This window comes from Artibeus jamaicensis, unplaced genomic scaffold (assembly GCF_021234435.1).
Source record: "Artibeus jamaicensis isolate MK-2021 breed Jamaican fruit bat unplaced genomic scaffold, CSHL_Jam_final contig_887, whole genome shotgun sequence".
NCBI lineage: Eukaryota > Metazoa > Chordata > Mammalia > Chiroptera > Phyllostomidae > Artibeus > Artibeus jamaicensis.
In genome coordinates this window covers 1,283,460-1,354,940 of record NW_026522003.1, presented here as the reverse complement: position 1 = coordinate 1,354,940, position 71,481 = coordinate 1,283,460, and the positions used below count along the sequence as shown (strand labels likewise).

Here is a 71,481-nt window from a genome sequence, read left to right as displayed (position 1 = left end):
CAAAGACAAAGATTCTTCCTCTTCATTTCTAAAAGGAACAAAGAAAAGACTGTCCATGTGGTTTAGACAATGGACCCAAAGAGTCTGCCCAACTGGTCCCAGCTGTGTGTTCCTAAGTGTTCCAGCCATTCAGGCAACTCCAAGGGACAGTCACAGGCATGGCTTCCCCCACTTCACCAAGTTTTAGGGGGTGCCCTTTATCCCACAAAAGTCAAACAGTGTCCTTATAGCACACATCTGAGACAGGGGCAGACACCGTTTCTGCACATGCTGCCGGCTGGCTGGCTGCAGGACTGTGACCACAGGTGATGCCAGCCTCCCACTCAGGCCAGGACCCAAGGATCAGTTGATGAGGTCTCTGGTCCAGTCCAGCCATGGGGTCCTGAAATCATGATACCCACAGGAAGATTGTCCTCAGTGGGCCTTTCTCAGGACCTTCAGGATGAGCAAGTCACTGTCAGACACCAGGACCAGGTCCCAGGCTGTCAGTCCCACTCATGCCAATCCTAGGACTGCCCCCCATACTCCCTCTCACACACACAATCTCTTCCAAACATCTCCACTTACACTAATAGATACATTCATCTTCAACAGTGATAATAGTAAATAATGCTTGCTATTTGCCAGGTACTCCTCTAAACACTTTGCATGGATTAACATCAGGAGAAGGTATATATAATATTATCCACTATATTGAAAATGAGGAAACTGAAGCTCAGGAAGAGTTAATTTGCTTAAAGTTACCTATTTATTAAGTGACAAAGTAGAGTTCAAACCCAGCTAGTGTAGTTTAAAGACCATGTTCTGCCACATTTGTCCTCATAATTCTGTGCCTACAACCAGCACATAATTCTGTGCCTACAACCCAACCTTTCCCAACAGCAGAGAGGTGAAGGGAGGCACCAGGTGCAACCCCACTTGTTCTAGAAGAGAAGACCTGGGAGTCAAGACTGGGAGGAAATTAGAGCTCGTTTAGCCCACAATTTTTTAACTTTTTCTGGTTCTTCTCCAATAAAATGTGGTGAACATTTTAACTCTTTTCCCATAAAAATGCTTAACAAGTTTACAAACCCTGTGAAGTGTATTAAGTAACCCCAAATTAAGGTCTCTGACCTGTTCTGGTCTCTTCATTTTATAGCGCTTGGTTCAGTAAATGCATTATTATAGTTGGGGGTGGGAGGTGCCTGAGACTTCTAAAGAAGGTAAAGTAGAAGGCCCGGGGCCACACAGATAGTCAGCAACTGAGTTGGAAACAAACCCATGACTTTGAAGCCAGTGTTCTCTCTAACCCACTACCTTAAAATAAGGCCTTTCGGAATTTTATTTCAAACTTTTTAGATTTTTACCTTCATCCCATAAAGACCAAAAAAGTGCTTTTGACCAAAGAGATATGAAACCAGGGGTTAGTCAGGAAGTTGAGAAGCAACCTTGTTAACAGCTCTCTCCAGATCCTTCCTTTTCTTCTATTCCCCTCAACCCACCTATCTTCCTACTCACACGCCCTTTGTGTCCCTTCAGAGTAATTAAAAACATGAAAGAACAAGGGCTGCTGGTGAAAAGATCCAGATGGCACCAGGAGCATGAGAGTGGCCTTGCCATACCCACATCGAGGTGTACCATGACTCTCTTACATACACAAAGTCCAACAAGCCACCTCTTCTCCCACTGCCTCTGAAGCAATCCCCATGGTAGAGAAGTACTGGGGTGGTGAACAGTGCAAAGATCTTTCCTTTGAAACTTCCAAGAAATATAATACACCCTCCTCCAGTGTCTCGCTTACAAAATATTCTTCCCTCTGTCGACTAATCACTACACACTGAGAGCTCAGACCACAAATCTTCAAAGATTGGAGCCCCTTTCTTCACCTGTCTAAATAATTTAATACTCAGTGTCCTGCACTCCTAGATCCTCTTGTCTAATTCTTTGGTCATTTTTAAGACCTATCAATGGACTATTACAAATGTCTGCTTTAGTTATACAGCCTCAAACCCAATGCACAAAGAAGACTGTGACCAAACCTTAGTAAACAGAATTACTCTGTAATTCCTACTAGTCACATTCTGTTAATGGAATCCATGATCATGTTGGAGTTTTTAACAACGTAATACTGGTGACCTGATACCTATTTTTTCTTGGGGAGGAAATAAGGCCCTCCAGTGGCAGTGCCCTCCTGGGAGGGGAGACACAGGGCGCTCGAGACTGAAGCAAGTGTAGGCCTGGCTGTAGTGAGGCTCCACCACCCACTCTGTACCCTCCATAGCCTCCTTCACTCTCAGTTCATTTTAAAAAATAAAAATAAAAATAATGTTTATTTCAACATTTTAAAATGACAAAGAAAAATTAGAATAATCTCTGTCTAGAAGATTCAGAGAAATATATGCTCTCCAAAAGCCAGTGTGAACACTTGGGAGCACAGACTGGGAATGTGAACAACAAAAAAAGAAGTCTTAAAATGTGTAGACATACTGATTCAGTAATTCTACTTTTAGCCAGGTGTCCTAAGAGTACAATTGAAGATATGTTCACAGACTTAATAAGGACATTCATCTCAATGTGGTTTATAAGGGTAAAAACTGAAGTCAATTAAATGCTGCAATGAATGATTGGTTAAATAAGTTTTGGTACAAATTGGTCAGACAGTGGGATATTATGGAGCCATTAATCTCATGCATGGAAGAACATTTAATGACATGAAAATATGGTCACAATGTCTTAAATAAAATCACAAGCTAAAATATGCAATGCGATCCCAATTTATTAATTTAGAAATAAGTAAATATGCATACAAAAGCTCTGAGAAACCAGCATCAAGATGTTGACAATGATGACCTTAAAAGTGGTTTTTATTCTTTTCCTTTGTATACCTCAATATGCTGATTTTCCACAGTAAACACATTGCTTTTCCAAGCAAAAAAAAACTTATTTTTATTACTAACAGTATATACTTTTTTCACAGGGTTGCTGTGAGAGTAAAATAGGATAATGTACCTGAAAAATGCTTGTACAAGTGTTATGATCTCTCTAATTAAGCCTGAGGTGTCCTTCCCAGTATTCCCCTATAGAACCCACTCTCCTGTGTGTCTTCTCTGTTGATGTGTTCCTCTAGAGGTCATCTCCACCATGGTTGGCCACCAGACAGTTCATTCTTCATACCCTCAAGACTTGGCAGACCCATTTCCCCACTCATTCCATATTTGGCCTTCAAATATTCATACAGTTGGCAACCCATGGTGCTTTAACAAATATTCATACAGTTGGCAACCCATGGTGCTTGTCTTTTTCATATATTTTAGATGATCAGAAACCCAGTGATATTACTACAATGAAGGACTATATTTCTATTTATCTGTGTCTTGTCCCAACCCCTCTAATTGTTTTTCTACTTTGTCACTATTCGTAACTTGCCCTCTCCGCTATGTTCACCACTCCCATGCCATTTATAGACCTGCCTAAGCCTCTCCTTTTCCTTCATTCATTCCTCCACCTAATCTGCCTCCAAAATTTGATTAATTGATATGCAAGAGTTGCTGACTAATTTCTGGGACATAAAGATGAGCAAAATACAAAGGAGGTAGGAGGGAAGACAAATTAGGTGACGGAGAGGAGGAAACACATAAGCAAAGGCTCAGAGGTAAAAAAGACATGGCATTGCAGAAGACCCCGTTTCATTAGCCAGTATACACTGAGAGAGAGGAGCCGCCTCCACGCAGTTAGGAAGCTCCTGGAAGCTGTGCAGACAGCCCAAGTCTGATGAAATGGCCCCAGGGCCACTGCAAAAGCTGATGTCCAGGAAGTGCACACATCCACCTACCAACACTGTCAGAAGAGAGGAAAAAATGACTTCTTCTTCTCTTCTACTTTCCAAATCAAGCCAAACTGGCAGAACATAGACTACAACAAGAACCCTGGAAGCAAAGGAGTCTGGGGAATACCATTCCCGGGGTTCCAGACCTTATAATACAGACAAACCTTTGAAATATTGCAGGTTTGGTTCCAAATCAGCATAATAAAGCGAGTCACACAAATGTTTTGGTTTCCCAGTGCATAGAACAGTTATGTTTAGCCCTACGCGATGGCTCTGTTCGGCGTACACCAAAAGGCTCTGGGTTGAATTCCCTGCCAGGGCCCATATCTAGGCTGCGGTCAGATCCCTGGTGGGCACACATATGGGAGGCAACTGATGGATGTTTCCCTCTCTCTAAAATCAATAAACATTTCCTCAGGTGAGAATTTTAAAAATGTTTAAATTATGTTTACACTATACTGTAGTCTATTAAGTATGCAATAATAAGAGACACTGAAATTAAGAACAAACTGACAGTAACCAGAGGGGAGTTGGGAGTGGGTAATGGGGGGAAAAGAGGGAAGGGTCACCAAGGAACATGTATAAAGGATGCATGGATAAAGCCAAAGGGGGGTAAGATCGAGGGTGGGAGGTGAGGATGGCTGGGGTGCAGGGGAGTGGTGGGAGGAGAGTAGACACAACTGTACTTGAACATCAATAAAACAAAAAGTTTAAAAATATAAAGAATTTTTTAATGTGCAATAATAGCATTATGTCTAAAATGTTCATCTCTTGATTTAAAAATACTTTATTGCTAAAAAATAATGCTAACCCTTCAGCAAGTCATATTCTTCCTGGTGGAGGGTCTTACCTTAAATTTGTAAAAACTACAATATCTGTGAAGCAGAATAAAGCAAAGTGCAATAGAACAAAACAATTGAACAATGCACACCTGTACAAAAGCGAGCACACAGTGATGGAGGGGGTGCAGGTTGCCCAGAATGCCTTTTCTCTGCCCCTTACTAAAATTTCTTCCCCTCAGCGTACCGTGGGATGCTGGATTCCACATATACTTCATTCATCCTCACATTACAGCTGCTTTCCCTCTGGCCAGGCTACAAGTTCTCTGAGAGGTAGGTCCACTTGTTTGAACCCTTTCTTTGAATCCCCTCAATGTCCAGCAGGCATGTTGCTATGTACTTAGAAGATACACGACAGATATTTGCAAATAGATGCAGTGCTGAAACTGGGAGCCCCTCTGACTCCCAGTTCAGAGTTCCACTCAACATTACATAGTCTTTATTCATCGACAGAAGGCTTTTTTAAAATGGGAGTTAAGTATAAGTTTCAAATTGCTCAGTTCTGTTTTGATTGGCAGGGAAACTCTTCTGGAGTTGAAACAACTAAACAGACCACAATGAATGAAAAGTTTTCAGGAGACACTGGGTCCCATTAGTGGAACACTCCTATTTGTAAAGGGCAGTTTCAACTTCCCAGTGAGGTAACAGTGAAAACATCGATGGGACTGAAGAGAACTGTAGCTATTTTCCCGGAATGAACCAATTCAATCTTATCTATTTTAAATGCATGGAGAGGCAAATGGGGGTGCTCTCTATACATTTTTCTTAATAAAAAATAATAAACTCATGATGTCTATAGGAGCACCAAGACAAGAAAGCTGATTAGATTTGTTGCAGATTTTTTTTTACTAAGAATGAATTTGCAGTTTAAAACATTAATAACAGCCACCATCACTAACTGATACTTATTGGGCCAAGCCCCCCTCTGAAAATTGTGTGTGTTACCTCAGTGAGACCACACAGTATCCCCACATGCACTTTCACAGATGAGGGACCAGAAGCACAGGAAAGGTAACTGACAAGCCTAAAGACACACACCTCCTAAGCAGTGTTGTAACAGGGTGCAGCCAAGAGGGGGGCCCCAAATAGGGATTTGGAATGGGGTCCAGAACTCAAGGTGTCCAGGAAATATTAGGATGCGCTCACCCCTTCCCCCCACAGGTGTGAGTAGGGGGAAGGAACAAATGAAGCAAGGCCACTGAGAGCTGTTTTGTACAGCCTCAGCTTTGCAGCTTACTTCTGGAATGGCCATTTAACATATCTATAACTTTTTATTGGTTTCATAGATATGTTAAATAGCTGTAGTCGTGCTCTGAGCCAGGGGGGATGGAAGTCACTTCTACCCAAGATGTAATTGGGGGCAGGTCCCCAGGTTACTGCACCTGTGTGAGAGCTTGGGGATGATTGGCTCCATGCCATGGGGCCACACCTGCCCAGATCCACTATGGCAGCCCAGTAAAGCTGGAAGGATATGGGTGTGCTGGCAAGTGTAGCTGATTGTAGGAGGAGTCAGAAATGGGGCTGCAGAGGAGGAATGGCTGAGGATTTAAACCCAAACTCAGCAACCATTGGGAAGAACCACTTGGCTTCTGGCAGAGTGGGGACCCCTGCAGCTGGGGTAGAGAGAATCATCATGAGGCTTTAGCAGAGAACTGCCACTTGGCTTTTTGCCAGAGTGGCAACCCCCTCCCCCACACCACCAACTCCCTTCAGCTTAGGTGAAGAGGGAGCCACGGGGTTTGGCCAGAGTGCAGACCCCCCGCAGCTCTGGTGGAGAGAGAACCATGTGGTTTTGGTCAGCGTGGGGAACCCTGTGGCTTTGGGGTGCTCCCTTTGGCTGAGTGGCCTGGGAAGCAGGAGAGACTTTGCCTGGAAGAAGGGTGAAAGAACTCTTGCCAGGAGGCCATGAGAAGGTGCCACACGGCTTTGGAGTAATTAGAAATCCTGCCTGGATGGTGACACAGCTGACAGTGCCAGCAGCCTGAAACACAGACATTTGCTCTTTTCCTGATTTACGGTACCCCCAAGTTAGGTCAGGGGGGAAAGGAAGCACTGTGGGCATCTGTGGGTATCCAAAAGGACTTTGATATCTTAATGAAGACATTAGGTCACTACTTTAAGTCTATATAGCTTTAAATCAACATTTCTTTTCTTTTTCACAAATCTCTGGCCTTGAAAGACGTCCTTCCTATCTGGCGCAGACAATCGAGCCCAGTAGGGGGTCCTTTCAGTAATAGTATATCGTGACCGCCCTTGGCCCTGTATGTGTAAGTGAACAGTTTTTGGCATCTCTGGGTGGGCCAAATATTGCCCCCACTTGGACCTCTGTTCTATGACAGTGTCATCAGGATACAAATTCTTAGCCATAGTTCTAGACAGCCAGATAAATGGGAGCTGGGCAGTCATTACCCAAACAGCTAGTCTTGCAGACTGCCAGTTATGACTATATCAAACAAATCATTGTCTATCACATTACCCTAATTCATGAATTTGCCAATTGGTATTGTCTGTTTGAGGCGGAATAGCAAGAAACTAGGAAAATTCTTTGTCAAATGGAATAGGGACACTGAGAGCCACAATGGCCAAGCAATTTACAACCAGGTGCAGGTAGTCACCGGGGCAGAAAGCCCTGGCAGGGGGCAAAACTGGCAAAACAAAGACCCTTTCCTAGGGTAACCTTTTTTCCCTGGCCTTCCCCCAACTCTCCCCACCAGACATCTCTGGCCTCAGTTGTGTTTCAGTTCCAGGCTCAGAAAAGCAGCAAAACCAGGTGGGCGATGCAGGATCAACTTCAATGACTAATGACCCTGTCCTGGCACTGACCTATCAGTGGAGACCACCTGAAAGAGTACACCTGGAAAACTGAATAATATCTGCCGAAACCCTCCCCTTGGATTCCCACCTGCAAGAGAGAGATAAAAGCCTCAAGACAAAGGACCCAGCACGTGCCCTCTCTTTCTGGGGAGAAGCCCGAGCCATTCCTTTCCCTTCTTCTTCCCTCACTTCTTAACCCCACAGACATGTGTCTCCTAAACTCTAAGGCAATGGGCAGCAGCAGCTCGTCCCAGGCTAACCCCCTGCACATGTCCCCAAAACCCCCTTTTCTGACTTCCCAGTGAGCTCAGGCAGCCCAGCCCAGGCTCTTCGGTTGCTTCCTCTATGCTGGGCCCTCCCTTGTTTTACTGTCCCCAGCTTTGATCAGTGTGCCCTCAGAGTCAGTTGGACTCATGTTGTGAAATCTTTCCTACACAAAGTCAAGAACCCACATACTACAAGTGGTCCTAGGCAGACCCACTCAGCACCAGTCCCCTATCCTGGTAACCTGTTGATAGAGATTAACCAATGTATGTCACGTTGTAGCAGAGTGAAATGTTTGCTCTCTGTAGCAGCTATCCTAATTGTAGCCTGCATTGCTCCCTAGGACTTCAGGCTAATAGTTCCTGCTATACAAATGCTAATTAGCCAGAGGAATCTTGCTGGAGACTTGAGGTTTTGCAAAGATAGCCCCTTGTCAAATGACACCTTTCCCAAGAGATGAAAAATTATGTAGCAAGAGTCTCTAGACCTGACTCATATCAGAGGGGGTCTATGGACCAGCCAGGAACAAAGGGATTTAGAAATTTTGTTTTCTTCCGTGAATCCCTCCCTGTCTTGGTACCTGGCTGTCTGCAGCTTTCATCCACCTCTTGTCTCATCACTCCTCCCTTGCTCTGACATAAAAGATGCCTGAATTCTAGACTCTCTTAAAATGGATTCGAGGGAGCTGTAATAAGGCATCCCCACCTTCTCAAGCTGGGCCCTCTCAGCAAATAAACTTTCCTTCTTACTCCAAACTGACATTTCAGAGCATCTGGCACACAGACTTTTAACCAGTAACAATACATAACTTTATAACATTAGAGAAATGCCACTTAACTTTTCAGAGTTTGATTCCAGACCATCAAACTTTTATTCTGTCTAGTTTATTCAACAAAATATGGAGAAGAGTTGTTCTGTCAAGTGAATCTAAAAGTTTATTAGCAAATAACAGAGCAATGGAAGAGATTAGATTAGATTAGATTGGATTAGATTGATCCTATCAGATTAGGTCCAATCAGATCACATTAGATTAGAGCTGAAGAGGTTCACAGGGCATTTCTTTGCCCACTAGAGGCCACTTTGGCCCCAGCCTGAGGTCAGGCACCTAGTTAGTCTGAAGCTGCCTGATTGGTCTAGCCTGACCACAGGACATCTGGGAAGGTCAAGTTGATTTCAAAATCATTCTAAAATGTGCATTCCTCTCTAGGATGAATCTGAAAACACACCTTCCATCCCCACTTTAACTCAAACCAGCCTTTCTATGGTGAGCTCCTGGTCTGGGGCAGGAGCACTGAGAGAACCATTCTTACTGTGAAACTAAGATTGGAGTTGAGCTGTCTATGCCCAACTAAAGTGAGTCTTCATCTTCCCCACATTTCCTTCACAGCTGTTCCCGTTGTTTCTCATCCCCCTATCATTAAACAATGCTGAATCTTGCTAATATCAGTCATTTGAAGTCATAAAACACCCAGCATACTGGGATATCTTAAGAGGCCAAATTCTCAGTGTGCATCAATTCCTGAAGAGTGTTGGATTCTCCCTAAGAAACCCAATAAATGAAACACTGGCCTAAGAATCAAAATATCAGCGTGACTTTTCCTCTTCCTTATTCCACACCCTTCCTTGCCTATCCCTTGAAGGTGGCAATGTGGCTTCCAAAGAGGCAGCCACAAGGCAGCAGCAAACCAAGGTGGAAACAAACCAAGGTGGAAACTAGCCAAGGAAATGGCTGGGACTGAGAAGTTGGCAGGGCCAAGAAGAAGGTTAGCCAAGGAGGAAGTCTTTGTGGTCGGAAGATTGGTTACATAGAGGAAGATTGATTACATACATGAGGATTGAGAAGTAAGTAAATACCTATAGGTTTATCAGGGCCTAAGGAGGGATTTACCCAGAGGTGTAATGGGGAAAGACCAAGAAAAAAACCTGAGGCATTGGATTAGAATTGGAGGTATTGATGTGATGGATCACTTGAAGAATAAAGATAGATAGATGATAAAGATATAAGCATATAATAAAGAGATAGATGATATATAGATATCAATGTATATGGTTAACACATAGATACAATGAGCATACTAAACATATCTTGGTTTCAAAATACCATCTTTCACAAAAAGGAATCTGGGCTCCTCAGAGAAATGACTGATTCCAGTACTGAGGCATAAGATGAGCTTAGAACACTCAACTGTAGCAGAAAATAAAGAAGTGCTCAAAGAATAATGGGCATGTGGCCAAAGGACGTGGGACCGAGCTTGAGAGGGTTCTTACTGGCCCAAACTGGGACAATCTGATTACCATAATAATGATTGTAACAGGTACTAATCCACTGACCATAAGTCCATACTGATGTGAATAATGAATGAAAGAATGACTGAATAAGGAAGAAACGAAAGCTTCTCCTTACAGCAGTATGTCATTTAATAACATAGAAGAAACAATGGACTTTGAAAACCACCATGTGGCAACCATCACGGTGGCAGGAGTCATCAACAGTTACCAAGATCAGCGAGAAAGGGTTGCTGAGGAACAGGATGCAGGGCTAGTCTTGGACTGTCTGCTCACAAAACTCTATTCAAACACAAATGGAAAAACGATGACTTCACAGTGGAGAAACTTGGCACATATCAACTAACTGGGGGATCTTGGTTAACCTTACTAGCAATGAGACTGATTGACCTCGAATGTCTCCTGAAGTGATGCACTGAGGAGAGCACAGCGTCTTTTGGGGGGTACTTCTACCAAGAATTCATGACCTGAGTCTAGACAAACCCCAGTCGAGAAGGAAAGGTGTACACTATTTAGAACTGCCAAGGTCATGGAAGATAGGGAAACACTAAGGAACTATGTAAGAACTGTTTTCTAGATTATAAAAGACTAAAGAGACATAACAACTAAAATGCAAAGTGATACTGATTACATTCTAGACCAGAAAGGAGAGAGAGAGAATGGGACAGTTGGCAAAATTTTAACAGGTCTGTGGGTTGAATAAGAGTGTTATAGCAATGTTGATTTTCTGATTGGGATCATTATAATTACTCAGGAAAGTGCTCTTGCAGGAGGAAAATACACTGCCATACTTAAGGAATGGGTCATCATGTTTGCAACTGCTCTTATTCTCAGATAAAGAACCATCATATATATTAGAGGAAGAGAGATATGTGGTAAAAGGTTAACATTAAGGAACCTAAGTAAAGAGAATATGAAAGTTTTATGTAGTATTCTTGCAACTTTTCTCTAAGTTTGGAATTTTTTCAAAGTAAAATATTTTGAAGATGAGATATTAGAATATCTAAAATTAAAAAACTGATAATGCCTAGTATTGTCAAGGATATGGAAGAACAGAAACTCTCTCATACTGTTGGTACAGGTATAAAATGATATGACTACTTTGGAAAACTGTAAGGCAGTATTTGTAAGCTGACATAAATATACCCTATGAGCCAGCCATTCTATTCCTAGATATACACCTCAAAAGAAATAACCAGATAAGTGTACTATACATATAAGAAGATTGGGGCAATACTGCTTGTGATAGTCAAAACTAGGAAAACAATCTGTATTAGTCATCAACTGCTGCAAAAAAAAAACACAACCCTACCCCATAAGTTAACAGCTAATAACACAAACATGTGTATCTCACTGATTCTGCGAGTCAGCAATGCACTGTGGCTTAGCTTCAAGACTCTCCCTCTCGGTCTGTCTTGACGTTGTAGTCAAGCTGTCAGCCAGGGCTGCAGTCCTCTCAAGGTCTGACTGAGACCTCAGCCTCTCACCACCTGGACCTCTTCAAAGGGCCACCTCATGATGTAGCGCTGGTTTCCCAAAAGAATCAGTCAAAAAAGAACACTCACAATGGAAGCCACAGTCTTTTTGTAACCTAATATCAGCAGTGAAATGCTATCACTTTTGCCATAGTCTATTCATTAGAAGCTAATCACAAGGTCCAGTTCACACCCAAGGAAAGAATATTACATAAGTTCATGGAAAGCAGGAGGCAAGGATCATTGGGGGCCACGTAAGAGACAGCCTGCCATGCAACCCAAATGTCTGACAATGGTAGAAAGGGCAAATATCATGATTTGTTTAATACGATGCAATATTAAAGAACAAGAAAACTGATGAACTACAGCTACTTACAACAAGAAATGACTCTCACAAATATTATGTGGGAAAAAACACACACAAAAAAGAATTCTATGGTATGGTTCTATGTATACAACTTTCAAAAACAGGCAAAACTAAACTATGATAACAGAAGTCAGGTAAAGGTTACCTTTTCAGAGAAAGGATGGGTAATGACTGGAAGGGGTGCTCCCAGAACGGTGGTAATGCTCTAGATCCTGACCTGGACCATGATTACATGGGGGATCATCTCATAAAAATGGGTCAAGTTAGATGCCTTTGATGGGTGCACTCTTCTATACATATACGATAGTTCAATAAAATTTTTTACTTGAAAACTTCATACCCCCAAATCAAGATTATGTTTAATTGGTAACTTTTTATTTTCATATAATTTCAAATTTACAGAAAAGTTGCAAGAATCATGTAAAGCATTCCTATCTACTTTTTCCCCAGATTCACTGTTTACATTTTACGGCATTTGTTATCATTCTCTTTGTATGTGTACGTGTACACATTTTTTCTGAACCACTTGAAATTAAGTTGCAACCATCATTATTTGCCCTGAAATATTTCATGTGCATTTCTTTTTTTTTAAAGTAACTGTTTAATGCATTAGGCAAAAGTTTTGCATAAAATCAGAAATCTATGATCTGTCCCTGCTCCAATTGGTAAAAAAAAAAAGTGCAAGATTTCCCCTGGCTGGTGTAGCTCAGTGGATTGAGCACAGGCCTGCAAACCAAACAACTGAGGTTTGATTCCCAATCAGGGCACATGCCTGGGTTGCAGGTCAGTTCCCAGCAGGGAACGCGTGAAAGGCAACCATACATTGATATTTCTCTCCCTCTCTCCTTCCCTCCCCCTCTAAAGATAAGTAAATAAAATCTTTTTAAAAATGCAAGATTCATCACCAAGCTTGTGTAAATCAGACCCAGACTCAAAACCCACACTCATCTGTGACCCGACCTCAGGCTACTTCCTGTTCTCTGCGCTGAACATCCGCTCTGCCAGCACCCGCTCTGCCAGCACCCACTCCAGCTTCACGGTGTTGGCAGCAAACTCCAGTATCCCATCTGAGAGCTTCTCCATAGCCATCTGGTCCTCGTTGTGAGGCAGGAGACAGCATAGAAAGAACTCTGAGATTGCAATACTGTTATTGGCCAGCATTTAGCACCCTCATTGCCAGGAAGCACCTTTTACCAATTAGGTAGAATAAATAGTAAACCGAGGCAGAGGGAGGAAGGAGACAAGTCTCACGAGCTAACTCAGCAGTCCTGAGCCTGATCTGATAATATTGCCAGGTGTTCCAACATCACAGGAAACACTATGTTAGCAAGAAAGAAGGGAAGTCCTTGAAATTCTATGTAGCATTTCCACTACCTGGGAAAAGAAGCCTTGACACTGTGCTTTCATCCCAAGGCCTGAATGTGGGAAAGGGTCCCCAGTGCTCAAAGAAAGAGCCCATAAAACAGCTTTGGTTAATTGCCTACCTCTGGTCACTATCTGTTTTACGAGGGAGTCCCTGATGCTTACAGAAAGAGCCCATAAATAACTTTGGAAAGTGCCCCAATTTAAATTAACTGCCTCCTGTCATGTGTTTGTTTCACAACACGATGAACAAATGGGGTCTGGAGCAAGATAAGGATCTGAGCTAACAGACCGCCACACATACGTAAATTTGGGTAGTCACATCTCCCAGGGAAAGCTGGCACCACATTTACCCGTTAATCAATATGTAACTTTTTTCTCCTATCCCACCAACTATGTAAGTCCTCAGAACAAAGGTCTCTCTCTCTCTCTCTCTCTCTCTCTCTCTCAGGAGATTGGGCCTCTGGCCACCCAGCCTCAGGCTGCCCAGGGGCTTGCCACCCTGGTCTTCAGCTGTTCTTGCATATGTCACCCTGCTTTGCCCTGAAACTTTGCCTTTCATCCCCCTATTCTACCTAGTCCTGTTCTCTTCCATGGGAATGGGCCACTAACATACTGATTACACACTACTAGATTTGCTGATATGTAATTCTTTATATGTGTCAGCAAGAAGAACTAGGTCTCTCCCGTGAACAGTTGTGCAGTCAGAGGAAGGCCTTCTCATCCAGGTGGGTCTTCTCCAGGTCACTGGCCTGGGCTGCCTCAACCAAGAGCAGGGGCACCAGGTTGCTGCCATCCTTGAGCAGCTACCACATCTCCCCCAGGAGCTTGGGGGAGATGGTGAGGAAGACTTCGCAGTCTGCCAGCGCCTTGACTGTGCCCATGTTGCAGAAGGAAGAGCCCATGACGATGGTCTCATAGCCAAACTTCTTGTTTGTAGATCTTGGTGACACTTCTCACCCCAGGGTCCTCCAGGGGCTCACACACTTTCTTGTCTGTGTTGGCCACACGCCAGTCAATGACGCGCCATCACGAAGAGGGAGATGAGCGTCCACAGCCTGGGCGAAGGGGAAGAGCAGCATCATGTCGCAGTAGATGCCGTGCTGCTCCTCCAGCTCCTTTCCAGCCTGGATTCCCCCCCAGGTGGACGAGAGCTTGATCAGAACCTGGTCTTTGTGACCCCGGCATCCTCGTAGAGCTTGATGACACACCTGACCCAGGTCTCCGTGGCATCTTGTCGAAGGAGAGCCTCGCATCTACCTCCACGGACATGCGGCCCAGAATCTTCAGTATTTCTGCCCCAAACAGCACGTAAAGTTTATTGATGGCATTTTGGATCTGTTCTTCTCGTGGCCCACCCAGCCTCCTGCCGTGGATGATGGCCTCCTCCACCAGCTCCTGGTAGGTGGTTTCTTCTTTAACTCCTTGGTTGTTGGACTTCCATACAGTTCTGTTTTCTGTCAGTTCTGGCTGTTTTTTGTTTTTTAATTTGTTGTTGTCCTTCTTTTGGTTATGCGAGGAGGCACAGTGTGTCTTCCTATGCCTCCATCTTGGCTGGAAGTCCAGTTTTTCATTATCTTGACTCTTTTAAAGACTACAGTCCAGTTATTTGCAGATGATCCCTCAGTTTGAATTCAGTTCATGCATTTTTGGCAGAGCAGCATAAAAACAATGTTGTGTCCTTGTCAAAGCAGCACATCAGAGTTATACGATGCTACTTGGTCCCATTACTGGCTGTATTAACTTTGATTATTTGATTAAAGCAGTGCCTACTAGATTGCACCACTATAAAGTTACTATTTTTCCTTTGTAATCACTAGATAATCTTGGGGAAAATAATTTGTATGTAAGTGTCATGTTCTGAGAAAAGTTCCCCACTAACCTTATTTTCCATTGGTGATTCTTGTCAGAAGCAATTATGAAATGGTAGCTGCCAAACAGTGATTGTCTAACTTCCATCATTCCTTCCTTATTTATCACATTTATTGGTTGACATTGTGCTTGAAGGAGACTTTCCCTTCTCTACCTTTTATATATTTATTCAGTCATTCATTTGTGTACATCAGTATGGATTCCTGGATTCCCATTTTAGTTAGTGAATTATTATGTTTCTATCATGATTAATTTTGAGGTTCAAATTGTCCCTGTTTGCCCACTGGTAGATCCAGGATGAATTCTTGCTCTGAGTTACTTATTACTATCCAAGTGACCTTGTACTCTGAAATTCCTTCATACCAAAGTAAAAATAGATTGTGCCTTTGCACTTCATAATGTACCCAAGTTCAACAAATGTAGAGCACAAGTGCAGTTCAAACTAAAAGAAGAAAGAAGGGAAATTAGAGAGAAAGGCCATAAACTTTAAATAGAGAAATCTCCCTAATTTGTATTTTTAGTGTCAGCAATAAATGGTTAACTCGAAGTAAATTACAGCAGCAGGACCTAATTTTAAGGCTCTACTAAAATCTGCCATGTTTGAAGTCAGGCATAAATCATAGTTAAAGTTCACAGAGAAATAACTTAAGTCTTTTTTTATTTGTTATAGAGTTTCCTTTTTCCATCAACTCATAATACTTCCCTTTTTATTTTATTTTATTTTAATTTTTTTTTTGCCTAAGGTTCTGTAAGAATCATCAACTAACAACAATAAGAACTAGAAATTTACCTAAAACTTACTCTTATCCAATCTCAGTAAGATGACGATGTTTTTCAACTATACACTTATTTGCGGAGACTCAATTCTTCTCATATAACAATAAACTCTATTTTCTGCATCTTGAGTAACAAACATAAAATCTCCCAGAAACATTTTATTTTCCATAATCTGAATCATGTTAAGCCCTGGCTAGTGTTGCTCAGTGGATTGAGCACCAGCCTGTGAACCAAAGGGTTTCTGGTTCAATCCCCAATAAGGACACATACCTGGGTTTCAAGCCAGGTCTGCACTAGGGGCAACCACACATTGATGCTTCTCTCCTTTTCTTTCTCCCTCCCTTTCCCTCTGTCTAAAAATAACTAAATAAAATCTTTTAAAAATATTTTTAAAAATAATAAACAAATAAATAAATCACATTAAATAACTTCTACATTTAAGAAGAGAGAAACGCCTGTCCAATAAAGTAGGGCTTATTCTTATACAGAGCACTGACTGCAAGTTACACTTAAGGTTGACAGTAAACATGTCCAAAATTCTAAAAATAGGACAAATCAACATATACCATCAGGAAAGAAAAAGTAAAATGTCAGAAGAGAGAGCTTGACCAGGCCTAAATGACAGAATTAACATATCTAAGGGATTAGAAATGGAAAAGTTGAAACTTAGAAAAATAAAGAAATTGAAAAGGCAAGATTTGTCAGGGTTTAACAAGGCAAGGGAAGAAACTACATAGGGAGCATTTTTTCTCTCATAAGACTGGTTACTTTAACCAGCCTCAGACACAGTCGAATATCGATGGAGACCTTCCAAGTAGAAGATTTAACACCGCTGGACGACATCCTACGAAGCCTGTCTGAGCAGCAATCAACTTTTGGTGGCACCCACTATTTCCTCCTGCCCACTTCAAACTGCAATACACATGTTCGAAACTAAGCTCGGTATATGTATCCATCTAACCTGTTTTGAAAAGGTTTGAGCAAAAATATGAGAAAATCATATGTTTTTCTATTAAAATGATGAGAGGAGAGTTTTAGAGAGAAGGCTAATCAACAGTGTAAAATGCCATCCAGAAGTCTAAGAGAATGAGGGCTGAGAAATATCCACTGAGCCTTGCTATTAGAAAGCCAGGACTGCCTGTCAGTGAACAGTTTGAATCACAGGGACTGGAGCTGAGGGAACAGCAGGAGTCAAGAGAGCAGAGCTAGGAGTGACTGGCCATTGAGAAAATGGAGTTTTGTTCTTAAACATGTAACAATAAAAGGATGAAAAAAATAGGCTGAGTTGCACCAAGGTCAAAGTAAGGTTTGGGGAGTTTTGGTGTTTTGTGTTTTGTGTTGTTTTCAGCACAGGGAAGATTACATCTGCAGGCATGGGGGAGAAGAGAACATTAAAAATGTTTAAGCTAAACATGGATAATTAAGGGAGAAAATCCTTAATTCTAGATGCTTATAGCAACCAGAAGGGAGATAACAAAGGACTGAGAGCACAAGGATACCGTAGTTTACACTTCAGAATTCAGTTTATCATCGCAGATAGGGAGAGAGAAAGAAACAGACACAGAATTATTTTGGAATGGATTAAAGGCTCATCAACATAGTCTTTTCTTCCTTTCCTCTGGGAAGTAGAAAGAAAGCAGAGGGAGGCACAAGTGCAGAGGGGCATCCGGCTGGGAGTAAAGGGGAGAAAAGGTTTAGAAGAAACCTGTTTTTATTTTAGAAATGTCAGTTGCTGCATTCCTGAACTCTTTATTTGCACTATGAACCTAAAGACAATCATTTCCCTTTGGGTGAATTGTTATTTGACTTGTGAATGAAAAATCTCTTAAATCACACTATTAAATGAAAATATTAAAATTGAATCTATAAGAAACATTTAAAGAGAAGATATATTACTTCTATAATTAGTAGTTTAATTTTTACATATTCAGGAAAGAAAAGAAGTGATTGAATATTGCCAATTATACCACTGTGTGTTTATGAGTAAAAAAACATTCGGTTTTAGTATCAGTGACAGCATCTTAGAGATATTGTTATGTCAGATAAACTCTATGTCCTGGAATTACTTTAGTAGTGTTTTAGTATTGTTAACCCTATTTTCCCACTTGTTCAAGTTATTTCTGCTGCACCTTTGTCAACATTTCCCTTTAAATACAAATCAATAAATTCAAAAAATATTTTAGAAAAAGATATATTTACCTTCATGCCCCTCTGCAGTCTATTCTACCCTCACCCACCCACTTGCAGCTCCAGTCACTGATCTGCTTTCTGTCACTGTGTTAGCTTTACAATTCTAGAACTTCATGTAAATGAAAGTGGACCCTATATTCTTTGTGTCTAGCTTCTCTCAGTAAACAGTGTTTTTGACATTCACCTGTGTTGCTGTATCAGTAATTCATTACTTTTATTGCTGAGTAGTATTCTATTGTATGAATATACTAGAATTTATCTATTTACACACTGCTGAATAGTTGAGTTGCTTTCAACTTTGTTCTTAATAAAGCTGTTGTGAACACTCATGTATGAGTCTTTTTGAAAACATGTTATTTTCATTTCTCTTGAATAAATGCCTAAGAGGGGAATTGCTTGGTTATGTAATGTACACTTAATTTTATAGGAATCTGCCAAAGAATTATATTATTTTTCATTCCTACAAGGCTACATACCAAAATTACAACTAAATTATGCACATACTCACCAATACTTGGTATTGTCAATCCATTCATTACCCAGTAATCTCCAGTCCTGGCAGACATGCAGGGGTAAATCACTGTGGTTTTATTTTGCATTTTCTTGATGACTAATGATAGTGAGCATCTCTTTATGTGATGTTGGGCTATTTCTTCTGGTATCTACTTTTGCGAAAGGCCTGTTTATAACACTTGCCCATTTTTATTGGGTAGGTCTGCTTCTAATTATTGAGTAGTAAGAAAATTCATTTATGTATTCTACACAAAAATCATTTGTCTGATATATATTGTGATTATTTTTCTCCCAGTTAGTGATTGCCGTTTACTAATTTTTCTAATAGTGTATTTGAAAGAACAGAGGGTTTTTAATTTTGATAACGTCCTATTTATCAGATTTTTATTTTATGACTAGTGTTATTTTCTGTCTTGTCTAGGAAATTTTTGCTTATTCCTAAGGTTTTTTTGTGTTTTCTTCTACAAAAAAATTACAGTTTTAGCTTTAAGTTGAAAATTATGATCCATTCCAAGTTAGTTTTTATATGTAATATAAGCTAAGAGTTGGAGGTTGAATTTTTTAAAGCAATATCTGGTTATTCCAGCACCATTTACTGAAGAAGAAAAAAACTTTCCTTTTATTTTCCCTTTGAACTCCCTTGGCACTTCTATTGAAATTAATTATCTGTGTGTGAATTTATTTCTGGAAATCATTCTGTTCCTTTGACCTAAATGTCTATTCTTTTGTCAGTAACACACCATCTTGATTGTTATTGCTTTATAGAAAACCTTGAAATCAGGTAAAGTCTTCCAGCTTTGTTCTTCTTTTTCAAAAACATTTTGTCTGTTCTATGGTATATTTTTCATATACCATATTTTTTGGACTATAAGATGCATCCCCCCCAAATTTTTGGAGGGAAATGAGGGTGCATCTTATAATCTGAATGTAGCTTACCTGGCTGGTGGAGAAGCAGGGTCACAGGTTATTAAATATTTTACCACATTTTTTGCTTCAAAATTTTTTCCCCTATTTTCCTCCTCTAAAACCTAGGTGTATCTTACGGTCCTAAAAATATGGTAAATGTATTAATTACTTGTCGATTTCTATTAAAATGCCAGGATTTTTATTGAAATTGCTGTGAATCATCTTTAGAAGAACTAACATCTGAACAATATTGAGTTTTACAATCCATGAATAAGGTGTATCTAGCCATTTAATTAGGCCTTTTATGTTTTCTCTCAATAATGTTTGAGAGCTTTCAGTGAACAAGTCTCATGTATATTATGTCAAACTTACTGTTAAATATTTCTTGATTCTGATGCTCTTGTAAAGTTTTAATTTTCCAGTTGTTCATTGTTAGCGTATAGAAATGTAGTTGATTTTTGTATGTTGATCTTGTATGCTATAACCTTGGTAAATTTACATATTCTAGTAGAATTTTTTGTGTGTATTCCTCAGAACTTTTTCCCCAACTTCATTGACATGTAGTTGACATATATAATTAGTAAGTTTAAGGCATATTTTCAGTTAATTATTATATTATTTTCCATATGGACAACTATAAACCTACTTTTGCCCCATCCCGTACATGAATGTTGCAAGATAATTACTACAATAAGGTTACTTAACACATCCATCATCGACCTCACATTGTTACAGTGTGTGTGTGTGTGTGTGTGTGTGTGTGTGTGTGTGTGTTGAGAACTTGTTTCCAATTTTATTGAAATGTAATTGTGCCCAGTGGTGGGGCAAAGGTTTAATGCTCACCATAATAAAAAGGTATCTTCAAACTAAAGAACAATGCCAGCAACTCCACAGAATATATCAGAATGTATTAAAGGGTAATTTACTTACAGGGATGTACAGCTGGAGCAGACAGCTGACCCAACAGTTCTGTGCAAGCCATTCTCTACTAACAGACCCCTGTTACAGTATTTTTATAATTTTTACAGAATCTATTGGGGTGACGTTGTTAATAAAATTATATAGGTTTCAAGTGCACAATTCTATAGATCATCATCTGTAGCTGGTATTGTGTGTTCACCACCCCAAATCAAGTCTCCTTCCATCACCATGTATCCTACCTTTACCCTTTTCTACCTCCTCCCACATCCTTTCCCCTCTAGTAATCACCATACTGTTGTCTGTCTGTGAGGTTTTTTTCTTTGCTTAATCCCTTCATTTTTTTCACCCAGCCCCCATCACAGTGCTTTACTTTTACAGTATAACTCAGTTACCAATTATTGACAAGACAATGAGATAAAAATGCAGTATTCAGTATACACCACGTGCCATACCTCCTGGTGGTTTTGTGCCAGATGACCATTTATAATCAATACTATCATTTGATATTTATCACCATTGTAATGCCATTCCAGCCATTACTAACAAAAATACTTATGGCTGTATTTTATGGAACACAGATAATCATCAACTAGAAGGCTTTGATATGCTTGCTAAGTACAGTGAGGCTGGTCAAAGATCACAGCATGAAAGAAATTCAGGATGCAGAGATGTAGTCCCCATCTACATCCATACAAACTGACATATGGTACTGCATAAGTTTGACGTGTACAGAATAATGACTTGACTTACATATATCATGAAATGATTATCACAATAAGTTTTAGTTAATGTCCATCAGCTCATAGATACCAAAAAAAAAGTTTTTCTTTGTTAGTAACACTTAGGGTTTACTCTCTTAACAACTTTAAAATATACCATACAGCAATGTTAACTATAATCATAGTGTACATCACATCCCCAGTACTTATTTATCTACAACTGGAATCTGTACCTTTCTTTTTTTTATTTATTCTATTACAGTTGTCCCAACTTTTTTCCCTTTTGCCTCCCTCCACCCAGCCCACTCCTCTCTCCCAACTTCAATCCCCTCTCCATTGTCCATATCCATGAGTCATTCATACATTTTCTTTCACTAATCCCTCCTCCTTCCTTCCACCATTCTCCCCCACCCCCTCCCCTTCTGAAACTATCAGTCTGTTCCAGGGAGGTTCCCTTTTCTCCACATCCTCACCAGCATTTGTTTGCTGACTTATTGTTGAAACCAGAAAAATAGGGAATAAAATAGAGACTGCCTTAAAGAGACTTGGCCTGGAGGAACAAGGAACTTAGAGCAGAAACCACAAGGAAGTTAAGAAAGAACATAGGGAGTGGAGAAAGCGGAACTACAAAACCAATGGGGCTGAACAAGCAGAGGACCGCCTGTCCAAGTGTCTAGGTTAAAATTTTTCCATTACTCAAAACCCAGAAAGCTTAGGTCATGCTCGCGCCACCCAAGTAGCCAACAGCTAACAGCCACATTTGCTTCTATACAATGCTTGCTTGCTCGCATCTATAAAAAGACTTAGCTGTAAGCTCTTAGGGCGGCTCTTGTTTGCAGCTCTCATGAGCACCGTGTCTCCAGACACTCTGAGGGTCCGCCCCTGTGCAGGTTAAAACTTTGGCCAATAAAATAACATTTCTGAATCCTGAAAGTTTCTGACAATTTGTCTCTCGCGTTGGTGGATGCAACATTGATGATAGCCATTTTGATAGGTTTGAGATGATATTTCATCATGGTTTCAATTTGCATATCTTTAATGGCTAGTGATGTTGAGCATTTTTTCATGTCTATGCACCATCTCTATGTCCTCCTTGAAAAAATATCAGTTCATATCCTTTGCCCATTTTTTAACTGGATTGTTTGTCTTCCTGTTGAGTCATAAGTTCTTATATATTTTGGAGGTTATATCCTTATCCAATGTATCATTGGCAAATATGTTCCCCCAAACAGTAGGTTCCCTTTTCACTTTGAAGATGGCTTCTTTAGCCATGCCAAAACTTTTAAATTTAATATAGTCCCATTTGTTTATTTTTTCCTTTAGTTCCCTAACCTAGGAAATATATCAGCAAAAATACTGCTGTGTGGAATGGCTGAAATTTTATTGCCTATGTTCTCCACTAGGAAATTTTATGGTATGACAACTTATATTTAAATCATTTATCCATCTTGAGTTTATTGGCAATTTGTACCTTTCAACCCCCTTCAACCAATTCCCCTACTCCCAACCCCTGCCTGTGATAACCACAAATCTGATCTCTCTTTATGAGTTTAGTAATTTTTTTAGAGACCGCATATAAGTGAGATCATACAGTAATTTTCTTTCTCTGACTTATTTCACTTAGCATAACACCATCCAGGTCCATCCATGTTATCACAAATGGCAGGACTTCCATCTTTTTATAGTTGAATTATATCTCTTTTTTAATTATTTATTTATTTTAGAGAGAGGGGAAGGGAAGCACAAAGTGAGGGAGAGAAACATAAATGTTAGAAACATTGACTGGTTGCTTCTCATACACACCCAACCAGAAGGGAACCCACAACCCGGCCATGTGCCCTGACCAGGATCGAACCAGCAACCTTTCACTTTACGGAATGACACCCAACCGAGCCACACCAGTCAGGGCATATGTAAACCACATTTCTTATTTACTTACCACGGATGGCTACTTAGGTTTTTTCCATGTCTTAGCTGTTATAGATAGTGGTGCTGTGAACATGGGGATATAGATATCTCATAAGTACAGTGCTTTTTTTCCCGGGAAGAAAATTCCTTATTCCTAGAAGTGAAATTGCTGGATCATATGGTAGCTCTGCTTCTAGTTTTTTAAATACTCTCCATATTATTTTCTGTAGTAGCTGTACAAGGCTGTACAAGGGTGCAAACACTGGGAGATATGGTTTATTGGGGTGCACCAAAGTAACTACCAGTTATATTTTTCCCAAGTGTCCTATCCCTAAGTATTTGTCATCATCTCTAACAGTATTGATCTTTTCAAGTAACCAAAAAAGTTCATTTAAAATAGCCTCCAACATGTAAATAGGTCGCACTCCTAATTATTACTAAATCTATAGTCAATTTCTTTGCCTGTTACTATTTGTCAGCTATGTTCATAACCATTCTAAAATAGCAATGGTTGAAATCATTTCAAGCTATTTTCTCTTTCCCAAACTGTACTGTACTTTGTCATTCAAAAAGCACTTTGTAATTGAAAGACTTTGTAGGGCTTCAAATATAATCAACTTACTCCTTTCTAAGACGTACTTTTTCTTCTTTGGAGGAAAGTTACTTCCCCTCATACATCTTTAGGAATGCTATCAACTTCAAGAAACAAAACACCAAAGCAACACAGACATAAGGGTAAAGACTTTTAATTCTTTTACACAACAAAGTCTAGACATAGGTGGTTTCCAGCTTGATGCAGCAGCTCAATGACATCCCATCATCAAGTATGCAAGGGTTTTCTATCTTTCCATACAACCACCTTCAACACGTTAGCTTTTCATCTTTGTATTTGTCACCTTATAGTCACAAGATGCTCCTCACACAACTCCACTAAGAAAGAAGGGAAAGATAAAGCCTCCTCTTAAAGCACTTTTACCTGAAAGGTAATTTTTTTTACTAGAAGCTGCCTTTCTTCGATTTCTGTCAGACTCCGGACTACCCTCAAATTTCACTGGATCTGCGACATTATTATCTAGCAGTAACAATCAAATATCGCTGGGCAGGAAGAAAAGAAATCCACGCCAAGCATAGCCAAGACTGTCCTGAGGCTTTAGATACGTAAGAAAACTCACCAGTTTGGGGCCACTGAGGTGGCTTTTAACTTAAATCTTCTAAAAAACACTCTCTGCAGGACCTTATAAATACGGACCTTTGCGTCTTCTTACCCACTTCAAACATGGCTACCAAGACTCCTTTACCACCTTGGATCCTGGCGACAGCGGAGGCTTCCTGCCCATTTCCAAAAGGGCCTCCTCCCGCGAGACTGCGGTTCTGAGTGCGCAGACGAAAACGGAAGTCCTCTTCCCGTTAAAATGGCGGTGGTATTCTTGTGCGGGCGCAAGGAGTTTCTCCGCCTGCTGCGGCGCCAGCGTCAGGTAAGGCTGCGCCAGGACTGAACGTCGAGATGCTGCCGTGTCCCTCTGACCCCAGCCAGGGGACCCTCGTTCTGGAGTCGTGAGCAGACGCTTACTTGTTCACGGAAACCTGCTTCGCTTGACCTCGGGTCCGTGAGGACGCAGAAGGGTTACCTTCTTCAACCCCGCGGGCTCAGCGGCCTCGTGTCAGTCTGTTCCTCGAACAGGCTTCACGCCTGCCAAGGGAACCTCAGCCTCCACTTTTGGGTCCGGGGTGGGCTTGCGGTAGGTGAGATGCAGGACTTGGCATGCCTTCGGGCCAGCCTTCTGCGCGTGGAGAGTTACAGTGTCTTCACCTGTGGTAGCGGGCTACCTGCTTCTTGCGGAGGAGGGGGCGGGAAGAATGAGCTTAATACGCGGCTTATACTCTCGGTAAAAGAGCTCCATCTTCCTTCTCCACGCGCAGTTCCACAGCGTCGCAGCGCCCTCGCAGTTGCCCTGGAAACCGCAGGCGCCTGGGGTCCTGTTCTCAGCCAGCCGGTGCCGCGGGCGCCCACACTATGCCCTCCTTGCAGCCCCTTGCCCGCGTGGCTTCAGTATCTCTGCGATCTCGTTTGCAGAAGCCCAGGTAAGACGCCTTTCGTCCCTGCAGTGTTAGAAGCGGTGCTTATTAGTTGATTTTTTGTTTTTATTCTGTTTTGACTAGAAGGAAATGGAATGTGGGGGAGTTGTAGTCCACACTCTATCCAGTTCCCCAGAATGCTAGCATTTCTGCTTGGAATAGATTTTCAGATCAGTTGGAATGATTGAGAAGAGAATTATGTTACATACATACCATTGTTTCCCAGAGTAGGGCCAAGCCACTGATGGTGATATGAGATGTAATTCTAGGCATGTGTGTGTGTATTAGAAAAACTGTAACTTCCACATCATTTACTTGATCTCATGACTATTGATATTTCTTAGGATGAGGCCAAGTAGATATTTTGTCTTCAAAACTGAGTTGTTTTAAGGAAAATTATGAATATAACAGTTTGAGTATGTGCATGCCAGTAACACTCAAATGACTGAAGTTTGGAAAACACTGATACAAGAAATAACTTTAATGTTAAAGTTATTTAAAATGTTAAACTAAATAAGTGAGTTATTTTCCTCCCTTCGGGGCAAAATAAAATGTCCTTTTAAGAGCTGAGTTCTGTGCATAGGTAGGCTAACCTGGGAGAAGGAGAAGTAGGGAGTCAAGGGAACAACCCAGTACTGGTTATCATAAGAGGACCCTCAATTTCTGTGTCCCATACTGAATATTACACATTGCTTCCTTTTGCTGCACAGGTTCAGGCCCCTCCAGTCATTCCTGCAACTCCCTCACCCACAGCAATAACTGAAGTGGCTTCTGGCGAGACTGCAGATGTGGTCCAAGCTGCTGCAGAACAGACCTTCAGTGAACTAGGGCTGGGGTCATACACCCCAGTAGGATTGATCCAGAACCTACTGGAATTTATGCATGTTAACATGGGCCTACCTTGGTGGGGGGCCATTGCTGCATGTAAGAGGAATGCATCCCGGACAAGGGTGGAAGAAATGGGGAGTTAAGGACAGAACTTAAAGAATGCAATTTTGTGAGGATATCAGGAAATAGTTGCAAAAGATTAAGGGGTCAGAGAAAACATGATTCAAATGAGGGATAAACATTCATTATACACACATGCACTCTACCTGTATTTCCTAAAGGACTTGTAAAATCACTACAACATCTGCAATTCAAAAAATGTAAATATTTGAATGCAAGCATGGGATTAGAGAAAGGGGACCTTGTTAGCAATGATGAAGCTGCTCTGGGTTAGGAAAGGAGGTCCGATGAAGTACTTCAACCCAAAATTGAGAAGACACTCACATCGCTCCTCTTGTAGGCTAAAACTGTGCTTCAAATTCTCTATCTTCCTACACCTTGCTCCAGCAATCATCCCTTATCTCCCTGTGTCTTCAGCTTCTGCCTCTTTACTGCCCTAGTCCAAACATAAACATGCTCAAGTATATCATGTGCTTCTTGCAGAAAAATCTTTTTCCCCTTATCCTTAGTTCATCTTTAACTATTCTATCTTTTTCCTTCTTTTCACAGCTGTGGTATTGTTGTTGGGTTTTTTTGGTTTGGTTTGGGGTGTTTGGTTTTTGGGGTTTTTTTTTTTTAATTCTCACCAGAGGATATTTTTTCAGTGCTTTTAGAGAGAGAGGAAGGGAGAGAGAGAAACATCGAAAGGTTGCTTCCAGCACACACCCAGACATGGTGTTGTATGTGCCCAGACCAGGGTTCAAACCCACAACCTGCATATGTGCCCTCACCAGGAATCAAACTGTTGGTTAAGCTAACTGTTGGATGCCCCAACCAACTAGGCCACACCAGCCATGGCTCATACCTGTTACTTAAAGGAGTATTCTGTATCCAGTGGACTTGCTTCTTTCTTTCCACTCTTTTTTTTTTTTTAAGATTTTTTATTTATCTTTAGAGGGGAAGGGAGAAATATTAGTGTATGGTTGCGTCTCGTGGGTCCCCTGTTGGGAACTGGCCTGCAACCCAGGCATGTGCCCTGACTGGGAATCGAACCGCGATTGTGTGGTTCACAGGCCCACACTCAATCCACTGAGCTACACCAGCCAGGGCACTTTCCACTCTTTAACCCTCAACAATCTAACTTTTACTAATACCACTTTATTCTAACTGCCAGTCACATCATTGCTAAATCTACTTTTTTAAAAAATATGTTTCATTGATTATGCCATTACAGTTGTCCCATTTCCCCCCCTTCATTCCCCTCCACCCTGCACACACACTCCCCCATTCCCCCCTTTAGTTCATATCTATGTGTCACAAGTTCTTAGGATTCTATATTTCCCATACTATTCTTGTCCTTCCCCCTGTTATCTATCTACTGTCTATGCTAGTTACTCTCTGTAGATTCTTCCCCCCTCCTCCCACTCCCCTGTTGCTCACCCTCCATTTGATCTCCATTTCTGTGGTTCTACTCCTGATCTAACTGTATGCTTAGTTTGCTTTTGTTTTAGCCGTGGTTGTTAATAACTGTGAGTTTGCTGTCCTTTTCACTCTTCATATTTTTTACCTTCTTTTTCTTTTTTTAAATATATTTTATTAATTATACCATTACAGTTGTTCTATTCCCCCCTTCATTCCCCTCCACCCTGCACACCCCCTCCCCCACCATTCCCCCCCTTTAGTTTATGAACACATGTCTCAAGTTCTTTAGATTCTGTATTTCCCATACTATTCTTGCCCTCCCCCCTATCTATTTTCTACCTACCATCTATGCTACTTGTTTTCTGTACCTTCTCCCCCCTTCTCCTCCCACTCCCCTGTTGCTAACCCTCCATGAGATCTTCATTTCTATGGTTCTGCTCCTGATCTACCTGTCCTCTTAATTTGCTTTTGTTTCAGGTGTGGTTGTTGATAACTGTGAGTTTGCTGTCCTTTCACTGTTCATCTTTTTTATCTTCTTTTTCTTAGATAAGTCCCTTTAACATTTCATATAATAAGGGCTTGATGATGATGAACTCCTTGAATTTGATCTTATCTGAGAAGCACTTTATCTGTCCTTCCATTCTAAATGAAAGTTTTGCTGGATAGATCAATCTTGGATGTAGGTCTTTGGATTTTATGATTTGGAATACTTCTTTCCAGCCCCTTCTTGCCTGTAAGGTCTCTTTTGAGAAATCCACTGACAGTCTGATGGGAACTCCTTTGTAGGTGGCTGTCCCCTTATCTCTTGCTGCTTCTAGGATTCTCTCCTTCATTTTCATCTTGGCTAATGTAATGATGATGTGCCTTGGTGTGTTCCTTCTTGGGTCCAACTTCTTTGGGACTCTCTGAGCTTCCTGGATTTCTTGGAAGTCTATTCCCTTTGTCAGATTGGGGAAGTTCTCTTTTATGATTTGTTCAAATAAGTTTTCCCCTGGTGGCTGTTCCTCTTCCCCTTCTGGTACCCCTATAATTCGAATGTTGGAACGTTTAAAGATGTCCTGGAGGTTCCTAAGCCTCTCCTCATTTTTTTGAATTCTTGTTTCTTCATCCTTTTCTGTTTGGTCATTTTTTTTCCTCCTTCTGGTCCACTCCTTTGATTTGAGTCCCAGTTTCCTTTCCATTACTATTAGTTTCCTGTGTATTTCCATTCATTTCAATTAGTTTAGCTTCCATATGTTCCTCTAATTTGTGACTAAAATCAACCAGTTCTGTGAGCATCCTGATCACCAGTGTTTTGAACTGTGCATCTGATAGGTTGGCTATCTCAGTTGCTTAGAAGTATTGGCTCTGGGGCTTTGAGCTATTCTTCTTCTTGAACCATAATGTTTTGGTCTTTTTGCACCTGTTACGTATGAGGGGCAGAGCCTTAGGTGTTCACTAGGGCGGGGCTCCCCAGGTCGCTGGGTTGTGACACTGTGGGGGCAGGGTCAGAGAGGGGCAATGCCGCTTGTTCCACGCTCGCTCTCTCGGATTTCGGTCCTCTCTGCTGCTTCCCACCAGCAAATTGGGCCCTTCTGGTGCTAGTTCCCAGATATGTGGGCTTGTGCACCCTCTAGAACCCTGTGGGTCTCTCCAACAAACTCTCTGTGAGCCTGGGAGCCTCTCCCGACACCTCGACCCCAAGAGTTTTTTCAGTTGGTGCTTTTAGGCTTTATTTCCCAGCACTGGGACCCTGCATTTTGTACTCTCTTCCTATCCTTCTGACCACACTTTTCCCATCTCCATTGCCCAATACCCTACCTACCCAGAATGGTATTCTGGGTTCCATCCTTTGCTCTCTCCTCTTTCCACTGCCCGTCATCCATCATAATGTTGGTAAAGCCTAAACCTGTATCTCCCCTCAGCCCCCATCTTTTTTAGCCTACATCCACTTGTCTACAGATACCATAAACTAAATAAATATTTGTTGGAATGATCAGAAAATGTGAAGTGTAATAAAAAGAAATAGAAAAGAGCCCTGGCTGGTGTGCACAGTGGGTTGAGTGCCAGCCTGTGAACCAAAGCATTCAATTCCCAGTCAGGGCACGTGCCTGGGTTGCGGGCCAGGTCCCCAGTAGGGGGTATGCAAGAGGCGACTACACATTGATGTTTCTCTCCCTCTCTTTCCCTCTCTCTAAAAATAAATAAAATCTTAGGGGGTAGGAAAGAAATAAGGCACTTAAGCAGTAGGACATCATATAACCTCCTATTTTAGAGGTTTCTAAGTCAAAAGCTTTCACACTCTATACCTGGGAACCCAGAGTTCTACAAGGGTACCTCTGAGCAGAGCAAAGGCCAGCACTTAAACAGTCCTATAGCCAGATTATTTTTATCTATTATGCATATTAGAACTACACTTAAGAGTTTGGAGGACGAGGAGTGTTCTGTTGATGATAGAAAAGTTTGCAAACCACTGATCTAGAAAAGTAGCTTCTGTCACCTTTTGTTCAAAGAAACAAATGAAATTCTTGGTTAATTGCTTAGAGAAATTAATATTAGACTGTTGTGATGGTAAAGCAGAGGACTGAGCCTTAAAGGAACTAACTCATACTCCTACCCTTTGTTTTGGGCCCCTTGGGTATGAGTCACAGTGTGGGAAAAACTAGAATAAGAGAGAACCTAAAAATCTTCAACCTTCTAGCTGCTGAACTGCTTTAATTTTACTCCAACCCTAGTGTGTGTTTTCCAGGTACAGTCTTTGCCCGCTGCCTGGTGTTTCCTCTCATTGTGAAGGGCCAACGAGAGGCAGCCAAAATCCACAACCACTTGCCAGAGATCCAGAAGTTTTCCACTCGAGTGAGAGAGGCCAAGTTGGCAGGAGACCATGCTGAGTGTGAGTCAATTAAAGAATGAGTGTGGAAGAGGGGCACATTTATACTTTTTCTAACATTCTGCTGAAGGAAAGGAACAGTCTAAGTCATGAGTTACTACTGTGGGGCACATCCTAAAGATTTGCCTGCTCCTTGGGCCATTAGGTGACTGGCCCTGGTGTGCTTCCAGTGACTGGCCAGGGTCAGTTAGAAATGTCGTGGGCCAGATGAGGAGGATGGTCACCTCCACCTATGTAACTGCCCAACCACTAACTTCCCTCACTTCACAGTTTACAGGGCCTCCTCAGAGATGGTATTGTATCAGAAAAAGCATGATATTAAACTCTTCAAACCTCTCATTCTACCTCTGACTCAGGTAAGCAAAAACATTTACACTCTTATTTTACCCTGAACCTTCTGTTTCAGATTACCTTGTTTCCCATGCCCTAGACCCCCAAAAAGCAGGTGATGGTTAATATTTATTATACATGGTTTTCAATAATGGAGTAACAAAAATGTCCCCTCTGATAAGAGGTCCTGACATTGTTTATCCTGTGTAATAGGCGCCAATCTTCATCTCCTTCTTCATTGCCTTGAGAGAAATGGCCAACCTTCCGGTGCCCAGCCTGCAGACAGGTGGCCTCTGGTGGTTCCAGGATCTCACACTATCTGACCCCACCTACATATTACCACTGGTAGTCACAGCTACAATGTGGGGTGTCCTTGAGGTAAGCCCGTTGGCTAAGTGCCAAGTCTGCTAAGTGAACTAGGATTAGGGCTAAAGTGATTTCTCCCTAGAGAAATAAGAGTCGATGAGTAATAAATATGAACCATGGTCGCTAAAATTGCTACTCTTCCTCTGCTTCCCCCCGCCCCTCTCTCTAGCTAGGTGCTGAGACTGGTGTGCAAAGTGCTGACCTTCAGTGGATGAGAAATGTTATGAGAGTGATGCCCCTGGCAGTCTTGCCCATAACAGTGCATTTTCCCTCGGTGGGTAATGACTTCCAGGCTGGCTCAAAGTCCTTCCAGCTAGCCCAGCCACTGCCCAGCAAGCTGACCAGGGATGCAGCTCCTGAGTACCTTCTCTTCCTTCTCTTCCAGGCGGTGTTCGTGTATTGGTTCTCCTCAAATATGTTTTCCCTGGTCCAGGTGGCTTGCCTCCGGATTCCAGCTGTACGCACTGCACTTAAAATCCCCCAGCGTGTTGTGCATGACTCTAGCAAATTACCTCCACGAGAAAACTTCTTAAAGAGCTTCAGAAGAGGTAAGGGCCTGCCCTCTGCGAATTAGGAACAGGGGAGAGTGGTCTAAAAATGGGCATGAGGTCAGCTGTCTTACTCTTCCTTATGTAGGCTGGAAGAATGCTGAAATCACCTATCAGCTACAAGAGCGTGAACGGCGCATGCAGAATCACTTGGAGCTAGCAGCCAGGGGTAAGTTTTCCTTTCAGGCTAAATTCTGCCATTGTTTCTCCCTTTCCTTTGTTCATTGAGCTTCTCTTCTTCCCCCAGGTCCCTTAAGACAGACCTTCACCCACAACCCTTTGCTACAACATGGGAAAAATCCCAGTCCCAACACCTCTAACAGCAGCGGCGACAAACCAAAGTCAAAGCAGCCCTGGCGCGACACACTTGGCTGAATTCTGTTACCTGCTCGTACTGATGTTAACTCTGCCTCTTCAAAGACTTGGTCTTAGAGCAGGATTTGACATCGGGTCCTTGCTCCGGATTTAGAAACTTTGGGGCATCGAGATGTTCATTTTAAAAGTGGATTCCACTATAAACTCTTACATCCAAGTTAAAGAGTACTGGGGAGCCAAGTGATCTTCCCATTCACAGAATTAGTCAACCTCTGTATTATATGTTGCTTCCTGGTACTTATTAAACAGAGAGCTAGATTGTGCACTCCAGCTCTCGGTGGTGATTGCTCTTGATGGCCTATGCTCTTTGGAAGTGTCTCAGTGTAGTGGCCTGGTGTCAACAGCCTAGAGCCCCACCCTGTAGATGTGTGTTCAGCCACATTTACCTTGCCAGTCATAGAGAGATGCCTGCTGAGTAGTTGAGATTATATCTAAGTAGAGTAACCATGTTTATTTACCCCAACATTACTTCTAAAATGTTTTTCAAAGATGTGCTCAAATTCACAGTGGTAGTTTCTATCTAACAACCTTAATGTTTCGCTGCAGCCGCTCAAGTGTAGAGATTGGTTGCATCAGCCTTCAGTAACTAGCTTGAGAGGGAAGAAATACTTGGATACTTTCAAGTATTAGATTGTTTTTAGTCTCCCTGCCAGGCTAATAGAAACTGCCCCAGAGACCGTATAAAATGAAGTCACACAGACCTTAGGAACATAACCCTTTTATTGTCCAGTGCCTATACAGTTTCATGTCTCTAAAGGAGACAGGAAATTCAGAGCATTATTGGCTCTTTTAAAGGAAACAAGTGGGTAGGTACACACCCAGGGGTTGAATGAATATTTTAACACATGGGAATATGCTACTGGAACAAAAAGGCCCACACCTGACATGCACATGCTCCCACCACAGGCTGCTTTTATCATCCATTTTTTTAAATCTGGAACAATATGTAGCAAAACAAATAAATTATAGTCTATCTCCCAAAAAACAAGTTCAAATGTTGAAGCTGCCTAGACCAGGCTTCTGAACAGGTACCTCCAAAGAAGTAAGCTTTCCTTTTCAACTTCCTTGGCTCCAGCCAGTAGAAGACAAGAGGCCCCTGCTTTTCACTACTCAGGATTCTGGATGTTATTTAGTTAGACTTGGGATCTTGTTGCTTGAGTATCTGTCCTTCATCTTCCAAATCCATCTCTGCAGCAACTGACATACATAGGACCTGGAGGTACCATGTTGCAGATGCTACAAAGAGAAGTTTGAATCAGATTCAGAAGATGTCAACTGGACTGAGTTAGAGTGTCAGTGAATGAGGTTGGGCCACAGGAGACAATTCAGTTAAACCTTAAGGTTAACAACAGGAAGGGGCTAGGGTAAAGGTGACTTGGGACAGGATCTACAGAAAAGGTAAAAATAAGGGGGGGGATGGCATTAGCCAAGTCAACCTGAAGATCCAAATCTTACCCACAATCCTTCGGAGGCAATGAGGTCGTTTTTGTTCTGGCACTCTGATGATGAAGAAGTAAAAGGGCAAGCCTGAGAGAGCAATGCCAATGCCGATGAGGGAGTTGATAGTATCACTGTAAAGTGGAACAGCCACCAGGAAGATGGTGCAGCAACAGAAGACAATGGGGAAGAAAAGGCTGAGCTAAGGGCACAGAAGAAACAACTAGAAGTTAAGGTCAGGACTGACAGCCAAAATAACCCCACCTCCAGTGAAGATCAGAGCACTGAGCTGCCTTCCCAATCCTTTCATCTCAGCATACTGCCACCAAAGGTCTGAATAAACCATCTCATAAGCATCCCCAGAACAGATGGAGCAGATAGGTTGGAGGTGAGTTACCTTGAGGGAACGAGGTCGATCAGGCTCCTTCCAGCGCAGATAAAGCTGACCCACGATTGACAGCCCCACAAAGAACCAGTAGCTGAAGCTGTAGTAGTTAATGAGCTGGAAGATGTCCTCTACACACAAGTAGACCAATGCCATGATACCCTGTAAGCACAAGTCAGCTCCTCAGGCCCTTTTTTTATTCAAGGATTTTCACTCCCCTTTACCAAATCCCTCTTAAGTCCTCAGTCTCCCCATCTGTACTTTTTTGTTCCCACCCTCTTTAGCAAGTGAGTTCCTTTGCTCATTCCTTTTCTCTTGGGTTGGTCAAAAAGTCTTTCATTTTTTCCATAAAATAAAACGTTTTTCATTTTCACCAAACACTATTAATTTGGATATTTTTAGTCCGCTGTCTCCCGCTATTGGTTTCTGTGGTGGGTAGAGGCCAGGAATACTGTTAAACATCTTCCAATACATAAAACAGCCAATACATACACAGCAAAGAATTGTTTGGCTAAAATGTCAATAGTAGTACCAAGAAACTTTGCAAACCACTTTTGACACGTTCAATCAGTCATAGCAACTTCATACACTACACAAATCTTTGTGTTTCAGTTTAATTTTTACCATTCTTGAAATAATAAAGCATAATGTGCGAAAAAATGTGCATCATCATCTTCAATATTAAAATGGCTAAACAAAAATTCATCAATTTTGATGTTTCTTTTAAATGCACACTGATGTGACAGCTGTTAAAGTACAATCTAACAATTGTTTCAAATGAAAAACAAGCACTACTACAGCCATCATACAGAAAAAACTAAACGAACTTTTTGGCCAACCCAACATTAAGTCAATAGCCTCAGGGGAATTCTTTTCGGTGCATTAAAGCTTTTGCCAAGTTAACCCCCTATAAAGCAGAGCTCAAAACAATTCCTCAAAATCTTGCCTAAGCCTCCCCATAATGGCTCCAACCTACCTTTAACTCCATACTGCTCTCTGATGCTGTTTCCCTTAACCTGAAGCCTAGGAGAGAGATCTGTTTGCAACCCTAACCTTAAAAACCTTACTTTGAGTACACTTAAAGTCCTCTTATTCACCCTTTACCCCCACAGAAGTGATAGTTTCTTTGTTTAACTGCTACATCACTCATTATCATGGCAGTTATTAAAATGTAACTGATGTGTTTTATGCCTTATTCTGAACCAAAGGAGGTTACCATTCCTTAAAGAAAGTAAATTCTGTCCTAAGAACTGCTGTAGCAGTTAGCACAGTGTCTTGCCCACAGTGGATGTTTGTTAGTTTTTCCATTAGAATGTCCAGGAGAGCTTTCAGGAAGCCAGGACAGTTGCATCTGCTGCTACTTGTTTCCCCCACCATGTGGCTTTCAGCCCCATCCTGGAGATCACTTACATTGAAGAGCAGAGCAGGCACTGGGGTGAATCGCTCAACATGAACCATGCTGATGGCATCAGGGAGATGGCCTTCTCTTGAGCCCACAAAGAAAAGCCTATTTTGAGTAAGATAGGAGAAACTGAGAAACTTGTGGGGCAATGGGTACGGCCTAGTTTATGTGACACACAGCCCTCCCTCTGCCATCCCCCACCCCAGAGTGTGGATGGAGTTCAGTATTGAGATTAGTAAGAACTAGATGTTGTTGATGGAAACGAGCACAGAGGCCGTAAATGACATTTGGGGAGCACAGTGACTGAAGTCTGGGTCCTGTAAGCCTTACCTTCCCCTGCCATAGCTTTCAAAATACCCGCCAGTAAAAGATACCACTCATACCTAGAAGCAGCCACAATGGAGGCATTGAGGCCACCAAAGCAGGATAGTGCAACTGCCAGTGGAATTGTCCAGTTGAATATTCCAAAGATCTGATCTGCAAAAGTCTAAGGAAAAGAGTCATTAGTAATGAAAGGCATAGCAGGCATGCCCCAAGATTCCCACTACTTGGAACCCAACTCTTCCACAACAGTGGTAACAGGACCTCCTTGCAAGTCCTGTACCCCAGTATCCTTCCAAGGACTCCCTCTTCTGGGCCTTTCAAGAGCAGCGCTATACCTAGAAGCCCACAAACACCCCCAGCCTTGGCTAGTGCAAATCATTTACCACAGCAACAGCATCACTGGCCAGGATGTCCCTCATGTCTAGCACGGTGTAATAGGCCACATTGGTTAAGATGTAGATGATGGTGACAATGGGCATGGAAATGGCAATGGAGAGGGGCAGATTCCTACAGCCAAACAGAATAATAGATACGTTAGTCCTACAGTTGCATCCCCATCTCCTTTAATCCTTAGACCCTGTCACACATTATTCCACCAATGCCTTTGCCTTTGTTGCCTAGGATAGTGACTTAAGCTTTGAACTCTTAAGAACTAAAGGGCATCAAGGGAGAGGAATGTCACATTTGGAGAAAGGGCTACTATGCAAAAAAAAAAAAAAGTATGTCACATAATAGCAAAGGAAGATAGGAGGTTGGGGGCGGGGAGGCGTTGGTTGGTTGGGTTTTTTTACACCCAAGAATCTCTGAAATTGTGAACATTGGAAAAAAATGTAAATATTGACAAATTTGTCTTAAGGTTGAGATATATTGTATAAGAAGAAATTATGGAGGCAAGTTGTAAAATCTCATGTCACCATAGAATAAGATAGTCCCCTAGCAGGAAGGACAATGTGTATCTGAACAAGCAACCTAAGAAATATGCCCACCCCCCCACCCCTACTCAGTTTGAGGAGCTTGAGTACCAAGAGAGATGCAAAGACCTCTCGAGGTCTCTCTAGCCAGGGGTGTCCAACCTGGGGCCTGCAGGCCACATGTAGGCCAGGATGGCTGAGAATTTTACAATTCACAAAATTGTAAATTTACCTAAAACATGAGGTGCTTTGTGATTACATGTCACGATGTATTTAATGTGACACGAAGAGTGGCCAAAGACAACTCTTCTTCCAGTGTGGCACAGAGAGACACAGCAAGGTTGGACACCCCTGCCCCCAATGAAGCCATGATCTTTGTAACACTTCACAGTGAGACTGTGGGGAGGAGGTGGAAGAAACACTTGAAAGTCATTCAGTTTCTGTCCAATAGGTGGAAGCAGCACTTAAGCCTCATCTTGCTTCTATTATCTCCTCCTGCCTGGGGTTGCAACACTGGAAGTGTACCAGGAGTATTTGTTTCTCAAAGCCAAAAAAATGATTATTTTAGCTAAAAATTTATAGAAATCCCACTCCCTGGTAAATCTTAATTCCCAGAATCATTGAATTACAGAGCCAGGAAAGACTTTGGAGATCATGTAATTCAACTCCTGTACTAGAGATAAAAAAGACAGATGGACATCCTCAAGGTCACCCAACAAAACAGTGGGAAGAAGCTCCAGACCCTTTGAATCCCTGTCCAGTGCTCTTCACTCTGCAGGACTAGAAGGTAATTTAGAGTGACAGCGGTGAGGTGATACCTTTGAATGGAAAAAAAACAAAAAAACTATGCCATGAATTTGAGAAACAAAGGGAAGGTTTCCGGGAATCTATGAACTTAAGTTCTTTGTGTGGGGATAAGGGTGGGTGAAAAACCTACCAAGGAAAATCTTTGTGTTAGAAGCATACATGACCACATGGTACAACCTGCCTTAATACAGGGATGAATAAGCAAATGTAAAAAGGCCCTTTTTAATTTTGGAAAAAGCCTTTAAAAAATTTTTTTAAACATACACAAGAAAGTTCACATCTCAGCTCTTACTGTGGTCATGGACAAGTTACATGTCTGGACCTTGGGTCTCCTATCTGTAAAATGGGGCTGATGAAAACCTCGCTCACTGGCTGTGGTATGCTGTCTGGCACACAGTGGAAGCACAGTAAATGATGGCTGTCATTATTGCCACGGAATGTTGGTGAGGTACCTACCTCTCAGGATTCTTGATCTCTTCAGTGACATAGTTGAGGGTGTCCCAGCCAGAGTAGGAGAACAGAGCTGAGTACAGTGCCAGGGCAATGTCGCCCATTGCATATGATGAACCCTCAAAGGAATTCTCAAAGTGATTCGAGGCTCCTGGAACCCAGAGAACATGGGAAGGCAGGACTAGTGACCCATTTCCCAACTTCAAGGTGATCCAGAAAAGGAGTGGAAGAATGTGGCTTAGAACACCTTTGGCAGCAAGGGGTCAGTGAAGGAGCAGGGAACAGAAAAGACACATCTACAGTGATGAGCCAACTGCAGGGTACAGCATGGGGATCTTGACAGGAAGGCCCCAGTGTGGCTTCCTAGGAATAAAAGGGCTAGAGAACAGGAGTGATGCAGTTCTGTTCTCACTGTCTAACACCAAACCGAGCTAATATGGGGTGGAGGAAGGGCAGGTCTCAATATGCCCAGGTCAACAGAGTAGTTGTAGAGTAGGTGTTCAGACATGGAAACGAGAGGACTGGGTACAAGGAGTTCATTTCTCCTGTAGCCACAGCATTGGGCTTCACAGCCAGCAAAAGCTATCCCCCAGTGAATGGCTGGCAGCCCTTTCACTGTGCCCATCCCCCTCAGGGAAGCAGCACACATAGAAGGTGAAGGACAGGCTTTAGGGTCAGTAACTAGGTGCAGATTTCGGCTCCACTACTTAACAGTTAGGGTCTTAGGCAAGATACTTATTTCTGCAGATTTAATTTTCTCATCTATAAAACGAGAATAATAGGACCTACCAAATTAGATAATGCACAAATGGCACTTAGAGGAAGATGACTCGTAGAAAATGCTTAACAAATATATGATGATACTACATTTTCTCACCCTGGCCAAGTCTCACGATGCCTGCGATGATGACAGCGATCAGAGCCAATACTTTAGTGTAGGTGAAAACATCTTGCACCATTGTTCCCCACTTGACATAGGCACAGTTAATGAAGGTTAAGAGACCTGAAAGAAAAATAATGTTGATTGATAACTGGCTGTACTATCCAGAAGGCCTTAGACTTCCAAGCAATTTTTCCAGTACCAGTCACCAAATAGACCTTTAGCCAAGTGTTGGGCTCAGACCTATGCTGTACTGGAAACCTCTGCCCAGGATGTCCTCACCAGCAGCATGTAAAAGAACTTGCCAAGCATCTGTGTACATAGTGGCACAGACAGACAGACACACCCTCAGCGGGATGACAAACAGGTGACACAAAGTGACTGGATTTGCTTACATACACAAATGCTCGCAGCAGGGGGAGGCGACTTAGCTCCAGGGAGTTAGGATGTGTTAAGGCTGCTGTCTCTGAAAAGTCGCAGTTTCTCCTCCCTTCCCACCCTTCCTACCCCCAATCTGGGCTCCAGGACCCAGTAGTCTGGTGCTGTGGTATTACTATTAACCTTGATGAGTGCTGTGATGACTTATCCAATGTCTGGGCTAGCAGGTCAGGACATGTGGCCAAGGATTAGGATGCAGGCCAGATTTCTTGCTACTGCCTGCCAGCTCAGCTGCTTGTGTTTGTGTTTGGAAAGATCCTTGGAACCAAGATTCCTACAAAATGGGGACAGGGCATTTTTCCTGACCAACGAAAAATCAAGAGCCACAGACGTTCCTCAAGTCCTTCCCCTGACATAGGGGCAATCCTTCAGAGCCAGAGTTCTTAACCTAGGGCTTCCATTAGGCCTGATGTTCTTTATAAAGTGTTATGTAGATATATCCAAAGTATATGTGTTTTTCTAAGGAAAGAGTCCAGCCCTGACTGGCATGGTTCGGTGGGTTGGGCTGCAAACTAAAGGTTACCAGTTAAGGTCCCCTTTAAGGCACATGCCTGGACTGCAGGCCAGGTCCCCAGTTTGGGGCATGCAAGAGGCAACCGATCAGTGTTTCTCCCACACGTTGATGTTTCTCTCCCTCTTACTTCCTCCCTTCCCCTCTCTCTAAAAAATAAATAAAATCTTTTTTTTTTAATGTCCACAACTTTTGTCACAACCTCAGAAAAATTTATTACCTCCCACAAAAAGTTACGATCCACTTCAGAGGAAGAAATTCAAGATGAGAAGCCAGCACATGCTATGAGGTTGACCAATAAGAGCCCCAGGATGTGGCAGGGAATAAAATCAAAAGAAACAATTCTGAAATTCAGCAGAATGTTCCTCAGTCCCCCACCAACCTCTTAAACAAGCAGGAAACACACACACCACAGCTTCCCCACTGTGGCAGAGTGAATGGCTTCGCTGCTCCCTCCCTCCCAGCTCAGCACCTGGAGCACAGGAAGATGGCTCAACAGTCCTTCTCCCAAGGGTTCCAAGGGCAAGTCAGAGTCAGCCCACCTTATCAGTGGAGAAAGTGAGGCCAGTACTGGGTTTGCTTGCTTCAGGTCATCCACATAGTCAGGAAGTACTCGCCGTCTCAGTTCTGGCAGTGGTGTGTCCGTCACTGTCTCTACTTCTCCCATTTTGCTGTGTCCTGGCCGCATTTTTCTCACCTGAGGCTACTTCATCCTGAGAAGCAGGAAAGACCAGCCTCACAGAATGGTAGTCCTTCCTTCTGTCTGTTTCTCCATGTCCTTACATCCTTCCTTTTCTACTCACTGCCCAAACTCTTTTCTGCTCTTCCCAGAAAAGGGACATTCCTGTCTCATACAAGCACTTGCTTTTCTGCCTAATAAGACAATAAATAATCAAATCTTATCACAGAGCTGGGCAAAAATGCACCCATAACTCTAAGCCATCCCAGTGCTTAGTTAATAATTAAAGACGCAAGCGTACTCTCCAAAAGCACCCTACAAAATGGCTAAAGCTCCTGTATCTCATCCTCCCCAAATCTTTCAGATCTGTCGATGCTCCTCAGCCAGTCACCCATCCTTTACTCCCCACTGGACTTCTGCCTGCAGCAGCCCTCGTGCCCCTTCTCTTCCTCCTGCAACCCTTACCTCTAACCCCTGGAGCTCTGCTTCTGTCATACAAGTAGAACTCCAAACAGCAAGGACAATTGAGGCTGCCACAGCCACAAAGGAATGGGATCCCCTAATTAAAATTCACAGTTTGCCCTCAGAGTAACTGTGGGTCACAATACCAAACTGGGAGAGGCTAAGGGACTCGTTCTGGTTCAGAGCCAGCCTGCAGCCCTGTGCCAGGCAAGTGGGCAGGCAAAAGCCAGCTCATCATCCTTTATTACAACAAACTCTGAAATGAAAACACATGGATCCCTACTGCTTTTCTACTCCCATATCCATCCACTTGTATTCCTCCTTTTACCCACCAGCAAACCCCATCTTGCCATGATCTGCTCTCTGTATTGGGTGTGGGGGAGGCGGGGTGGCTGGTTTGAATGAAGAAGAAAGAAACAAAAAGCAGAGGAACTGCCTAAAGAGAGCTGGCCCTCACTTTCTCCCACACCCCGCTTCCTCGAGGGCCTCTTGGCCATGAAACAGGAAATGCGTATGGGAAGTGACGGTGCTGACTGGGCTCTTCGTCCCCACCCCCAGCAGACACAGCTGACCAGAGCCCAGCCAAGTACACTGCTCTTGTGGAGCCCAACCTCCTGCTTCAGAGGCAGGGAAAGGAAGGGAACATGGAGTTAGAATATAAAGGTAGCTGCAAGTTAACTTCAAGGACAGAGATGCCCTACCCTCCTACCTCCAGGTGCAATACAGTCTCCACCCAACACTGGCCCAAGTCCACAGGAAATAGCCTGAAATCACGCTGGACCCTTGACCAAGGGGCAATTTCATTCGTGCTTTGATACCTGCTTTGGAGAAAAGAGAAGCTACGAAGAAGTCACTCCTATAAGCATCTAAAGAGATGCTCCTGAATGAGTCATCCAACCCAGCCTCCCTAGGCTCCTGGAGTAGGAGGCTGGTTCTAGCACTAAGGCCCAGCATCAACTCTGGAACTAAAAGCCAGGAGAGCACCGCCTAGGTTGATCCAGAACAGAATGAAGCTTGCAGATCCACTCAGGATCAGATGCCCAGATTTATTACAGTTTAGATGCCCAAACTAAGAAGTCCCTGAAAAAAAATGGTAAGCCTACAATTCTTCCAGCACCATTAGTTTTAAATACATACACACAAAACTTGGGATGCTACTGAATCCATTTTCTGTTTCGAATGCCCGGGGACTATAAAACCTCAACCCTTTAGTGGACAAGTCATTCCGTTTTTAAAGAAATCAATAGCTCTTCTTTACGGTGAGCCGAAAACATCTTCCTCACAACTTCTACCCAGTAATTCCAGGCCTCTCTCCTCTGGAGCTACACAGAATCAAGAAAGTCTCTTCCACAAAAGACCCTTCTCCTCATTATACCTGGACGTCCTGTCCCCTTGAGTCTTCCCTCTTTCAGGCTAAAAGCCCAGTTTCTTCAGCCTCTGGTGTGACAAGCGTGGCCTCCAGACAACTCATGCTCGCAGTCCTCTCCTCTGCACTCACGGCACTCCGCACTGCCGTGTCTCCCTGGACACGCAGACATTTTACAGACTGCGGGGTTGCGGTTTGAACTCACTGCCAAAGCAGCTCCTTTTGGCCCCACTTCAGACGGATGAGCTTTTCCCTCTCACCCTTTTTGGGACTAGAAAAATGATTTTTTTAAGACCCCAAACATGACACTTTACATTCCTTTGTAAATTTTTAGGAATCATTCCCATCTGCTAGAAATGGATTTTTTCCACCTTAATTTTGTCAGTTCTAATGCCTTCGAATTCAAATACAAAATTGAAGGCATTTGAACGAACTTCCCTGGAAGCCACTGATAAAAATGTTGCCCAGGATAGGCAGAGCCCTATACTCTATCACCATAGGCCTTCCTCTCTGCTGGAATTATTCTAGAACATGAATCAGGAATCTCCCAAACTATTCTTTTATCTAGTCCACCTTTTTCCACCTGGTCAGCAAGAATATCATGAGAGCCCTGGCCAGGTAGCTTAGCTGCTCGGAGTATTGTCCCGATGCACCAGTGTTGCGGACTCAATCTCTGGTCAGGCACATACAAGAGGCAACCAATGAATGCATTAAAAAATGGAACAGTAAATTGATCTTTCTTTCCCTCAAAAAATAAATTTAAAAATGTAAATGATAAAGAAAAGAATACCATGAAAGTTTGCCAAGAACCTCTCCGAAATCTGCACACGTCTCTGTTCTAACAATCTAATGATGCTACCAAATAACTCAAATAAAACTAGTACCTATCTATACTAGAGTGTTCACAACCATTGTAATAGTCAAAAATTAGAAACAAACCAAATGCCCATCCACAGTACAGTAGCTAAATCAGTACAAAGGGATACTAAACAGGAGTGAGAATGAGCCACCTACAACTACAGACAAAAACACAGAGGAGGAACTTCACAAACATATTTAGTGAACAAGCCAGACACAGAAGAGTACACACGCTTTATACCATTTGCATAAAAACAGGTAAAACTAATCTAAGCTGCTGGAAATCAGAACAGTGATTTTCCTTCCTGCGCATTTGGGGGCGGGAGGGGGCGGTGCAGAAGGGAGTGACTGGGAGTCACACGAGAAGGGGTTGAGGGCTGCTCTTCGTGATGCAGATGCTGGTTATACATGTGTGTTCAATATGTGAAAAGTCATCAAGCTGTACACTTATAATAGGTACTGTTCCTCCGTGTATGTTACATTTAAAGAAAAATTAGAGTTGAACAAACAGTAAGGTTAGCTGAGCATGGCTTCTTTTTAGAGAATCCATACAGGTTCCTAGAGATTCTCCTTTCTTCTCATACTTTGCTAACAAGGTAAGCCTAGAATTTGGGCAGAAATCAACTCCAAATTATCAGTGCAGAATGCTCAGAATCCACCTCTCTTTCTTTTTGGGGGAAGAAAGCTATCACAGGTTACCAGTCGTGGTGGGCAGAATAAGGGCCCTGGGAGGCAGAAGAGTCAGTGTCTGAGTGACGTCATGTAAGAAAGACTTGACTAGCTACAGCTGGCTTCGATGATGGAAGGGGGCCATGAGCTAGGGTATGTGGGCAGCCTCTAAAAGCCACAAGAGGCAAAAAAATGGCTTCTCCCCTCAGCACAGCTGACACATTGACTTTGACCCAGCAAGACCCATTTCAGACTTCTGACCTGTGCAGCAGTTAAAATGTAAATTTGTGTTGTTTCAAGTTAATAATTGGTGGTATTTTTTACAGCAGCAATAGGAAACTAACACATCATTCAACAGCTTCCTTTTACACCCTTCCTGTTCTCCAGGATCCTGGAGATGTTTGGTAGTGATTCTGTCATCTCAGATAATTATAAATTCTTTCCATTTGTCTTCAAGTGGATAGCTCAAAACATTTAAAGAAATGACATGTATTTCTATTTCTTTAACTCTTTTGGTCTTGCCTTTTTTGTTGGCCTAGATCTGTTGGCCTACTGGTTTTCTCTTTAACTGACTTGAGAGAACAAGACAGAGAGGAGAGAAACATTAATTTGTGGTTCCACTTATTTATGCATTCATTGGTTGACCTTGTGTGTGCCCTGAGGGGAATGAACCTGAAACCTTGGCATATCAGGGCGGTGCTCTAACCAACTGAGCTACCCAGCCAGGACAGCCTGTTGGGTTTTTTTATTAAACCCTTTCTAGCTTGGGCCACACATTAAATATACAAACACTAACAAAAACTAATCAGCAAAAAAAAAAGATTTTAAATAAATTTATGATTCTGTATTGAGCCACATTCATAGCCATCCTGGGCCAGATATGGCCCACAGGCCATGGGTTGGACACCCCTGCTAGCATCTTTGAGTGCCCTCAGTCTGCCCTTCAGATCTTAGTTTATTCTGGGCATCAAGTTTCAGGACACTCTTCTTGCTGTTCTGGGTCACCCTTGTATTTCGTCTTGGTTATGTCACCTTTCACCAGCTCTTGTGTATCTTATCTTTAAAAATCTAAGCTTATCAAAAAGCAATGTGTTCAATCACTTTGGTTTCTTCAGATGATTCTCCTTTTCTTCCTAAGTAAGATCATTTCCAACTATTTTATCAGAATCTTATTTTAGCCCTGGCTGGTGTGGCTCAGTGGATGGAGTGCCAGCCTTCAAACTGAACAGTTGCTGGTTTGATTCCTGTCAGGGCACATGCCTGGGTTGCAGGCCAGGTTCCCCAGCTGGGGGCCTGCAAGAGGCAACAGATGTATCTTCTCGCACATTGATGTTTCTCTCCCTGTCCTTCCCCATCCCTTCCCCTCTCTCTAAAAACAAATAAATAATAAAAAATTAATAATTTCATTTTAAAGAATCTCTTAGTCTTTTTACTTTTTAATCACAGGCTAATTCTTTGCCCTAAATTTTTCTGCAACCTCTTTGCCTAAAATTTAGAGTATATTTCAGTGGAACCTAACATTTATTTTTCTAGGAGCAAGCATAGTCATGTCCTCACAAGGATTCCACATTACTCCTGGTTATGTTCAATAATAATAAAAATAAATAAGCCCTTGTCATTTTGAGATGCATATTGAAGCTTTACAGGTTAAGTGGTTTAACGTCTTAGATTTGCTTTAAGTAATGTACTGGGGCAGCACCTCGCTGGACCTCATTAGACCTGGTGGTCTGTCCCTTGCACCCTTCTTGGTTCCTGCTGCCAGTGACTCTCCAGTAAGAGTTGGAGGAGAGGGGATGCAGGTCAGTGGGTCCAAGTGTTGCTGCAAGACACTCATTGTGACAGACAATCTGAGAATTGAGAATCAGGAGGAGAATAGGCCCAGGAGCAATGGCATCTGAAGAGGAACAAGCAATAAAACAATCTCAACATGGAAAAAGAATAAAAGAACAAAAAGGAGCAAGATGCTAATAAAGGAGAGCCCTTGGCCCTCCCTTTGGAAGCTGGCAGTACTGTGTGCCTAGAGGAAACCGTGGGCGGCAGCCTGGTTAGGCAGCCCATCCGCGGTACAGGTGCGTCTGGGGTTGGGGGCCTGGAGAGCCCCAGGCAAGGGTGAAACAAGAGAATGTGGAAGGGACTGAGGAGATGAGACAGCTGATGGAAATTTGAAGGGAAAGCTGTTAAGTCATAGTCTGTGGGCAATGAGCACGGACCCCCCTCACCATGACCGCCACAGTGAGTTAGTAGGGAGATACACCTGCTTCCTAAACTTACATGTTCTTGACGTACCTTCACTGCACACCTTTTGCTGTTATTTGTTTCCTGTGGGTCTCTTATTGCCAGTTTCTATTTGAATGCTGTGTTCTGACCCAATTTGTACATTTCTGTCAGCAGGGGAGTTTTACCTGTTACATGATAAGATGCTCAGTACAGCTTGTGAAGTTAACAGAGTGCTTTTAAAAAGCACAAACCATCATCCTCCTCATCTAGTGGGGTGAGGGTGGGGTAGTTGCAGTACAGATAAAACATGCTGAGTGTCACTCACAAACCCTGGAAGTTCATCATATTATTCACTCTCAGATACGTTTGAAATTTTCCATAATAAACCATTTTTTTAAATGTATACAGGTACTGCTTTTAATGGAATGCAGCTGACTTTAGTAAAAGATGCTCAGGAACTTGAAGCTTCCTTCACCACCATATTTTTCCCTTGGTATAAAGTTGATCATCTTTCTTAGGAAAGCAAAGTATTCCCCCTCTGATCCGATAGTGTGCCGTTTGTGCCCCCAGTGACACCACTCCTGTCTCTTCTTGCTTTTATCCTCTCGTTCTCTTCACCATGCTTCTTGCCTTAGGATGAGAATTCATTTCTATGCACTCGTACTAGGAGAGACCTTCAGGGAAATTCCCTAAGTGGATCCTGAGAACCTCTGAAAACGCCATGTAGTAATTCTTCTTCCCAGCGTAAGCAGACAGGATTAACAGAGGCTGTGTGCTTGTGTACTTTCCAAGAGATGGGCGCATACCTGTAACTTCCACTCAGCTCTAAGAAGAAACTGACTTGCAGGCAGAGCTGGAAGTGGCACTGGGTGGTACTGTTCGGTACACTCACTGGGCAGTAAAACCCTTCGACAGGTCTGTATCTCCTTGTCCCGAAATTTCCCTCTCACCACAGTCAAAAGAGTCAACACATGACCTTGCCCCGGGGAGCAGGCATCCTTATTAGAGCAGGTCCTCATACCAACCCACCACTTTCTGATATACTACATTAATCTCAGTTCTTTTGGCAAATCCTTCATTTCTTAACAAAATATACTCTTTTAGATCATATTCTAATCAAATATGAAAATGTTTCCTCCTTGCAGTAAAGGTAAAAACTCAAATAAATATGTTTAGTCTTCAGTGTTTATAGATAGGAGTCCAAAAACATCATTCCCAGTCTTCTATCCTATTTTCTCCAAGTGTATTACTGAGCAACCTTTTCATCTTTATTCTTCCTATATAATACCTCAAAGACTCCAAAATACCCAGATTTATACTATTATCAGGGCCTTTTCCTTTCCTTTAAAATTTCATTTTAAAACCTAATTAAACACACCTCTTCCAACCCTAGGAAATCTGCTCCGTCCCTTGCCAGAGCCTGTCTTTCCGGTACCCTGGCATTTACAGCCAGGCACTCTGTCTGTGTTTTTTTCCATCGCATACACGGCTTTCAAATGACAGTGAGATGGAAATTCCACCTGCCACTCACTTCACATCCTGAATTTTGAAGTCGCCAGTAATACATCTCAGGTGTCTTCTGACCAGTGACGCCACTCATCCCACAGCAGGTGGCAGAAGGGTAGCGGTCTGTGGGGCTTAACTGGTACGAACAAGTTTTTCATTGTATGTTGCTCAAGAAAAACCACACATCTCTGCTGATCTTCATATAATATACTCAGAGTCACCTTGCTCAGGGGCAGCCAAGCTCTGTAACTGGTATGCTCAGGCCTGCTCACACCCATCTGCGTCCAGAACACTCCACCACTGGGGCTTCCTCAGAAGGACGGGTGTACATTCTGAACAAGCCTCAGATCTGTTTGAGCCAGACCAAGTTTTTCCTCCTTTTCTCTGCTGCCTATTTTGTTTGCGATGCCTAACTGTATACACCTTAAAATGGTAAAATACACGTTCTCCTGGCTTCCTTCAGGTTTTATTTCTTCCATCCTTCCCAGGTGCTGTTATAACTCTCAGAGAGCAGATGGTGCTCAGACTCTTTCACCTCTTCAGGTGAGAGAAGCATTTCGCTTACGCGGGCATCACGGGTGACAGCATGTGGCAAGAAGACACACCAAGCAAATCCCTAGGGGTCACTGAATCAGATCCTTGTACTCTGCCTCCCGGCACTCAGTCAGCACTTTAGTCACCGTGGCTCTGCGCCATCAGGGAGCAAGCATGCAGTGTGTACCAGGAGGGTCTCGTATTCAGCCACTCCATCTGCTCCCTTTCTTCTCAAAGCTGGCTGGTCCTTGTTCACTGGATCCTTTCTGGTTTGCTCAGCTAGGTCAAGTTCAGGTCGTCAGAAACAGAACCCCAAGCCTGAGTGAGCATTAGAACCACCTACAGCTTTGGGGTTTCACCTCAGAAGTCCCGATGCAGGCAATCTATGGCAGGGTTTCCCAGGGAAGTCTGATGACCTACTGGCTTTGGGTGTGCTGCCTTCGATAATCACAGAACAATCCTCAACCCTCCACTTACCTCAGCGCTTCTCTATCCTGCCTGCACATGGGCCTCACCTGACATGCTTTAACCAGGTCCAGTGCTCAGCCCCCACCCAGGCAATGAAGTCAGAAACCGGGGTGGAACCCCGGCATCAGTAGGTTTTCAAAGCTCCCCACGTAATCCTACAGCAGTGACAGCTCGGAGGCTCTCTTCCCAAAGTCCCCATCAGCTCTCCTCCGCAGCAAGTTCCTGCTTCTTCAGTGCACGTTCTCCAAGCCAGTTCCCATTCTTCTACCCAGTGGTACAGATTTATTTGGTTGGGGGAACGAGGAAGGAGAAGAAGAGGCCATAAGTAGCTTTTTAAAATTCTTACCAGAGGATATGTTATTTATCCATTTGGGGAGCAGGGTAGAGAAATGCCCATTGGTTTACTCCACATGTGCCCCAACCACACCCTGACCAGGGATTGAACTGACAACCCAGACATGTGCCCCGACCAGAAATCAAACCAGCAACCTGTGGGTGTACAAGACAATGCCCCAACCAACTGAGCTACCCGACCAGGGCACTGTGAGTATTTTTGAAACCCCCTAGGTAATTTCAGTGTACATCCAGGGATGGGACTCACTGTCCCTGGCTCCTTCCCCCCATTTCCTCTAGGCTCTTCTGAAGCAGAGAGAAAAAGAACAGATCAATGAAGAGACCAAGGGTGAACCCCCAAAGAGCCTTGAGAATCAAACCAGCACAGAATTCTGCCTCCCTCACTGCTGATGAAGTTTGTTCCAAATTCACATGGACCCCACAGCTCTGGCTGCAGCCTGTGTGTTGCTGTGAATGTGGGACATGAAATGAAAGTTTCTCCACCATGAACTTAAAATGGCTCTTGGGAACACCCCTCGGGAGAGATAACCAGCTTCCCAGCATAAAGTTCAAAGAGCAAAAATCAGTTGGGGGCCCAGTATCTGGCTGTTCCACCTCATCAGCCACAAGTTCATGAAGTCAGCCATTCTAATACCAGAAAAAACTGCATGTGGCCAAAGTTTTCAGACAAATATACAGAGGTCTGAAGTCCTTCACGGTCCACAAGCAGCTTTAGCAGACTCAGTAGGAATTGACTGCCCGCCCCACTCCCCAATTCCTACAGCAGCCCCACCACCACCCTGAGGGCCAAAAGCACACAGTGCCCTTCTCAGCCAAGCTGAGTCTGGAACCATATCTTCAGTTCATCTACCCAGTCAACATTCACTGAAGCACCTTCTACACGCAAGTCACTGAAGTCAAGTGTCAGGGACACAAAGACTACAGTAGTCTGTCTGTCTGTTCACAGGGGTCCCTGAATATGTGCTGCTGGCTGATTAGTATAGTAGGCGGACTGAAGACACAGAAGGTAAAATGTCCTGTTAGCAAAAGATGAAAAAACCTAGGTCACGCGGTGGGCAAGTGTATGCAGGAACAGAATTACCCAACACAGCTAACAATGGGCCAAAGCACATCAGCTCCAAACAAAGGGCCGTTGGGTGAAGCTGGACTTCTGGACACCCAGATCTGACTCTGCCAAGAGAAAAGTTCCACCTCCTGCAAAGAGGAATAAGAGTGTCAGTCCTTGAAGCTACCATAAAATTAAAAGTAGGTATAACCTGTCTGGGTAGCACAGTGGGCTAAGGCATCAAAGTGTCATCCCGATGTGCCAAAGATGTAGGTTCAATCTTTGGTCAAGGCCCATACATACAAGAAGCAACCTCTCAATGCATCACAGTGGAACAACAAATCCATATCTATTTATCTAATCTCTCTCTTTCTCTCCCCTTTCTCTCTCAAATCATTTTTTGAAGTAGGTATGTTATCTTTATCTTACAATTGAGAAAACCGAAGTCACCCAAGCCAGCTACAAAGCTGGCATACATTCCACCACTCCATGTGCCTTCCTATTCGGATTCAGAGATGTGAGACTAGGAGTGGGATTGTCTCCACTGGGGTCATGGAGCTCTGGCCGCAGAGAACTGGAACAATCTCGAAGAACTCTGGAAAACCAGAATAATCAGCCCCAGGAAGGGCCGTCTGCACACCTCTCTGGTTGGGAAGAGTGACCATTTATAGTACCCTGGACAGGACAGCAATTTTTGTCTGAGCTCGGAATTAATCAATTATCCATCCATCCAATCATCATCCACACGACAAGCATATATTGAGCACCAACTGTGTTCCACGCCCTGTACAGGCTCTGTGATTAAGACCCAGGCCCCAGCCTTCACAGAAATGTGAACATGGACAATTAATTATAGGAAGGAAAGTGTGAAAGTCACTGCAAGGTAACCCATCCAGTCAGGGGCAGTGAAGGGGGTGCTGAGGGGTACCAGGACCCCTGTTATCTGGCCTGAGTACATGGAGGCTGGTGCTGGGGTTGGGGGAGGGAAAGAATTCCTGGCAGAGAGGGCAACATGTGATTACCCTGACAATGAAATCAGCAGTGAGTGAAGTCACCCACACATACAAAAAAATTTACCTCACCAGCGATTTTCAACCAGTGTGACCAAGAATTTTTAAAACATGCAGTATCTGACTATTTAGTCAGGGTCACTGACCTCTTTTCCCTTATGTTGTCAGATTAAAACATGACAACACAATGAAACAGCAGAAGCAGAAATTAAGGAAAAAATCCCATTCAATATAGCAAAAAGAAAAATAAAATACCTAGGAATAAACCTAACCAAGAAGGTAAAAGACCTGTATGCAGAAAACTACACAACACTGAAGAAAGAAATCAGGGAAGACACAAATAAATGGAAACATATACCATATACCATGTTCATGGATTGGAAGAATTAACATCATCAAAATGTCCATACTACCCAAAGCAATGTACATTTTCAATACAATACCTATTAAAGTACCAATGACATACTTCACAGACATAGAACAAACACTTCAAAAATGTATATGGAACCATAAACGGCCCTGAGTAGCTGCTGCAATTTTGAGAAAGAAAAGCAAAGTAGGAGGGATCACAATACCTGATACCAAACTGTATTACAAGGCCACTGTAATCAAAACAGCCTGGTACTGGCATAAAAACAGGCACATAGACTAATGGAACAGAACAGAGAGCCCAGAAATAAACCCAAGTCTCTACAGTCAATTAATATTCTACCAAGGGGGCAGCAACATAAAATGGAGTAAAGATAGCCTCTTCAACAAATGGGTTTGGGAGAACTGGACAGCTACATGCAAAAAAATGAAATTCGAGCACCAACTTACACCGTACACCAAAATAAATTCAAGGTGGATAAAAGACTTAAATAGAAGCCATGACACCATTAAAGTCCTAGAGGAGAACATAGATAGGAAAATCTCAGATATTTCACACAGCAATATTTTTACTCATATGTCCCCTAGAGCAAGGGACATAAAGGAAAGAATAAACAAATGGGATCTCATCAAAATAAAAAGCTGCTTCCGCATGGCTAAAGAAAACAGTATTAAAATAAAAAGAGAACCAACCATATGGGAAAACATATATGCCAATGATACTTCAGACAAGGGTTTAATCTCCAAAATATATAAAGAACTTACACAACTCCACTCTAAGAAGACAAGAAACCCAATTAAAAAGTGGGCAAAGGGGACTTCCGCCAAGATGGAGGCGTAGGTGGAAACACCTTGCGTCTGCGCACAACCAAATCTAAAATCAACAAAGTTTTAACAACAATAAATGCAACCAAACCACACAGAAAATCGACAATACAGAGTCCAAAAACAACTAAATGCTCAGCTAAACCGGTAGGAGGGGCGAAGCCAGCAGCGGAGCAGGTTGGCCAAAAAGATCCTCGACCCGGTGGTGCGCAAGCAGCCAAAGGCACAGATACCAGGTGCGGGATAGCTACGGGGGCGGACACAGGGAAGAGGCGCGGCTGGCTGCTGTCAGTCGAGCATTTGCGTGCAGATAAACCAGTGAAGAGGTGAGCATTGAGACTGCATGGCGCAGGGCGTAGGGCTCGCACATTTCCACTCAGATAAACAGGCGGGGGCGAATGGTGGGACGGACCGGGCTAGCAGAGAGGACCGCCATTGCTCCCTCTCTGACCCCGCCCCCACATACAGCATCACAAACCAGCGACCTGGGTAGCTCTACCCCGGTAAACAACTAAGGCTCCGCTCCTCATACTTAACAAGTACGAACAGACCAAAAATGGCTCAAGAACAACTCAGAGCCCCAGAGCCAATAAATCTAAGCAATGAAGAAATAGCTAAACTTTCAGGTGCACAGTTCAAAACACTGGTGATCAGGATCCTCACAGAACTGGTTGATTTTAGTCACAAATTAGAGAAACATATGAAAGCTAAACTAATTGAAATGAATGGTAATGCACAGGAAACCAATAGTAATGGAAAGGAAACTGGGACTCAAATCAAAGGAGTGGACCAGAAAGAGGGAAAAAAATGACCAAACAGAAAAGGATGAAGAAACAAGAATTCAAAAAAATGAGGAGAGGCTTAGGAACCTCCAGGACATCTTTAAACATTCCAACATTCGAATTATAGGGGTACCAGAAGGGGAAGAGGAACAGTCACCAGTGGAAACCTTATTTGAACAAATAATAAAAGAGAACTTCCCCATTCTGGGAAAGGAAATAGACTTCCAGGAAATCCAGGAAGCTCAGAGAATCCCAAAGAAGTTGGACCCAAGAAGGAACACACCAAGGCACATCATAATTACATTAGCCAAGATTAAAATGAAGGAGAGAATCCTAGAAGCAGCAAGAGCTAAGGGGACTGTCACCTACAAAGGAGTTCCCATCAGACTGTCAGCTGATTTCTCAAAAGAGACCTTACAGGCAAGAAGGGGCTGGAAAGAGGTATTCCAAGTCATGAAATCTAAAGACCTACAACCAAGATTGCTCTATCCAGCAAAGCTTTCATTTAGAATGGAAGGGCAGATAAAGTGCTTCTCAGATAAGGTCAAATTCAAGGAGTTCATCATCACCAAGCCCTTATTATATGAAATGTTAAAGGGACTTACCTAAGAAAAAGAAGATTAAAAAGATGAACAGTTAAAGGACAGCAAACTCACAGTTATCAACAACCACACCTAAAACAAAAGCAAATTAAGAGGACAGCTAGATCAGGAGTGAACCATAGAAATGAAGATCATGTGGAGGATTAGCAATAGGGGAGTGGGAGGAGGAGAAGGGGGGAGAAGGTACTGAAAATAAGTAGCATAGACAGTAGATAGAAAATAGATAGGGGGAGGGTAAGAATAGTAGGGGAAATACAGAATCTAAAGAACTTGAGACGTGTTCATGAACTGAAGGGGGGGAATGGTGGGGGAGGGGGTGTGCAGGGTGGAGGGGAATGGGGGGGAATAGAACAAATGTAATGGCATAATCAATTAAAAAATGTTTAAAAATTTTTAAAAAACTCTAATAAAAAAAAAGTGGGCAAAGGACTTGAACAGACACTTCTCCAAGGAGGACATGCAGAGGATCCAGAGACACATGAAAAGATGCTCAATATTGCTAGCTATCAGAATGATACAAATTAAAACCACAATGAGATACCACTTTATACTGGTCAGAATGGCCATCATAAACAAAGCAACAAATAACAAGTGTTGGAGAGGTTGTGGAGAAAAGGGGACCCTAGTTCACTGTTAGTGGGATTACAGACTGGTACAACCACTCTGGAAAACAGTATGGAATTCTCTCAGAAAGCTAAAAATGGATCTGCCTTTTAACCCAGCAATTCCATTGCTAGGATTATACCCTAAGAACCCTGAAACACCAATCCAAAAGAACCTATGCACCCCAATGTTCATAGCAGCACAATTTACAATAGCCAAGTGCTGGAAGCAACCTAGGTGCCCATCAGTAAATGAATGGATCCAAAAATTATGGTACATTTACACAGTGGCATTCAATGCAGCAGAAAGAAAGAAGGAGCTCCTACCCTTTGCAATGGCATGGATGGAACTGGAAAGCATTATGCTGAGTGAAATAAGCCATGTGGTGAAAGGCAAATACCATATGATCTCACCTTTAACAGGAGGCTAAACGACAAAACAAACAAGCAAACAAAATGTAACCAAAGACACTGAAATAGAGAACAGGCTGAGAGTGACCAGAAGGGACAGGGGAGGGAATTTCAGGAGAAAAGAGGAACGATTTACAGGAACAAGTATAAAGGACACATGGACAAAAACTAAGGGGGGTGGAAATGGGAGGGAGGTGGGGAGCACTGGGGGGTGGGCTGGGATGAGAGTAAAAGACAGAAAACTGTACTTTAACTACAATTAAAATAGATAAACTAAAAAAAAATACTGATACAAAAATCAATCAATTAATTAATTAATTTTAAAAAACATGACAACAGCCATAACAACAGCCGCCAGGTGTGAATGAATCAAAATCATAACAATTTTTTGTCAGATTGGCAAAAATGTATCTTCTGGTGTGCTGCAGAATTTTAGTAATTAGTTTACATGTGCCATGAGATGGAAAAGGTTGGAAATCGCTGCCCTAAGCAATAATTGGTAAATGATTTCAAGATCTATCAGCAATGCTGGCCTATCTAGGGCTGTAAGTCACAGCAGTTCTAAAGGAAGGTTACACCTATAGAGGGACAGTGAGCCACTCCAACAGAAGCAGAAACCTTTATCTGCTTTCCTGAAATGGGCACCGTTTGAAAAGAAAAGGATGAAAGTATGGCAGAAATATAGATCACATCTCTATGAGACAAAGACCACATTCTAGAGATGAAGAAACTAAGGCTAATAAATTCACTCTGCCTGGTTCCACGCTCTTAACCCCCATGACTGCTGCATCCCAAAGGGATGAGGGTGTCCTCCGCACTGTTCAGGGGAGAGAAATGCTGGCTCAGGGCACCCCCACATTCCAACCACGGAGAAGACCTTATTGTAGGATAAGGATATTTCATCCATCCAGCTTTTCCAGAAATAGACCCCCAAACCTAGCTAAAGCAGGCTTAAGTCTTTCCCATAAACTCCTCCCCCGAGCTCAGCCCCTCCCTCTAACCACCACCCTTCTTGCCTACACACTGTCAGTCTTTCGGAAAGTATATCTAAGCTACACTCCAATCTCTGACATCCACTCCACCACTCCATCGAGAAGACTTGACAATTTTCCTTTACCTCTTATTTGCCAAGGATGCTGGCTGTGTAGCCCCTCCTCTGGGCTCCATCCACCCTGCCCCGAATTTAACCTACAGGGCATTAGAATGATTTACATACCTGTCTCTCCCATGGACTGTGAACTACAGAGTAAGAGTCATCCTCGTATCCCCAGGGCCTACCCCAGAACTAGGCACACAGCAGGCATTCAAGTTTCACTGGATGAATAAACTCTGAAATCCAGCGCCACCCACAATGCCCTGAAATTTCCCTCTCCAAAATCACCAGTGACCTTCATGTTGATAAATCCAAGCAACTCCACTCCTTATCTAGCTTGCCCTTTTACCAGATTGGACACTGTTGACCACTGACTCCTCAAATTGCCCTCTTCCACTCACCATCTCCCATTTCCTGCCTATCTCTCTAGATCCTTCTTCTCCACCTTTTTGCAGAGTATTTATCCCTTCATGTTGGTAGCTTCAGAAGGTCCTAAGCCCTTCTCTCCTCTCTTTCTACATCTGGTCCCAAGATCATCTCATCTGCTACTGTGATTTCAACTATTATCTATATACTGAAGATTCCCAAAAGTACATCACCAGCCCAAGTGTCATGATTCCAAATACATATGAATATCCAGCCACCTACTGACTGGACATCGCCAGGTACAAACTCAATCTATCCACAACTGATCCCATCAATTTCTCTCCAACCCACTGCTCCTCTAGTATTTCCCTTTTCAGTAACTGGCATAACCCTCCGCCCAGTTACCCAGAAACCTGGGCACCTTATCATCATCAACAACCTCTGCCCTTATTCAATCAGGTTCCAAGTCTTAACCTGTTTCCTCATCCCCCGGACATGCCTCTAGTCCAAGCCACTCTCATCACTTACTGGGATCATGGCAACTGCATCATAACCGGTCGCCTGCTTTCAGTCCTGCAAACTGCTACCAGAGTAATCTTTTTAAAAATCCACAATTCTAGAATCTAAGTCACAAATGTCACTCTCCTGCTTCAAATGCCTGAAGAGGTTTCTCATTGCCTTAGGACAGTGATTTTCCACCTTTTTTTATCCCATGGCACACATAAACTAAGTACTAAAACTATGTGGCACACCAAAAAATGTATTAAAAATAGGTATAATTTTGATTCATTCACACCAGATGGCTACTGTTGTATTGGCTGCTGTCATTTTTTTGTTGTCATTGCTGTTATTTAACAATCTATGGTCAGTGCCCCTGACTAACTAGTCAGGTATTACATGTTTTAAAAAGCCCTGCAGCACACCAGCATGCCATAGCACACCAGTAGAAAATTGCAAGCCCACCAAACTCCTTAATATGGTTCTTGTGGTAGATTTTATTTCCCCAGGATGTCTCAACAAGCATGTCCCATCCCACATGCTTTTCATACAATGAGACTTTGATACTCCATCAAAAGGTAAAGCCTGTGCTTCTTGAAGCACAGATCATCACTGGATGATCTTCTGTGACTGTTTCAACCTCTCAAGTACAGCAGGAGTGGCACCATGTGACTTCAGGGGCTAGGTCATAAAGGCAATGCAGCTTCCACATGGCTTGCTGGGATACCCATTCTTGAGGCCTTCAGCTGCCAAGTAAACAGTCTGACTGCTCTGAGGCTACCATTCTGTGAAGAAGCTCAGTGCAGTCCCAATGGAGAGACCACATGGAGAGGCCCTGACACAGCCTGAAGAGAAAAAGATGCCCAGCTAGTCCCCACCTTCAGCACCCCAGTTCCAGCCCCTGCCACCCCACCATGTGAAACAACCACATGAGACCCTGAGCCAGAACTGTTCCACTTATGCCTTCCCAAATTCCTGAGCCACAGAAACCATGAAAGATAAAAATAAAATGGCTACTGTTCAAAGCCACTAAGTTTTCCATGATTTGTTTCACAGCAATAATAGCTAAAAGAGTTTATAAAGCCCTGAAAAGCCTCTCCCATGACCTCCATCTACCTCTGCAATCCAGCTCTTAACATTTCCTATCTTAGCCCTGGCTGATGTGGTTCAGTGGATTGACTGCCAGCCAGCCTGTGAACTGAAGGGTCACTAGTTCGATTCCCAGTCAGGGCACATGCCTGGGTTATGGGCCAGATCCCCAGTTGGGGGTGTGAGAGGGGCAACCTAACAATGTATCTCTTGCACATCAATGTTTCTCTCCTTCTCTTTCTCCCTCCCTTCTCCTCTCTAAAAACTAATTAATAACATTAAAAAATTTTTTTCCAATCTTAAACTCAACACTATAGCCCACCCTAAACCCCTTCCACTGTTTTTTTAAAATATATTTTATTGATTATGCTATTACAGTTGTCCCATTTTTCCCCTTCACTCCCGTCTACCCTGCACACCCTCTCCCACCCACATTCCCTCCCTTTAGTTCGTGTCCATGTATCATAAGTTCTTCAGCTTCTACATTTCCCATACTATTCTTACCCTCCCTCTGTCTATTTTCTACCTACCACTTATGCTATTTATTCTCTGTACCTTTTCCCCCTCTCTCTTCCTCCCACTCCCCTGTTGCTAACCCTCCATGTGATCTTCATTTCTGTGGTTCTGTTCCTGTTCTAGTTGTTTGCTTAGTTTGTTTTTGTTTTTGTTTTAGGTGTGGTTGTTAATAGTTGTGAGTTTGTTGTCATTTTACTGTTCATATTTCTTATCTTTTTTCTTAGATAAGTCCCTTTAACATTTCATATAATAAGGGCTTGGTGATGATGAACTCCTTGAATTTGACCTTATCTGAGAAGCACTTTATCTGCCCTTCCATTCTAAATGAAAGCTCTGCTGGATACAGCAATCTTGGATGTAGGTCCTTACCTTGCATGACTTGGAATACTTCTTTCCAGCCCCTTCTTGCCTGTAAGGTCTCTTTTAAGAAATCATCTGACAGTCTTATGGGCACTCCTTTGTAGGTAACTGTCTCCTTATCTCTTGCTGCTTCTGGGATTCTCTCCATTTTAATCTTGAGTAACGTAATTATGATGTCCCTTGGTGTGTTCCTCCTTGGATCCAACTTCTCTGGGACTCTCTGAGCTTCCTGGATTTCCTGGAAATCTATTTCCTTTGCCAGATTAGGGAAATACTCCTTTATTATTTGTTCAAAAAAGTTTTCCACTTGTTGCTCTCCTCTTCCCCTTCTGGTACCCCTATAATTCAGATGTTGGAACGTTTAAAGATGTCCTAGAGGTTCCTAAGCTTCTTTTTTTCTTTTTTAATTCTTGTTTCTTCCTTCTTTTCTGTTTGGTTGTTTCTTTCTTCCTTCTGGTCCACTCCATTGATTTGAGTCCCAGTTTTCTTCCCATCACTATTGGTTCCCTGTACATTTTCCTTTATTTTACTTAGTGTAGCCTTCATTTTTTCATCTAATTTGCAACCAAATTCAACCAGTTCTGTGAGCATCCTGATCACCAGTGCTTTGAACTGTGCACCTGATAGTTTGGCAATCTCTTGGTCGCTTAGTTGTATTTTTTCTAGAACTTTGATCTATTCTTTCCTTTGGACAATTTTTTTTTGTCTTGATGCGCCTATTATGTAGTGAGGGGCAGAGCCTTAAGTGTTCACCCGCGCATGGGTCAACCCAGTCACTGCTCTGTGATGCTCTATGTGGGGGAGGGTCCAAGAGGGAACAATGGTGCTTGCTCCACTCTCTGCTGAATTTCAGTCACTTCCCCAGCTTCCCACAAGCAAACTGGGCCTTTCTGGTGCTGATTCCCACGTGGGTGAGTTTCTGTACATTCTAGGACCCTGTGGGTCTCTCCGACAAACTCTTCTGTGAGGCTGGGAGTCTATTCCAGCACCTCAACCCCCACAGGTGTTTTCAATAGGTGTTTTGAGGCTTTATTTCCTGGTGCTGGGACCATGGGTTGTGCAGTCTATCTTGTTTCCCAGTTTCACCTGGTTTATCTGTGTGCAAATGTGGGACCACCCAGTCAACCAGCTGCCTTGTGCACTGTGCCCCTCCACAATCTGCCGCCTTGCTGGGTCCGCCTGCCACCACCTTGCACGGGTAGGGTCCTCCAGCTGCTGCCTTGCGCACCCAGGGTCTGTATCAGCCACGGCTTCTTTTGCCGCAACCCCCCTCCGCTCGGCCTCCCCACTCTGCCCTTCCTACTGGTATGGATATGCCTCCATCTTGGCCGGAAGTAGCCCCTTTCCAGTGTCCTCAAGATGTCCTTCTTTCTTGGCTACAAGTTTTCATACATTCTGTCCTAGCTGCCTGAAATGCTCCTCTACCCTCTCTACTCTTGGTTAATTTTCCTTCACCATTCAGGGGTCATGTTAAACTTTTTTATGGAGAGTTTATAAACTCCTAGGCTAGTTCAGGTCTTCTACAGTTTCTTGCACAAGAATCACAACACTCATCAAAATCCATTGTAATCTTGTGTCAGGTTGCCTATCCTAGCCCCCCACCAGCATGTACACATGTGTACATACTGATACACTGAGAGCCCCATAAAGATAATAGTCAGTGCTTGTAAAATGGCAAGTGCTTCAGGAATATTTGCTGAATGCTCAGTCTCCAGCCCCATCTCTTTCCTATGCTCCAGATGGGCACATCTGCCTACTACCCTACAAATAAATCTCAAATTCAACATGATTGCGTCCTCCCCCTCCTTGTACATTATGCTAGCACCTACCAGTTGCCCAAACTAGAAACCTCACTTCTTCATTCAAAGAATATTTCTTGAGTTCCTCCCTTTGTTTCTTTGTTGGGGATCATAGGCTCAGCCCCTATGGCACAGAACTCACAGGCTGGTGGATGTCACCTACCTCTTTCTTATACCGGACATCACAGTAAGTGTCATTGGTTGTACTGATGGTGCCTTTTAAATTGCTTTCCCATCTGTTCTTTCCTAGAGATATCATCTCCTAAATAAGCTGCACCCCCACTGCCATTGCCCTAGTTCAGGCTTTCATTTCATGCCTGGACTGCAATGGGCTTTCTAATCAGTGTCTCCCCTCCAGCCTTGCTTCTTATCTCCTACCCCAGCTACACTGCCTCCCTGCTTAGAACCCTTCAAAGGCTCCTCACGTGCCTTAAAATAAAATCTAAACCCCTAGGAAGGTTTGCCTCATGCTCTAGCCCATTGGCTTCCTTTGTTTCCTCACATCCCACAATCCCTCACATCCCACAAGCCCCCCTACACACCCTACACCCCGTACTTTTTCTCGCCTTCATGCCTCTACATTGCCCTTCCCTGTATCTAGAACTTGCCCCTTCTTCATTCAACAGATATTTGTTGAGTGCCTAGCAAACAATAGGCACTGTTCTAAGTGCCAGAGATTCAGCAGTGAGCAAAACACTTACTCTCATGATTAAAAAAAAAAAAAACAGGATAGAAAACAGCCACTTTTTTAATTTAAAATCTCACTTTAAACAGGGTAGGTCTCTGGTAAGGTAACATGTGTGCAAACATATGAATGGAGTGAGGTAACAAGCTCTGAGGATATCTAGGGAAAGAGCCTTCCCAGTAAAAGGGACAGTCAGAGATCATTCCTAGTTACAAAACCCCTAAGGCAGGAACGAGCCAGGCAAATTGAAGGAAAAGCAAAACAAACTGTAGCTGGAGAACAGAGGGTGAGGGTGAGATGTCTAAAGTGAGTCAAAGAAGTCAGACAAAGTGGGCCTTGAAGGTCATGCTAAGGGAGCGCTTCACCAGCCCTGATTCCTTTTTCTCCTCCAGTGCCAAGTGCAGAAATCATGTCCTGAATAGGCCACATGCCACCCCACTCCTAGCACTTACCATATACACTATGCTAGACTGTTTTTGAGGGTCTCTTCCACACCATGAGCCCCCTACAAGCAGAGGCTCTGCCTTTCAGCTCCATGTCTTATAGACTCCACCACCATCAGGAAATTATTTTCGAAGAGCCAAAACATTCTTCCTTCATTCTCACTCCATTTCCTGCAAGCAATTCCCTGACTGGTTTCCCAGTCGCCACAGTACGAGGAAGAGGGTTCCATGGAAGTGAACTCATGCCTTCTGCTATTTAGAAATTACACCTGTATGCCCACAATTGCACATTAATAAACACTGTCATTTATACACATCAGCCTCCCTTTTTGGCGAGACTCAGTTGATGAGGAAGTGATCCTCTCTGGGTGGTGATGACCTGAGGAAGGCACTGCCCATGGAAGAGCTGCACGAGCAGCCCAGTAAAGCCCCAGATGCCCCCGTACCCCATCACCACCTTTCCTATTCCAGACGGTGGCCCTATCACCTCCGTCTTTCCAAGCTTCAACCCTTAGTAACACCTCAGAGAGCTCCCACACAGCCTCACATCCAGAAGTCCTAGAAATCCCATCTCATGACTATTTCAGCATCTACCCCCTCATCTCAGTTCCAAAGGTGAAGGGCAGACCTTCACCACACTTTGTACGGACTCAGGTTTCAGCTCCCTAAAGCTGTCTCCCTACCTTCTGTCTCTTTCCAAAAACACTCTCCACATGTCCAAAGGAGTTCTTCCAAGCAAATCTGATTTTACTTCCCCACTTAAAATTGATAGCTCCCCCCTATTTTCAAAATAAAGTCTAGCCTATTTAGGCATAATATAAAACCCTCCTTGAGCTGACCCTGGGCTATATTTCCAGTCTCTACCTTCTTCCCTGTCTCTTACTCCACATTCCAGCTCCACCAACTACCTGCAGTCCTCTAAACAGTCCGTACCTTTTTGCATCTCCACACATTATTACATGCAGTTACCCTATGAGAAATGTCCTAGAAGACAGCTGTGTGTCTTTTCAAAATTCAGTTGAGACATTGTGCTGTCTGTGACATCTTCCTGAGCTCTCCTCCCCATAAGAAGAAGGTTGTCCTACTTGCTCCTATGGTGCCTTCATTAACCACACCTATTATCTTGCATAACAATTATTTGTTACTGTGTATGTCTCCCCCCTGGGATACTTCTTGGCTTGCCCCTGAATAATTATGGTTAAACAGAGATATTACTGCAGGTTGTATATGGGCAGAGTGTCCACAGAGGTCTCAACATCTGACTTGTCCTAGGTGCTCATTAAATAATAGCTGGAGGAAGAAACTCATGAATGAATCATATGTCCCTAAATTCTTACAATCTTCGTTGTCCTTTGGAACCTTCTCCCAGATCTCCATGTGCCTCTGAAGTTATTAGAGATAGAAAAAAGTCTTATAAGCAGTGAAGTGATACAGTAATTTTAAATATATAATTAACATGGTACATTTGAGCCATGATTTATGGTTTTCACTGAATCTGATTTCATTCTTGCAGTAATCTGGAAGTAAATAGTCACTGCACCTTGACAAAGGTCATGGAGTTATTGAGCCCAGACTCAAATACAAGGCTGGGGCACTTTTCACTCTACCAGAGTTGTCTCAAATATATGCCATGAATCCATGCAGCACAAAACTCTGTATTTTATTCACTAGGGAGCTCTGCAGACTAATCATGATTGTGGCTACTTTGCATGTATTTATATGAGGGTACATGTGTATTTATAGGTAATGGGTGTACAAGAGTTTGAGTCCATCTCTATTCCCAAATTAGAAAGAGCAAAGTAAAAAAGGGTGACCAATGTAGATGGGCACAGTGCCAGAATCAAGGAATGACAGCTGTCATTCCAGAAACCGATGAACTAGACCAAAACCAGAAAACGATGAAACCTGATGAACTGAAGTCAGGCCAGCAGCCTGAGGCCACTGAGGAAGCCGACACTCACCCCCACCCCGATGGCCTGGTAAGGCCCCATAATCATAATCTCAACAAGAGTTGAGATGTGCCGTGGTAACCCCAGGTCACCAAAAGAAATGTCAAGTTATTTAGGCAAGCAGATATAGCATTGGTTTTAAAGAGATTTCAACAAAGATGGTTAAAATGAGAGAATTCTGTCATTTAAAGGGATGCAGCTGTCTTAGAAATTTTACTTAGATGGAATAAACTTTGCCCTACACAAAATATGTGACTATACCTACATCTGAGGGGACCCCAGTTAGTTTCACCAGTAATTATCTGGTTACTGGTTACTGGTTTCAACCTACCAGACTATCTATAACAGTGTTAAGAATCTAGCCAAGCCCTGCCCAGTGTGGTTCAGTTGGTTGAGTGTCATCCTGCAGGCCAAAAGGTCATGAGTTCAATTCCCACTCAGGGCACATGCCTAGGTTTTGGGTTCAGTCCCCTGGGGCACATACAAAAAGGCAACCAATTGGTGTTTCTCTCTAACATTGATGTTTCTCTCTCACATCAATGTTTCTCTACCTGTCTTTCTCTCTCCCTTCCCCCACTCTAAAAAATAAAGTAAAATAAAAATAAAACATAGATCTGTAAATAGAAAAGAATGTCACTGATAAATTCTGGGGGGAAAGCAAACTATAGCATTATGTATGGAGTATGATCCCATTGTTGTAAACCACAGAACAAAACTACATCTCTTGAAGGAGCAAAAAGAAAATGAGGAAGGGCACACGAACTGCTAATGATGCTTACCATGGGGGGTTGGGTGAAAGGTAAATCAGTGGGTCTTTTTACACTTTGGTACTGTTCAAATTTTCACACAAAGCATACATTATTTTTAATAAAATAAAAGCATTTGTAGGGGCATGCATCTCCTTCCATCTACCTCTTACCAGCCAACTAGACTCACACCCAGGCGCCCACCCTGGCGCTCTACCCAGCACCTCCTGCCCCAGCCCCACTTACAGATGCAGGCAGCAGCCAGCAGGCGGCCAGCAGCATAGGGGGTGAAGCAGCTCGGGAAGATGGGCTGCACCATGTAGTTGGCAAAGGTGATGGCGATGATGGCCTGGCTGGTAGGCTCAATGATGAGGAGAGAGGTCCAGAGTCGGATGAAGGCAAGCAGTCCCCCAAAGGCCTCAAGGATGTAGGCGTAGCTGGCCCCAGACTTCTTAATGGTGGTGCCCAGTTCCGCATAACAAAGGGCCCCGAAGACGGAGAAGAGGCCCCCAACAGCCCAGATGACCAGGGAGAGGCCAAAGGAGGCACTGTACATGAGAACACCCTTGGGGGACACGAAGATGCCGGAGCCAATCATGTTCCCCACAATCAGGCACACGCCATTCAGCAGCGAGATCTCCTTCTTCAGCTTCACCTGCTCGGGCCCTGGGCAGGCCTTCTCTGCCAAAGGAGAGGCCTCCCCCACGTGCTGGGAGGCCACTTCGTACTTAACGCCGTCAACCATGGTGGAGGAGGAAAAGAGAGACTTCACCAGCTTCCTGGCATTGCCCTCTAAGGAAGAATGAAGATAATATATATCAGGCAGTCGGCAGTACCATAGTACCCTCCCCCATAAAGACCAGTATGGACAACCCGCCCTGCCCACCAGGGCTGAGACCTCCCTCTTGCCTCCCACCCCCCATTAACCTTTTCTCCTGCTGGCTCTGACTCATCAAAACAACCGCAACTTGAATTTTTAAAGGAAGGTATTCATTCCCCAGAGAGGAAGCGTGTGCCCCTCACCGTGCTGAGACTGGTGCTGCCTATGTGATTCACAAATCGAAAACTGACACCTGGTTCTGCCTGGGCCTGCTGTGATAAGAGACAGGAATCAGGGCAATCATCTGGCAGTTCCCAGGTGCAGCCAAAATAATTTGAGCCAGCGGTTTTCAGCTTTACCCCAAAAAGGTATGGCCCCGGCCAGTGTGGCTCAGTTGGTTGGCGTGTTGTCCCATAACCCAAAAGGTCATAGGTGCAATTCCCGATCAGTGTACATGCCTAGGTCGTGGGTTCAGTTCCCAGCTGGGGCACATAAGAGAAGCAGCCAATTGATGTTTCTCTCTCACATCAATATTTCTCTCCCTCCCTCTCCACCTCCGTTTCCCTCTCTCTAAAATCAATAAGCATCTCCTCAGGTAAGGACAAAAAATGATAAAAAGTGTGTCTTCCCTCCAATTCAGGCTCACCTGTCACCTGGGTTGAGATGCCACATGAGGAACCAACCTTGCAAGCAAATAATCTATGGGGTCTCCTCACAGCACTGCTCTTTTCGCCCAAGGATTCTAGCTCTGGCAAACCTAAAGGCTTCAGCGATTTCTAGCTGGAAACCCACAACCATCGCCCTGCTCAGTTGAAGTGCTCAACCCTAGCACAACCCCAGAGACCTCACCCCATCCTGAAGACAGGCTATTTTCCTCTTTTCCTTGCCTTTCTTTTCCACGATACCTTTCCCAGTCCTTAGTATTCCAGATCCTCTGCCATCAAATTCCTCTCATCGGCATAGTTGCATCACCCAAATAGTACGAATGAGAGAAGGGCGATCCCAATGTATAGCCCAAGCTAAAGATGATTGGAGTCAGCTGATGACCGCTTCCCACCCGGGAGCTGCTGCTGGACACACAGCACTGAAAGCCAAAGCCAGGAAACAGCTGAAGTGGGGCAGCTGATGTTGGCCCCCGCAGAGCAAGAGACAGCTGAGAGAAAAACGTGCAAAGCTGGCCGCACAAGTGGAGAAGTACCAGGGCTAGAGAGACTGAGGAGATGAAGTGGACACTGCACAGCAGCAAAGAGGGGTGGGGTCACGCGAGGGGGTGGGCTGAAGGAGAGAGTGGAAAGCGCTCACTACCTGGCTAAAGGCGTGAGCAGGTTCCTGCAGCGGCAGCAACGCCAGTGGAAGTCAGAAGCTGTGCTCTGACCACTCCTTCTCAGCCAGCAGTGAAAGGAATGGCTGGGCAAGGGCATATGGATTTGAGTCAAATCGGGAAGTCAAGGAGGGCTGAAGGCGGGAGAGAAGAGTATGAAGCAACTGTGCCTGGGTCCAAGGTTCACTGGCTCCTCAGCTCTGCAGAAAGTGCAACTGGGAGCTCTGGGCTCAGCACTTTCTACAATAAGAAGACACTCCCTCAAGAACCTCCTTTGACAGGAACCAGAAGAAAGGACTGTCAGCTGGGCGCAGCTCTGACACCCTGAGGAAGCTGTCTCCTCGCAAACTGGCCCTGATGAGGACAGGGCCGGCTGAGAAACACTGCACAGCCCTCCCTCCCAGTCCCCCAGCCCCACCCCAGCCCACTGAGGTTGCACAATGTGACCCGAAGGCTTGTCTCAGACTGAGATTAGAGGAAGTGGGAGCGCAGTAACCGTTCCTTGTGATTAGATCAGCTGTCCTAAAAGTAGAACATTTCACACTGTCCCTCACAAAGAGAGGGGTGGCTGCCCCTGAACTTGGGCCATTACCCCAAGGCTGAGCCTCAAGCTCCTTCCAAGGAAACAAGGTCAAGAAATTATACTCAAGCCTCTGGCTGCATTCACCCCACCCTCCCTCTTGTGCCCTTTCATCCTTAAGAAAATATACCAGGGTCTTTGGGTAAGCATAACTCTTACAAACATCTTCCCCAAATACAAGTTTACTCCAATCTCCTAAAAATATTAGGGGAACTAGGATTTCACTGAGCTATTTTGAACATACAGGCACATAACCGAAAGAAAAAGTTGAGTATTTTTTGGAAATAATAGATTATTCTACCTTTATAGTCTACTTAAATGGGATATTTTGGGTCTCTTTAACCAAAAGAAATATATTCTATCCATTCTGAAATCCAACTATCTGCCCTTTTTCACGACTTTTTAAAAACAGCCTCTGTGGTCACTCAACAACCAGAGAATGATGATCTAAAAATCCCAGAGGTGGTTATCTTTGCCCTACTCCCTCTCATCCCAGTCCCTGAAACTTTTCTTTAAACCAAGAGAAGGATCCAGATGTTAGCTTTCCCAGACATCATGCTTCTCCCAAAAGGATAAAAAGGAAGTTCTATGGAGAGTAACTTCGAAGGGTAATTTAATTACAAATTCCTGACTGGGCAGGTTATGATGGGTAGTCATGCCCCAGACATATAACTTCTTTACTAAAAGGCTTATATTTGACATAAGCAAGCCCTGTTCGCTGTTTCTGTACATCTAGGTTAACACACCTTTGAAATTCCCCATCTTTCTAGTACATGACTGAGACAGAATAGTAAGAAGGTAGGAAAATTCCTTGGCAAGTGGAACAGGGAAACCAAGATAGAAAGCTGAACAAAGTGGCCAGGCAATTGACAGCCAGATACAGAAGTTCACCTCCCTACAGGTAACATCTAGGCCTCAGTTGTGTTTCAGCTCCAGGCCCAGAAAAGCAGCAAAACCAGGTGGGAGATGCAGGATCAACTTCAATGACTAATGACCCTGTCCTGGCACTGACCTATCAGTGGAGACCACAACCCCAAAAGAGCACACTCAGAGAATGGATGAATATCTGCTGAAACCCTCCCCCGAGACCTCCCCAGAGATTCCCACCCACAAGAAAGAGAGATAAAAGTCTCAAGACAAAGGACCCAGCTCTTCCAGCTCCAGCTAGCTCCCCTTCTGGGGAGCAGCCTGTGGCCATCCCCTTTCCCCTCTTCTTCCCTCTCTTCTTCTGCCACAAGCAGGAATCTCCTAAGCTCCTAAGGGTCCCCACAAGATCTACAACCAGGAGAGCAATAGGCAGCAGCAGCTCATCCCAGGCTAACCCCCTGAACACGTCCCCAAGAGCCCCTTTTCTGTGACTTCCCAGTGAGCTCTGGCAGCCCAGCACTTTACTGAGCACTTACTGGAGCCAGACACACTGCTAGGCACCTAAATGCCCTACCTCATTTAATCCTCCCTGCAGCCCCTTGAGGCGGGCACTAAGTCCCATACCAGGGTGCCAAACTAGTGAGGGCAGGCTAGCCAACGGAGCCCACACTCTTAACTGGCACTGCACTACCTCCCCAACATCCCTACCCCCCCCCATCTACCCAGCAGCCTCTAGGCCTTCTTCAGACAAGAAAACACTTCAGATGGCTTCCTAATGATTTACCCGGGAGAGGGTGTGATTAAAAAGAAAGCCTCCGCCCTTCTTCAGCCTGAAGCCTAGACCCCCCAACAAAGCCCATCCACCTCCTTCCTGGCTGTTCCTCCCCTTTCTCATCTCTTTGCAGGCAAATACCAGCCCTCTCGGCAGCATTGCAACTGCTAGGGTGCCCACTTACAAAGCAAACAAGGCGCATGGAAATACATCACCATGCCTGCCCTTTTAAGGCCCAATTCCTCAGCACCAAGGGGTGGGCATGTGTCCTAATGGGACATTAAGAAAAGAAGAAGAAATGAAGGAGGGACAAAGGAAGGAGAGAGGGCGTGAGGGCAAATAGGGAAAGAGGTATGTTGGGTTTAGTTCCTGCCTAAGTGGTATCTGAAAAGAGAAGTCCTTCTCTTGGAATCTTGAGACAGAAACACACATTCCAGCAAACAGCACACCCTAGCGGCCTCATCAGGAATGCTAATGGTAGAACCTCCTTCCTGGCCTAGCTTGCACTTGCCCACACAAACTGGGCAGGGGTGGCTGTCCTTCACAGCCTCTTTTGTCAACCACCACCTAGCACCAGCACCATGGGCAGAAAAGCACCATCTCTGGCAGCTCACATTTCTCCCTGAGACCCTGGCTCACAAGGTAATGCTTCCATCAGATAGGCAACCTGGGACTGGCAGGACCTCTCCAGAAGGGCTCTTGCACACCAGACTTTACAGAATTTTGCAGCGCCTAGAACCCCACGAGACAATGGTGTTTCTGATACCGGCACCCCTTGTCCCGTTCCCCTGTCTGAAGTGCATTCAGGACCTAGGGGAGACTACAGGACAACACACTCACTCTCCAGCCTGTGGGAGAAGTTTCAGATTCACGGGCTCAGGGAACACAGTCAGTAGGGCCCCCAGGACACAGTGCCTGGTGCAGGAGCCAGTGGGGGCCCTGGCCCTAGCTCCACCCAATGGCAACAGCAAAATACCCTTTCTCCAGAAACCCGCACACAGTTCAGGGTCTTGGCTCCTCAGTCAAGCTCAGGGAGCTAAAGGTGTGCAGATCATTTCTCCCCCAGAGACCCCTATCCTGCCCTCCTAGCTCCAACTGGCCTGTGCTGCCTCCCCTAACAACAGAAAGAGAAAACAAATACACTCTGGTACAGCTCGATTGCCCCATCACCCCAAGCTGGAATCTCAGCTCCTCCCTCCCCAGTTCTCCATTTGTTTTTCTATATTCCACTGTGGCTACAACAGTCCAAAAAGAAAAAAGTGAAACAAGAAATTGTTTACTCCTGTGGCCAGGTGTTTCATTAATGTAGGACTGAGGTCTCTGGGCAGAGGGCTCTGCCTCGGGAGGGTCAGCACTGGGGCCAGGAAACAAGAGGCTCTGAGTCCCTTCCATTCAGGACTCTCACTCCATCCTCCTCCTGTACTTCCCCTCTCACCCACTGACCCCCGTCTCCCACCTCTTACCAGTCCCGTGACCTTTGGGCAGGTTCGAGGAGGAGGGGCTACCAGCACACTGGGGGTCTGGGGAGGAAAAGGTGCTGGGAAGGGGCGCCAGGGTATGGCTGGAGCTGCAGCAGCTGTTGACTCTGAGGAGCAGAAAAGGCAGAGGGTAATGGGACCGAAATGAAAAACAGGAAAACATATGTGTGACTCTGGCCGACTGCAGCAGCGGGGAGGGGCCAGAAGGACGGGCTGGAGCTGGGACCCACAGGACCTCCAAGCCTGCCCGCCTCTAGGCTCCTCCTCTTCCCTAGCTCAGCAACCCCTGTTAGCACACCCCCAGTCCCCCGAACTTCCTTGTTGCCCTACACTTACTGAGCACTGAAGCTCTCCCAGTGACTTAAACAGCCCTCCTCATGCCCTGACTCCTCCCACTAATTCCATTTCCCCTGCATCTCCCACTCTCATACTATCATGGGCACTGCTGAAGGCATAGAATCCATGGTTAGGGCAATGGACTTCTGTGGGCCCACCTCCAGAGTCTCAGTGCCGTTTCAGACCCTATGTAAGTCAATCCATATCAAGAAAATCACTTTGGGGGTGCAGTTGAGTGCATACCTAAATGCTAAGCAAGCCCACTCACAGTCAGGTCCCCAAATGGTTTAGGTGATGCACGTGTTGCCAAAGCCAGCCAAGGGGGGCCGAGCCAGCCCTGGCACAGGGCTAATGAGTTGGCATCACTTCAAACCAGGATTAAACATGTTGAATGTTTATGTAACAAAAGTGGGGGGATATGATTTTCTGGGAATAAAAACTGTTAGCCTCATTCTTTCTACTCAAAATTAGAATTTATTACATGAACTCATTACATACAACTTTCTGAAGCAGACAACTTCTTGGTAAGCATATTAAACCATTTAAAATGTGGATATGATATAAATCTCACTCAGGGAGTGGCACTTCACAGTGTAAGGTGCAATTCCCCAAATTCTAGCTGCGACTGCTGCCTTCAAGCAACTAAAAGCTGGTCATAGGGCTAAACCGTGTAACTTATACCTGTACTTGCACGTTGCAAAATTATTTTGGAGACAGGTGGTCCAGGTAAGCAGTCTTTAAGGATTTCTCAGTAAGTGGGAGCCAACTTACAGGTCACGAAGAGACACAAATCAGAGTTCACTGGTACCAAATGTCCGAATTACTCCAAGAATAATTTAGTGCCTTTTGAGACCCAGGTTGCTGCCCAGCTGGTCCACCCCTTAATACTTCTCGGGGGTCAGGTCCAAGCTGTAAATGAGGGAAAGACCAGAAGTCTAAAACTGCCCCTCAGCTCTGGCCCCTGCTCTCTCTCTCTCTCCACTCCAGCCACACCGGCCTCCTTGCTGCTGCCACACAATCACGCTCCAGGGCAAGCGCTTTGACGATTGCCGTTCCCTCTGCCTGCAACGTTCTTCCCGGAGATGTTAATCCCTAAACTCATTCCATTCGGGTCTGTGCTTAAACACAAACCTCTCCATCGTTTCACCATGTTTGCCTTTTCTGCAAGGGCACTCATTACCACGCCAAATTTGGAGTTGTTGTCCGCTGCCCCACTACAATGCAAGCAAGAATCACTAGAGCTTTATTTACCCTTATTCTCAGTAAGGGCACATGCGGACAGTAAAGAAATGTTTGCTGGAGGAGTGAATGAACAACGCTGTCCTCCTAGACTGATTTCGCCAGCTGGCTGGGCTCTGGGAATGTCCTTGAAGTTGCTTTTCAGATCTACCTATGCAGCTGCAGCTGCTGCCGCTGCTCTCGCTCCTAAGCAAGGAGTCTTTAGAAATATGTATTCTTTTTTCATAGTAATGGGTTTAAAGGAAAGAAAAGGTATAATTTTCAGGTTTACTGGGAGGCCTAGAATAGT

General features: G+C 43.8%; 2 protein-coding genes and 1 pseudogene across 7 annotated transcripts; 1 reads left to right on the top strand and 2 right to left on the bottom strand.

Annotated features, from left to right (window-relative positions):
• Positions 1 to 12,776: 12,776 nt before the first annotated feature.
• On the bottom strand, positions 12,777 to 16,704 carry LOC119037254 (transaldolase-like; annotated as a pseudogene).
• A 7,679-nt stretch (positions 16,705 to 24,383) lies between these two features.
• OXA1L (OXA1L mitochondrial inner membrane protein) lies at positions 24,384 to 32,196 on the top strand. Its single transcript, XM_037129311.2, has 10 exons — positions 24,384 to 24,493; positions 24,939 to 25,100; positions 25,805 to 26,018; positions 30,172 to 30,315; positions 30,583 to 30,668; positions 30,856 to 31,020; positions 31,178 to 31,282; positions 31,394 to 31,556; positions 31,645 to 31,725; positions 31,804 to 32,196. The coding sequence occupies exons 1-10, from the start codon at positions 24,431 to 24,433 to the stop codon at positions 31,929 to 31,931; spliced, it is 1,311 nt and encodes a 436-aa protein (XP_036985206.2). The 5' UTR covers positions 24,384 to 24,430; the 3' UTR covers positions 31,932 to 32,196.
• A 437-nt stretch (positions 32,197 to 32,633) lies between these two features.
• Positions 32,634 to 69,778, bottom strand: SLC7A7 (solute carrier family 7 member 7). 6 transcript variants are annotated; one of them, XM_037129306.2, is made up of 10 exons: positions 69,603 to 69,778; positions 64,026 to 64,571; positions 38,525 to 38,650; positions 37,654 to 37,798; positions 35,863 to 35,986; positions 35,539 to 35,642; positions 35,164 to 35,260; positions 33,766 to 33,915; positions 33,387 to 33,570; positions 32,634 to 33,167 (listed from the first exon to the last, which is right to left on the bottom strand). In XM_037129306.2, exons 2-10 carry the CDS (start codon positions 64,522 to 64,524, stop codon positions 33,061 to 33,063), a joined length of 1,536 nt encoding a protein of 511 aa, XP_036985201.1. In that variant the 5' UTR covers positions 64,525 to 64,571; positions 69,603 to 69,778; the 3' UTR covers positions 32,634 to 33,060. The 6 variants fall into 6 exon arrangements, with proteins under 6 accessions (XP_036985201.1, XP_036985202.1, XP_036985205.1 ...); XM_037129307.2 differs by lacking the exon at positions 69,603 to 69,778 and adding an exon at positions 65,905 to 66,045; XM_037129310.2 differs by lacking the exon at positions 69,603 to 69,778 and adding an exon at positions 65,449 to 65,845.
• Between the last annotated feature and the right edge of the window lie 1,703 nt (positions 69,779 to 71,481).

Excerpts from the sequence above, each read along its gene's own strand:
- SLC7A7 (XM_037129306.2), bottom strand. The coding sequence starts at position 64,524 with ATGGTTGACGGCGTTAAGTACGAAGTGGCCTCCCAGCACGTGGGGGAG. Across the intron at positions 38,651-64,025 it reads GCTGGCTGCTGCCTGCATCT|GTCTCTTAACCTTCATTAAC; the intron begins GTAAGTGGGGCT and ends TTTTTCTTTCAG. Across the intron at positions 35,261-35,538 it reads TCCATTGTGGCTGCTTCTAG|GCTTTTCTTTGTGGGCTCAA; the intron begins GTATGAGTGGTA and ends TACTCAAAATAG.
- OXA1L (XM_037129311.2), top strand. The coding sequence starts at position 24,431 with ATGGCGGTGGTATTCTTGTGCGGGCGCAAGGAGTTTCTCCGCCTGCTG. Across the intron at positions 30,669-30,855 it reads TCATTCTACCTCTGACTCAG|GCGCCAATCTTCATCTCCTT; the intron begins GTAAGCAAAAAC and ends CCTGTGTAATAG. Across the intron at positions 31,021-31,177 it reads CAATGTGGGGTGTCCTTGAG|CTAGGTGCTGAGACTGGTGT; the intron begins GTAAGCCCGTTG and ends CCCTCTCTCTAG.